This window comes from Canis aureus, chromosome 6, assembly GCF_053574225.1.
Source record: "Canis aureus isolate CA01 chromosome 6, VMU_Caureus_v.1.0, whole genome shotgun sequence".
NCBI lineage: Eukaryota > Metazoa > Chordata > Mammalia > Carnivora > Canidae > Canis > Canis aureus.
In genome coordinates, this window is record NC_135616.1 from 31,058,640 (window position 1) to 31,130,728 (window position 72,089).

Consider the following 72,089-nt stretch of genomic DNA (forward strand, 5'->3'; position numbering starts at 1 on the left):
TCCAAGGTGGCTATCTGGAGTGAACAGCTATAAACAATTTGTTCCCAAGCCGAAAGTAGTACTTGGCAACCTTGGCTGTCATCACCACTATTGTCGTTGACCTTACAACTACTTGCCAAAACTGCCAAAATGACCATTTTCTCTGTATACTATGTTTTTGGTGTTTTTCTTTTTTTAACTGTTACTCACCAATCCATGTAATCTTCTAAATTTCCTTCTATGCATTGTGCCATGTTTCTGGCTAAGAAAAAGAAAACATCCAGCAGTGTTATTTTGGAAATGGATAACACACAAGGCAGTGTATATAGCCCTAAATGTAGTAACTTTTATGATTATAAAGCTCTGGAGGGAAGAACAAACTTAGATTAACTATGATCTACTCTGGAGAGTTTTTTAATTACCAACCCCAGTGGGAAATGAGTGGTGACATAAAGCAAAACAAAACAAAAACATCCCACCAATCTAAAATGGACATAAGTTTGGGTATTAATAAGAAAACTTCCACCTAGGAACAGATGAGATATATGATGGTGTTGCCATCTGCAGTCATTAGAATATGGATTAGCTCTCCAGTTCTCTTTCTCTCTGTCAGCCTGAGTGATCACAGAGATATTTGCTTCTCAGTTAAGTAAACTAGCTAATTATCATACTAAAAGTCTGATTTTCTAAAAGTACAACTGAAAAATCAATTCCAAAATTAGAGAGATAGATTTGTAAGGCAATATCCTTTTCAATCCTTTCAGGATTGGAAGGGGAAATAATAATCCTTCTTGACAAGTATATACTCTAAACTTCAATCCATACCTCCAATATTCCAATGCTTCCAACATGCGATCATGAAGAAATGAACTTATGAAGATAGATTCTTTTCTTTTCAACTTTTCCTTCCCCAAATGTGTCTCAAAATACAATTCTCTTTCAGTGGTTTGCTCCAATACTCAATACCTTGAGAGCTTTTCAGTGGTTTCTCTGTACACATTTAGAGCCCTAATTGCATTGATATGTTGTTAAATTCTTTCAGTGGGGGCAAATTTCACTAATGGTGCATAGAAACAGGAAACTGCTGTCTGTCCTGCTCCTGCAATAAATTTCTGTCAAATATTCTAAAAAATATATATATATACAAATAATTCCATCGAAGTTTGCTGGCAAAAACAAACAAAAAACAGGCACCGTAGTCTATTAAGAAGAACACCGATGCCACAGAACAGTAAGCATGCACTGCTCTCGATGTTCAATCACAGTCTCAACAAAAGGAAAGTCCTTATGAGATCTGCATGAGATTATGCAGCCATCCTTACTAGCCAAAGAAAGGTAACATTTTAGCCTAAATCTCCTGGGTGCCTTACCTCTGGTTGAATGAAATTGAGTCCCATTTAGCTGCCTGTTATGCTGCTGTTCATAAATTGCTGTTCTTTCTCCACCTCCTCCTTAATTTCCTCCTGTGTGTTCAGCTAATTGCTTGGGAATGCCATTATTAAAACCCAAATTAGAACTTTCCCACTAACCCAACACCCTCTCAATTCTCAAAATGCCTGGGCTAAATGTTGCCTTTTCTACATTTCACTTCAGAGATTCATTCTCAGGTTAGCTCTAAAGCAACTCTGACACTGAAAAATGGGGGTTGGGGAGCCAGGGGGCAGTGAGAAGGAAGGTATCAGAGATTGAAACAAGCATCATTTGGCTCCAGATAACTCTGGACTTTCTTTATGGAGTACTTGATTGAAATAGATTGACCAACTATGATATTTACATGCCATTGAGTTTTGCACTCTTGTTTGTCTCAGGCTATGAAAGATGCCAAAGAAGATGGTTTTGTCTAAAGGAATAAAATCTTACAGGATAGGTAATATCACATATTCAACATGTAAACCATTCAAAAAGATACCAAGTACTTGTCATGGATTAGGCTGTATTAATCAGTATTTGACTGACGGGAAAAAATGGTAGACTGTGAGAAGAACCTGGATGAGTTAAAATCTCTGCTAAGCAATCAATTTCTTACCTATCCAATGGCAAATCACTTTTTCTTAAAAAAAAAAAAAAAAAGATTTAGTGAGGGCCTCTTGTAAGAGTGCTTGGAAAAATATTGAAACTTGGAAAAAATTATGTTAATAAAATATGTCACCAAAAAAAAATAAATAAATAAAAAAAAATAAATAAAATAAAATAAAAAAATAAAATATGTCACCAAGAGGGTCTTCCAACAGAAATTAATGAACTGAAAGCAAGTTTCAAATGTTCACTTTTCTATAACTTTCATGGCACATGCATTTTCACTATTTTCTCTGACTTTTCTTTAGATAATTCCAGCTTTATAATAAAAATCCCCAATACTGTATGGAGATAAAATTGTTTTTGACATTTAGTTTTTGTTGTTGTTAGTTTTTCTTCCACTGAACTTATTTGGTAATCAGTTATCTGAATGATATAGCTGTCTTTTCAGTGATCTGAAAGACACTTTCTGCCTCACTGGGCCTATGCAATTCCTATGCCAATACATTCTGGCTGAGGCCATTCTGAAGTATCATTTGTGATAAGAGGTGTTTGCTTCCATGTGTGTCTTTCTCAGTGTAGAGGCCCAGACAGTACCTCACAGACCAACTACACTCTACAACATAGTTGAACTTCACAATTTCCTAGGCCCAAATAGGACTTTGTATTAAAGGGCTAAATGAGTAATTTTTGCAAGAGCTGTACTTTGGTTAAAATAAACAAGGAGGGACTCCAAATAAAGAGGTAATCAAAGTTTACCTTTGAATCACAGAAATTTGTACCCAGAAGGCAATTTCATGATATTCTTAAATATTAACCATATTTTTAAGGTGATGAAGCTGACAAGTAAATAAAGGTGACATGACTTATCTTTCACCCTTTCCGAGGTACACAGCATAGAACTACTTTAAAAACTTATGAGAACCAGGGTGCCTGTGTAGCTCAGTTGGTTAAGCAATTGACTCTTAGTTTCGGCTCAAGTCATGATCTCAGGGTTCTGGGATCAAGCCCCGCATCAGGCTCTGTGCTCAGCATGGTCTACTTGAAGATTTTTTCTTTCTCCCTCTGCTCTTCCCCCTGCTCATGCTCTCTTTGTTTCTAAAAATAAATAAATAAATAAATCTTAAAAAAAAAACCAACTATGAGAGACTTCCTCATCAGAATGACTAAATCCTAAAGATAAAATTGATCTAAACTGATTTCAGAACTGGGGTCTTTCTTTTCCATGTACTTTTTACTTTTTTGGGGTTCTTACTGAATTCTTTACATTCATAAAGCAATATTTTTTTAGATCATGAATCCATCAGGTACTTCTGCCCTTGGTAACACATATTGCTTAAGGATCTTTTATTATCCCTAAGAGGGAGTTTCCCATGGCAAGTGATTGAACTGAGGTTCTCAACTGCAATTGTGTGTAGGAATCGTCTGGGTGGCTTTCAAAATCCCAGTTGCTTATCCCACACCTCAGACCAAGTAAGCCCAGGATGGGTGGTGGGACTTAGGCATCGGAACTTTATAAAACTTCCCAGATGGTTGCAAAGTGCAAAGAAGATGGAGAGTCACTGCACCGGAAGCCAATCTATTAGGAAGAGAGGGCGACTCTTCCTAATAACAGCACGGGGTTTTAGTATACACTGTTTCCCACAGACTCTGACAAAGCTTCACCCATGAAACAATTTAAGCTAATAGACTGAGAACAGACTGAACATTCTTCTTCCAATAGAACCCCTAAATATTTTATTGGAAGTTATTTTCAAACTGACAAAACAAGTTTTACTTGAGTTATTTTGACCCAAGCCTGGACACTAATGCTGATCAGATAGATATGAAGGATTTGATTTCAATGAAAAAAAAGTAGCTTTCAAGTATGCCTTCACATCACACACTTTCATGCTAATTTACCTCCTATCAGTATAACTTTGGGCCATTTTGACTCCCAAAGACACCCCTCAGAATTTTAATCGGTCCATTTGTAACCTAAATATCATCTGGGAACATAGTTTGCTCTTGTTTATCAATATGCCCAAGCCAAATGGTACATTTTTGTTTGTATTTAGTTCAAACCCTGCTGTTTCAGCATATGTTTTATAATCGAATGGTGCCCCACACAGTCTCACAGGTAAATAGAAATCCTTGGGTGTCAGCTGCACATGAAACCATTCACTTTAAGGTATTCATTTCCTGATCCATGAATCCCAAACAATGAACAGGTTTGAGTTTATCAGCAGACAGCCTTGCCAAAGGGTCTGCAAGAATAACCAAATGGAAACCAGCAGACGATTCAGGAACACCTGCCTGATACTTCTGTTGTTGGTTGCTTGCCCAAGTCAACCATTTCAAAAGAGGGAGTGTGAGCTACAATTAGATCTCAAGATTCGACATGGTTGTTGAATTGTAATGGAAAGCCATATGCCTACTCAATCTGAGGAGAAAATCATTTTGTGCTGAATTAGATATAGTGCTGGTTTTGTCCTGATTTCCAGAGAACTAGCAAACCATGTTCACTTTAACATGTCCATCAGTTTGAGGACAACTGGATGGCTTTTATGATTTACTCTTTAGACCTCCCCCTGTTAAAACAAAATCTATCACATAGCCTTAAAAATAGATATTTAAACTAAATTATGCTTAGAATCTTACATTTGAGGAATGGCTCATGGGTAAGTTAAGCTAGACTGTAACAGGGATCAGAAATTCCAGACAAGCACTAGGTCAAAGACGTGTACAACAATTTTCTTCTTCACCTAAGTCTTTTGTTCTCCTATTCTTGTACCTCATAAAAGGACTGCATCCATGAAAGAATTCAAATCTAAGGTGTAATTGCTTTCTTATTCTTGAAAAGATAGATTTCCCAGCAGATCTTCACCCACTACTCACCCAACAAATTTAATTGTGTACACATCCTTAGCAATCTGTCTGTGGCAGAGAGCAAACATCCCATTTGCTTTCCTGCATTTCCAGGATGCCTTGCCTGTAGGTAGGGGCCATGTGACTATTCCTGGTCAGTGAAGACAAGGGAAATTGATGCATTTCACTTCTGCCTGAGATGCTCAAGTGATTTGAAGTTATTTGGAGGTTTGTAAAGAAATAATAGTAAAATCTTTAGTACTTAGTAGGAAAATTCTATATAGTAAAAGCCTCTCACGTTAGTGATAATGGGTAGAAGTGATAATTGTGTTGTTTTATTATTTTTTTCTCATGCAGTCAGAACTGCTTTTCAAAAATTTCCCCAAAACCGCCTTGAAAGAAAGTTCGTCTACTCATTCCTCCATCTCCAAGTTGTGATCAAGAGTAATTGTCCCTGATAACTTTACTCCAGATATAGCACAATTAGTAATAAGGGGATTCATTCATTTCAAGGGCTAGGTCTTGAAATGCAATCATTCATCATTTCTTGTTGGAATCATATCTCCCATTAGACAGTTGTAACTCAGTATCTCATGGACTATGTCATCTGTGACTGCTTAGTGAGGTCACATTATAATTATGCAAAATTAAAATGTATCTGAATACTTCTTCCACTCTAGCAGGGATTTAGTGTGTAACAAGTGATCTCAAAAGTCTGGCTCGTGCTCAGAAGTCAATCTACCAGATACATCTTCCACATTATTTCTCAAGTGTCAATGGCTGATATCTCCCAAACTCTTGGAAAAGGCCTTTATGCTAACAATGCTGACAGAGATTCCTGAGGAAACATAAATTTCTATGGAAAGAGTATGAATTCTTTTTTTCAAAATCACATATCTTCAGGGTAACAGAATGCTTGATTCCATTAAAGGATAAAGAGAAGAACCTCATGCCCACTCTATATAGTAAACTTTGTCTTCTGTTCAAGGACACCATTGTTCATGGGAGAATCTCAGAATTGACCATTAATTGTTTTTAGATGTCTTCCTCTAACTATAAAAAGTGGTTATACAGAGAATAGATGTGAAGAAGTCACATTCCCAGTACAAGGTACCAAAGTCTGAATATTTCCTCAATCAGATCAAATGCCCTGATGGATATCTCAACTGAAGATTAGCATTGATTCTTACACATAAAGGAAAAGGAATCTGACAAAGTCACATGCCCAGGAAAAGTTGGCAATAAATGTTGCTCTTCTCATACATCACAAAAAAATTGATTTTCTCATATATCCTCCAAGTAAGTCCCCCATTTTGCTCTCAGGAGGAACAAAGACCCAAGAGAAAAAGACTAGCATGATAGCATACGATGGTGTATCTTCTGTGTCCCAGTGGAAGTGGAGAAGAAATGAACATATGAGTACCTTCAATTCCTAAATAAGAGTTCAAGGTGTAACTGGGGGCAGAAAATGTCTCAATAATAGGAAACAGGCAGAAAATAAATTATTTTAGATAGGCAAATAGAGATTGATTTGTCTCAAGGCCTGATCTGATACTCAGCTTTGAATGAATAGCTTTACTAAGCTGAGTATTTTCCATTTGCCACATCAGATCTATTTTTTACTTTTCACCCTGTTTTTTGCTTCTGGGGGCTGACCCTTAGGACTTTATTGACCAGACTCCTTTGCACTCTGGCTTTTGTTTGGGTTTCCTCAATGGGAGGAAGGCAGGAGACAGACTGGAGACAGGAGACAAAAGTCTGGGCATTTATGTACCTATTCCTTCCCTGCAGGGCATGAGTTGGCAGTGGCTGTGTTCTTTTACAAGGTCACAGATCCTGTAGGATTGACTTACCTTATGGGTCATCTGCAGCTACAGTATCAGGTCTTGCTACAACTTTTTCTGGGTTCTGGTCATTCTTTCCCTTTTTCCTCAGGCTCAGCCTACTGAGTGCTTTGCTGCCTCCTATTGATTTTCATAGCCCTATCTATACCTCTTTGAATAATCCATTAATCTCCCCTCAGTTACTCATTTCCTACCCCGAATGATACATTTACCACGTCCCCCCTTCTTGGGGGCTTACTGAGTTACTCTGGATCCCACACTGGATTATTGCATTTATGTTTTGCACAGGGTGTTCAGCTGACGGTACAAGTGGGATTTGAAACCCCAGCTCCTGTCATCTTCCCAGTACTGGACCTGTGAGCACAGCTCCTCCATATGCAAGGGTGAATTTCAGTTGCTTGTAAAAAGCCCCATGCAGGCTAGCAATGCCACCAGTAATCTTGCTCAGCAAATAGAAATGCTCTATTTTAGGTGCCTTGCATCAGGCCTGGTAATGTTGACTGGATAATTTTCCTGAGAGAAAAGAAAGAAGTTGCAGTCCAAATGAAGCATGATTAAGCTAGAATTTTCACTAACAGTGCAAGGAGTCCAGATTCTGTAGGAAGCACAGGGAAGAACTGTTAAGAGGTATACTTGTTCCCTCCTTTTAAAGGACAGGGCATTGTCTTCTACATACTCTATTCTCTGCAAACAAATGATACATGGTCCAGTTTTAAGTAATTAATAAAGCTTATGGCAAATTGTCTACTAGGCCTTCTAATCTTTTCCTCAAAAAACTCAATGATATATAACCTGCTTCTAGGTAATTTTCAAAGCCCGTGGCAAAAATGTCTACTAAATCCCCCAGACTTTTCCTCATAAAATTCATCTGTTATACTCATTTTTACCCCAGAGACATATTCCACATAGCCAAATACTTTATTTCTTATTGGAAAATTTTCTAAATATTTAGACAAAAAATATAGATGGCAGCATTCTTTTTTCTCCCTAAAAATTAAACACACAACATACTATATGATTTTTGAGAAAATTCCTTGGTTAGATTGGAATTTTATATATTTATTCCTTAGTACCCTTGATATGATTTTGCCATTCAAAAGTTTAGAATATAGGGGTCCCTGGAAATCAGTCAATTAAGTACTTGACTCTTGATTTCTTTTTTTTTAAAGCAACTAGTTAGCCATGCTCATATGATGGTTGCAGATTTTTTTTTTCCAAAGGCTTATTCATTTATTCATGAGAGACACAGAGAGAGAGGCAGAGGAAGAAGCAGGCTCCTTGTAGGGAGCCCGATGTGGGACTCGATCCTGCATCCCAGGATCATGCCCTGAGTCAAAGGCAGATGCTCAACTGCTGAGCCACCCAGGCATCCCTGACTCTTGGTTTCAACTCAGGTTATGATCTAAGGGTGATGAGATCCAGCCTGTGTCGGCTCCACATTCAGCAGGGAGTTTGCTTGGAATTCTTTCCCTCTTCCGTTCCCTCCCCCTTGCTCATGCTCATGCTCTCTTTCATTCTCTCTCTCTCTCTCACTCTCTCTCTCTCAAATAGATAAATAAATAAAATCTCCAAAATCCTAGAATACAAAGGATTGCATCTTATTCTGATCTTTTCTTAACCTACGTTTTCAGATCATGCCCTCTATAATTGCCATTCTGTTTGCCAAAGTGTATCACTTGCTTTTACCCCCCTCAATAATTTTTAGTCAATTTCTTGTTTCCAAAATAGATTTTCTTAAGTTTTTGGAACTTTGAAATTTAGATTTGAAAGTTTTAATGTAATCACCTGTTATTTTTTTAAATCCTCATCTGCGATCTTCCTTTATATGAAAATTTATAAAAACTGTGCTTCCTTAAGACAAAGTATATTTTCTTTCCAATGTCTTGTCAGAGATCTAATAGTCCTGCAACAAAAATGATTTTTTACAAACATGATCAGAAATGATAGCAAAATCTATAATTGCTTCCACCTTTATGGTTTATTGAGCAAACTGCTTGATTTTCTTGTCTTTGTTTTATGAAAAAATAGTTTTATATTTTTAAAGAAATGGAGAGAATAATAAGAGCTATTTCTGATTCATTTTCCTTTCTAGAGTATTTACATGCAACTTTCTACAAAATAAATTAACAAAAACCACTCATTTACAAATCTGTTACCCCTGAAATCTCTATCACCTTTTCTTGTCGTTCTTCTCTTTCTTGTATCTTTTAGAATATAATGTTAATAATCATGTATTGGGTCTTATTTGATATTTAGAATCATTCTCCCTACTTCCTGTTTCTCTGAACACTTATTCATCACATATAACACCATGAATCATATTCCTAAACACCAAACTTAGTAATATGGTTCTTAGTTTACATTGTGCAGCATTACCTTATCAGGATCTAGAAGTATAGAAGGAGAATAGAGTGCAATATTTTTCTACTCTTCAGATTTGAAGAAGAGAGTCTAATAGTACACAAGTTTTAAAATAAAGAATATCCTGAGGATATTTTCAGATTCAATTTACAGTTGTAACATATTCAGAAAAGTTAAAGTTTATTATAACATGTGGATACTTCACTGAATTGAACCTCAAAAACTTAAGAGCTCTGCCCATCAATAAGGTAGCCTCCCTAGGAAATTTTATTTTTAACTGTTATCTCTTTGAAGCTGTGTACTTGATTTTTCTAAAGTTGTAGAAACATCATAAAATTGAGCTGTTTGCGACATATTTCCCCAGTGAAAAGTCAATTACTAATGTTGTAGCTCTTGAAGAATTTTTTGATGTCTAGAAAACATTCAAGGAAAAGAGAAAACAGGCAAACAAGTTTAAAGTTTCCAGTTGAGATGGGTAGTCTCATGATTAATAGAACACATCTCCATTTCTTTCCTAATACTGGTTTGAATTAGATCTATGTTAAGTTTTTGTGGAAAGTATTCAAGTATGTTTGCTATTAGAGGTGACTTTACCTTAATAGAATACTTTGCAGTTTTATAAATACAGTATCTATTAGTCTTTAGTAGCACATTATTGCTTTATAATCTAACTACAGATTATGTTAAATTCCCACGTTTTCGTGAAAAAGGAGATCAGTAAGTTAAGACATGTATCATCTGAATCACCATTATAAGCAAAAATGAGGATACTGAAATGGCATTTTCATTGGTTTCCAAAATCTCTCAAGATTGTCTTCACATTTCAGAACCTTAAAATTCAGAAATGATAGGAGGCAAACAACAACAACAGCAACAACAACAACAACAAAAAGAATAGCACTGAGAGTCCTGAAATAGCAATATACCCAAGTCCTCAGGACACTATAAAAGCTAGGATATCTACTTAAGGGAATTATAAATCACCCTTGCTCTGAATTAAATAGTGCTAGAACCAGTATGTGCAAGGTTTCATTTGCCATCTGAGTTAAATATATAGTAACACCTCAAGTTTTGGATGGTGAGGCCCAAATTGCCTCTATCAAAAAGTTTATTTTCTAATAGTATCAAATTAATAGGAGAAATAGAAATCCCTGAGTAACTAGAGAGAATTTAATGCAGGAAATTTATTGCACAATATCAAATCTGAGAAACCAAGTGGAAATAGTAAAGCAACCCAGAGATTACATCAAAAAGAAGCTATTGCCCATAGGCTGAAGCAAGAAAGTGTAATTATGAAACACAGAAGACTTCCCTGTGGGAGATGGATCCAAGATGTAATATAATCCAATTCCACAGATGTTTTTTGATGCAAAGAACAAGGTGGGAAACAACTCAACTGTGCTCTTTTTCCGGTCTTCTTATCTTTCACTTTTGCTTCCCATTGGCCAAATCCAGCAGGAATTTCAGTTGTTTACTTAGAGTCTGGGAAGCCAAGACCGCTGGAGTTACCACTTTTGATACCAGGAAGTACAGGATATAGGGAGGTACACATAGAATTAGTTGGTCCACGATGAGTACAAATGCATAATCTGATGGTACTCTAGGCTCCAGAGAGTGTGTGGGTTTTAGGCAGGCTTATTTCTGTCATTCTTTTTCTGCTGATAGCAAGGCCAGGGTTAAATGGAGAGAGAAGAGTTTCTAGCCATAATCTAAATCTTTGTGCTGCCAAGCACACCTAATAAATATTTAAGTAAAAGCAGTGCCTTCAATATGTAAATTCAGTTGCTCAAAAGCGACAGCCTAGCCTCTCCTTCCAAATATATTGTCACCTCTCACTGTTTCCTGTAAGGACTTCTTAGACTGCCCCTCCAGTGGTCCCTGGGCACGAAAGGAAATCTCAGTCAGTTTCTCCCTCACTCAAACTTTTACACAGAATCTTTATTGTTTTTTTATTATAATCCAAATTCCCTTAGTGTTCTTCAATTCATCAAACAAATCTGGGTATAGCTGAATTTCAATTATATGGATAGGGATGGGAATTCTCTCCCCTCAAAAGTTGTGCCACTTACCACTCAAGGAATGTGGAACATTCTTATGACAAAGTTCTTGAGACATTCTAAGTCCTTTAGGGGGCTGGTTTTCATAAAACCTAGAGGAGTGGCCTTACCTCCTTCACTCTCCAGTCAGATTCTCACCAGTGATCCTTTCAAAATAAATGTCTTACTTCAAGCTGCTATAACAAAACATACCATAGACTGTGTGGTATAAACAAGTTTATTTCTCACAGTTCTGGAAACTAGAATTCCAAGATCAAGGTGGTGACATGCTTGGTGTCTAGTGAAAGTTCACTTCCTAATTCATAGGTGGCGATCTTTTCACTATCTCCTCACATGGTAGGAGCAAGAGAGCTCTCTGGGGTATCTTTAATATGGGCACTAATCCCATTCATGAAGGCTTCACCACCATGGCTGACTGTCCCAACTTTCTAGGATCATCACACATTGGAGATCAGAATTTCAACAAATGAATTTTGGGAAGACACAAACACTCAATCCATGAAAATAACCATCATGGAGATTTGAGAGCCACAGTCCCTTGGGCAGGAATCAGGCCTCTATGTGACTGTCTTCCCAAAACTTTCAGCTGAGCCTAGCTATGTGCTGTCAAATATGACCATATAGCTTTCACACTGTACAACTCCATGATGCCATCCTGAGGTGCTGACAGTGCCCCAGGGATTATGCATCAGGGTGACCTTGCTGAGGCACACAGCAGGGGTTAAATAAATGCTTGTTAAATGCTAAGTAAATCGGTGAGGTTAGCAAAGCCTTATTATACAGAACACGGCAAATATCATTACATGGAAATAGGTTTTATGGAGAAATGGATATTGGTAAATTATCCTAAGAATTTTGCTGGTTAAAAAATTGCATTTTGCTTGAATAATAATAGGATATGAAATTGCCAGAGGAATGCTATTAATGAATTAGGATCCACATACTCTACTCAATTAAATTATATAAAAAGGCATGTTGAACATAATGAAGCATCATCTAATTAGAAGGTTCAAAAAGGTCTTTGAAAATCAGGGATATCATGGAACCTTTTGCCTTAGGACTCTGTCATCACAAGTGTCCTTTCTGCCCAAAATGATCATTAGTTTTTGCCCTTAATTGCAGAGATATGGGGGGGTATGTTAGAGATTTCTTTCCCTCCCTCTCAAGCAGAAGCAGAATTTCTTTTCATATTCTCTTTCCTCTGCTGGTACAATATGAATGGCCATTAATTCTATATGGCCTTTCTATCTAATCTTGTATTGTTGATCTTCCTAGGCTTTAGTCAATTTCTCACGAATAACTTTTATCCTTTGAGATCCCAGTCTCAGCTAAATCCACTTTCTTTATTTCCTCTCCTTTCCTATTCTTTTATCACCCAATAACTAAATTCAGGCTGAACACAGTAACATTGAAACATATCTGGAAGACTTGCCGGATGGAGGGATGTTGCAGGAAGTTCATGGTGTTGCCGTGAAGACATCAACTCTTGAGTTAGCAAGACAAGTCAGAGACTACATATTATGTATTTTTAGACAAGATATACGTAACTAATAAAATCAGCATTGTCTGAGATATGGCCCTTACTACTGAAAGGAAAAACTGTCTACACAACACCCCAAGCTTGAACAGATACAAGCATGCATATTTGTACTCTCTAAGCTTCTATCAATATAACAATTGACAGTTAAATACTTGCCAAACAGCCTGGACGAATATGTGCTCTGACCACCTCAGTCTCTGATTATGGAAGTGCTACACAGAATATCAAATTATAATCAGAAATTTAATTAGTGAACATGGGAGCAGAAAATGTTGATATTCTTGACGTGAAGAAGAGCAGTTCACACTCCTGAATCAGGGCACCCTACACCCTAGGGGTGGATTTAGATAAACGTTCCTAGTTTACTCTTCCCTTTACCTGAGATTCTATTGCTGACTGCTGCTTACTCTTTTTTTTCCCTTAGACAAATTAGTCTTCAGTCAGATTATAATTCTGTTTTACTATCTCTGGACTCATTGTAATGCTTTAATATGTCTATGAATATTTTTATGGTGAATTATGTATTTATTTTATAGTTTAGGACCTGAAGGCCAATTCTGCTTCCCTTATTTTAAAGTTCTTGGGGGTATGAACTGTTGCTCCAAGTAACATACTGATTTTGGCTGGGGAACTACAAGGATCATAATAAGATGCATTAATAAATTCAGCATTATTAAGATAATGTAAAATATTACATTTGAATTAACAGAACTGAATTATCAAGGAGATGCTGACATATATATGTATATCTCCAATTGCACAATAGAAGAAACTCCTAAGTGACATTTAATTAATTTTGTTACTGTAATTCTATTGATATCTAAATATAGTTGTTTTGTTTTCTTCTGAGACATGGTCGTTTCTCCATCTGAGAACTATTCTTAAACTTAAAAATTCTTAAAAATTCTTAAACTTGAAGAACAGCTTTTTGGTACACAGAAAAATTTGTTTCTTTCAGCAAATGGTTTCCTAGCCAGCCATGCTCAAAAGCCCCAGTTCCCTCTCTTAACTGTTCTTTGATAGCATCTCTTCTCTGAAACACTGGAATATTTTATTGCTCCTTTCTCCGTGTGTCCTTTACTCTGCCTGGCACCAATCCCAACTCTCCTACAAAGAAAAAAAAAAAAAAGAAAGAAAGAAAGAAAGAAAGAAAGAAAGAAAGAAAGAAAGAAAGAAGAAAGAAAGAAATATCTTTCTCCATTCCATCTTAAAAATTCAAAATTCTATTAAATGCATCAAACAGGATTTAAAATATGTGTACAAATGTACTAATACAAATATTTCTAAGCAAATACATAGAGAAAGAGAGCAAAGCTTTATCAGTTAATTTCTTTGGGTTTGATATTATGAATTATGTTTGATGTCTTCTATTTTTTCCTTCATTTTTGAGATTGTATAACCATGAACATATACTTCTAAAAATCATAACAAAGAGGTATTTGATTTTTCTTTTATGGTACATGAATATATGAATGTGCATGTATTTGTATGCTTCTTTTGGGAGGGAGGGAAAGAGGAATAGATGGGAAGGAGAAAGGATAGGGAGTGAGAGAGAGAGAGAGAGAGAGGGAAAGAGAGAGGGAGAAAGAGAGAGCACCTCTCCCCATTAGTTCATATCAATCTATTTCTTCTAAAGGCAGCAACTTTCATGGAGTGCTGAAGAAAGGATTTAAGGAAGAAAGACGGGGACATGTCCTCCTCTTGAGGAATATTGGGAACCAAAGATATTTAAAAGCTAAAGAACTTCACACTCCAGCATGTTCTCTCCTCTCAGGCTATCGGTCTTTTTCTTTTTCCCCTATGGACGCTCAGTACATTTTCCCAAACATAAAAAAGAATACTAACTAATTTACATTTATAATATGAAACATATCTCTAATATAATTAGCATTTTATAAGACTGAATTTCTTTTCAATATATGCTTTTAAGAGATTTACTGCATTCTTAAGTATGATCATATTATGTCTTAGGGTTAAGTTGTATTTTGTTTACTTCTCAAAAATATATGCTTAGTTTTACAATGGAAATCGGAAAACTAAAATTTACTTTTCACAATTCAAAGCATAGACGTGTCTATCTTCAATAGAATTTGTACACATGTGTACATTATTTAATTTCTGTATATGGAGACACAGCTATATTTAACTTTTCCTAACTTTTAAATAGGTAATATCACAACTCTTAAAAATACAGATGCACAGTCTGACAAAAACAGGGACTAAAGGACACACTATCCAGAACTAGACCTGCCCTGGGAAAAATCAAGAATTACACAGCAATGCATGTCCTGTGAGTAGTATGTCTGGGGGATGACTTTTCCTTATGTAGCTGTAGTTCTTCAGTGAGATCATTTGAGTTGGGAGGACAAAATATAAGTAAGAATTCTATAATATAACTTTTGGTTTTTAACACAGTGGTTTTCATAACTAAAGCTCTACAGGTTATTTATGCTGTTTGCTTTTGAACCTGTCTGATCAACAACTTTGATAGATTTTGTCTTGTCTGAAGGAAGGTAAGATGCAGGATATAATATCACATGACCAGCTGATACACGTCCTGTTGCAACGTACAAAGTAGGCACAAAATCTGACCAAGTTTGATGATTCCTGTTAAATATGAGGGTGACATAATGAATGTCTCCAAAGTATATACTCTGATTTTAGAATCTTCAGGTTCAAATACCTGCTCTATCTGTGACTAGCTAGGTAACCATGGTGACGTTATTCAGGCAGTCTTAGGCTCAGTTTACTTTCTACAAGATGGAAATGATAACACCAACTTCACATGGTCAGTGTGAAGATGATATGGTATAATCTATTTCAAATGCAGGACACAGGGCCTGGAACAGAAAACACTCCAAACATGCTTATTGTTATTTTCGTGGTGGTGATGGTGTAAGGTTCGGTATTCGGCAGCCAGTCTGACACTGAATAGAGGGAAAATACTGTTAAGAAGTGAATATTTAGGAATTAAAAAAAATCTCTAAATAATCTCACCACTCTAGTGATAAATTAAAGCTTGATTTGCATGTTACCCATTTTCCTTAAAACTTCAATTTGTAAAATTTGAATGCGAACCAACCAAATCACTGAATATTAGAAAAAAATCTTAAGGAATGCAATAGGAAGGACTTTAGGTAAAACTCTTGCCTTCATTTATATGTGAAGGCAAAAGGCTTGCCCCAGTGACAGTGCATTCGTAACCTGACCTCATTTACCCTGAGTATTAAACGTGATATTGGGATGCCGGGGTGGCTCAGCAGTTGAGTGTCTGCCTTTGGCTCAGGGCATGATCCTGGAGTCCTGAGTTCGAGTACCACATCGGGCTCCCCGCATGGAGCCTGCTTCTGTCTCTGCCTCTCTCTGTGTGTGTCTCTCATGAATAAATAAATAAAATCTTTAAAAATAATTTTAAAAATAAATGTTATATTGCGATACGCATTTAGCTTACATACAAACATTCCCTCTCGTTACTAAGCATCCTCATCTCAGTGGTATTATTTGCCAGTGTGTTGCACTAATCTGTGGCCAGAATTCATAAGGCACTGAAGCATATTTCCTGTTGCATTAACATTTATTGGGAGTCTATCTTGTATAAAGCTCTGAACTCAGCACTTAAGTTTTTCTATTTGCCCTTTCCGAAATTCACTACTACCCTTAAAGTCCTGTAACCTGGTGAGGTGTGTGTGTAGCATGACTGCACCGGTGCATTTCCTCTCCTCTGGACCCCTCCCAGTCAATGGAGCCCGACAGCGAAATTCCTACCGAGGCGTGGAGATGTTCATCTGAATTGAAGTTTGATGTTCACCCATCACTTGCCTGTAGGCAGTGACAGCCTCAGACTTTCATCTGCCAGTTCATCCTCCCTCCTAGCAGACACAAGCAGATTAACATATCCCCAAGAGGCTGATGTCTTTAGTTGCCAAAGCCACTCGATTCTTAATACCTGACAGTGTTCTATAGTGAGACTTATTTATTTATTTTCAAATGCTACCTGCTAGGATATCTTCATGAGATACATGTGTCATTTTTGAGGGGGGCCCCCAGGGGACAACAGCTCAGGGCTTCTCAGGTTGCCTGAAGCTGTCAAGACTTACCAAGTGTAATTTGGTGGTGACCCTTATCCCTCTTTCGACTCCCAAGTTCAGACCCAGTTTACTCTGTAAAAAAGTAATGTGAACTATAGGGAGTGATATGGCAGTAGTAGGGAATAGTCATTGGGGAGCTCTAACAATGTGAAAATTTTGGTTCTGAATGATATAAGGTGGCTGTCTACACAGACTTAAATCTCAGGATAATTGTCCTTCTTCATTTCTTTGTGACAGAGTCTTGGCCTCAGCAGCAGAGCGTGTCACTCTAGCAACTTCTGCCACTTTGTTGTGGTGATTGTGAATTGATGCTTGACACTGATAAGGCCTAATTTCCCAGTGGACTTTGGGAAGGGTCTGACAGTGGTGTGGATCACTGTTCTTGCATACAGCAGCTATTTATATCATTTTTCTTTCTGTTCAAGGACACTACAGGCAACAGTTATCTGTTATGTCCTTATGTGTGTGAGAGAGAGGAAATGTATGTGTTTTTGTTAATCTCTTATTTCATGCCAGAAACACATGTGTTAATATTGGGCAACACTGAGACAGGATGGGTTAACGAGTCTAGACTGAAGAAAGGAGATGGGCCATGCAGGTGAAAATCAGGCCTGTACCTGTAGAGCACCTTTGGCTTACAAAGCATTCTCTCTTCTTTTTGCATAACACTTCTTCGAGGTACAAAGGAAATAGAGTATTGTGATCATATCTCAGATGAGGAAAGTGAAGATGAGAGAAATTTGTCATGTACTGGAGTCATCTGATGGAAGCTGGAACCCAAACCAGCTTTTTCTTATTCCAAGCTCCATGTACCAAACCACATGTCTCTCCGAGATCTTACTGTTCAGTGGGAGAATTAAAGAGGTATGGAAATAAAAATATAGGCAATATCAGTACAAGTATAGAAATATGCAGAAGGTTTAGTGAAAGAAGAAAAGAGAAAGAGAATAATTCACTTGGAGGTGGGGCAGTTGTGATCAAGGAAGATTCAAATAACCTAACACTTGCTTGGAAGTTTCCTGGATCTAAAAGGAATGTAAGCATTCAACAAGCTCCATAAAACTATACTCCAACATAAAAAACTTCTTTGGTTAAAGACCACTGGGGAAGCTGTATTTAACATTATTGTAATAAACTTTGTGAGAGTTTTCCTATAATGATTGAATGTAATTGTTGCAATGGATTGTGAGGCATTATGATGAATTCTAACAAAAACGAGAATTTGCACATCCATTATAACTTCAAGTATGATGAATTTTTAAACTACATAGAAATGGGGCAGTCAATTGAAAGAAGATTGTCATTACAGATATTCATGGCTTAGGAGTTTGATATAAGCAAGGAAGAAGTAGGCTTCAGCAGGATAGTGGCTAAGCTGAGTTGTTGGACATAGCCCTTATTTCTGTTTGAAGCATCTACCTCCCCAGAGAGAAACATGGAAGGTCCACAGGTTTTAATATCAGCCTATTGGGTCTAAAGAATCTGTAGTAGGGAGAAAGAAGTATGGTTTGTGTAGCACAATTGACACATTGATCTTCAAAAACAACTGAAGATCTCTACGGGTGGTGGAGAAGTCTAGTCCTCGTGTCTATTACTGGGTTTCATCTGGTTGCACTATTAGGATGCTACTAATTTCTAAAATGCCTATTTATATCAGGAGATTCTCATCTCAGCAGGTGGGTAACCACCAAACAAATGGAGTTTGCGAAAATGTAGTAGGGCAGTACTGTAGTATTATTTTTTTTTAATTTTTATTTATTTATGATAGTCACAGAGAGAGAGAGAGAGGCAGAGACACAGGCAGAGGGAGAAGCAGGCTCCATGCACCGGGAGCCCGATGTGGGATTCGATCCCAGGTCTCCAGGATCGCGCCCTGGGCCAAAGGCAGGCGCCAAACCGCTGCGCCACCCAGGGATCCCCGTACTGTAGTATTATTGATGGAGTATCTAAGAATCAAAGTGAGACACTGGGATTTTTTATGTGAGGTCATTATCACTACAATCAGTTAAATTTACATCAGTAGCTCCAAAATGTAGGGCTTATTGAAGGAGTTTGCAAAATATCTGAAAGCCAAGCACAAATCAGGCACTTATTACTCATGGGGTTAAATATCTCAAATGTACATAATTCCTTCACTTTCAGTGGTGTTCCTTCAAACTGAATTCATTATCTTCTCTTTCAAATACAAACTAAATACAAGTCTGTTATCCAGTCTCAAATGCTGAAAGCCATATAAGCTTGTTTCTCCCAACTTTTGAGAGACTCACAACCAATTCTATCTACATAATATTTTTACAATTCTTACATCTGTTCCACTTCAGCAGTCAACTCACTTCTTCGGATCCCCAGTACTCTTCATTTGTGAGACTACAGTGATCTCCTCACTGAACTCCATGCCTCATTGCCTCTACTGTCATCACCCTTGACATGAGCCAATATACATTTAACCTGCCTAACATGAAAACTCTAAATGCTTCATTTCTGTGCTTAAATAGCAAAAACAAAACACTGGAACACCAACTGAACTACAACAACTACAACAACAACTAAAAAACTAATATTTTCTACTGGTGGCTGAATATAACTTTTTCTTATGCTAGAGCCCAGAAACCTCCAAACACCAGTCTAAAATGTCCTTCTAGTTTTATTCTCCACTACAGTTTTTCATGTGTCTTAGACAAAAACCACAGCAAAGTACTTCTCTGACCTTTACTTGCCCTCATTCTTATACTGTTTTCTCACTCTAGAATACCTTAGTCCTACCCTTCACGTGGACGTAAAACATATTAATTAATGCTCAAATCAAGGGCTACTTATTAAAAGTGGCAGTACTGAAAGGATTTTTTAGATGAAATATATTTAAATGATTAAGACTTCAACTCCTGATTCTGCTACTTCCTAGCTGTGTGACCATGAACAAATTATATTACCTGTATCCTTCCTACCCATCCACAAAATGGAAATAACAAAAGCATCTCAAAGATTGTTGTGAGGATTAAGCTAGCTAATATATATATATATATATATTATCTATATCTATACTATATATACTATATATATCTATATATATCTATATATATCTATAGTATATATATATATATACTATATATACTATATATACTATATATATCTTATATATATATATTGCTTAGAACAATGCCCATAGTAAGCACAGAGTAAGCACTATGTTATAGAACTGGAGCACTTCCAAACTTTCCTTTGGGATATGTATGGACAACTATTTATTCCTTTTCTAACGCCATGCTCATCCTCACAGATACAAGGCATGAAACTAAGACTAAAATGATGTATATAGGCATTGCTGTTGTCATGATTTTTAATCCTATCTTTTGAAAGTAGTCTGTGAACTCTAGTTTTCCCAACTCATTTGCAGATTTCAGAGCATGAATAAATGAAAGATTTGACTTACTGTAGTTTGTTCATTTGTTCATTCATTTACTAACTGTGTATTGCATACTATATTAGTTTTCTTTTTTTATTATTATTTTTTTAATATTAGTTTTCTATTGCTATAGTAGCATATTACCACAAACTTAGTTGCTTAAAACAACAGAAATTTATAATCTTCTGCTTCTGGAGGTCAGAAATCTAAAATAGGTCTCACGGCTAATATTATGGAGTCAGCAAGGTCTGTATTACTCTCTGGAGGCTCTAGGGAGAAATTCATTTTTGTGGCTTTTCCAGCTACTAGACACTGCCCACACTCCTTGGTTCAGGGAAAGCCAGAGAGAGCCATGGCCAGTCAAGTCTTTTACACATCGCATTAGGCTAACACTAACTTTTTGCCTTCTCTTCTATATATATAATCAAAAGAGACCTTTTGATTATATTGGATGCATCCAGTAATCCAGAATATTCTCCCTTTTGTAAGGTCAGCTGATTAGCATTCCTCATGTCATCTGCAACTTTAATTCCCCTTTTCTGTGTAACATAACATTCTCAGAGGTTCCAGTGGTTGGGATGTGGACATCTTTGGATAGCCATTATTCTGCCCCTCCCTCCATACATAATCACCAGAAATTCTCTTTTTTTAATGAAAATCTGGAAGAGAAAGAAAAGACTGTTGTGTAATTGTGGTCTAAGTTAGAAGAAAGGGGAAGAATCAGGGGATCCTTTCTCTTAATGGATATATTTCTTTGGTCCTTTCTTGTGCTGAATGACTTTATAGACTTTTATTCCACACCTGAGATATGCACACTCATCGAGTAAATATAATGTTACAGAGTATCTTATACATGCTTATCTTGTCCTAGATGTTGGCTTAAATAAAAAAGAAGATAACAAATATCATGATATGAGGGAAGAAAGAATAGCATCTGAATCAGAGAAGTCTATAAAGTCTAAATGTTAAAAAGACTAAACTTGGTATTAATAAAAAGTCACAATACACAGAGAAAATACTTTATCCTCCGATTTTCTTCTTTCCAAAATATGGGTTATAAGAAGATAATAAGAACTTGTAGGGGATTTTGTGTCCATATATTATAATTCTGCCTCTTTTTCTTCCCAGATATGACTGAATGCTTCAGTTTCCACAGCATACCTTATTAAAAATTTCTTTGGAAAAAGCAGCGTATTCAGAATCCTTCAGACGCATTTGCTGCCTATGAAATGAGGATGCAAGTATTTGTATCTTTCCTTTTTGAGACATGAGGATGGATGGCAGAAATCACTGGTAAAATACTTTAGATGTCTTGGAAAAAGAGCCTATCGAAATGGAAATTATTATCATCGGAAGAGTCATAACAGTCTTCCAACTGTCATTGTTATAGTGGAAAATGGTGATTCATTCTACTTTCCTTCTCCTTTGTCCCAGTGGATGGAAATCAGCTTATTAGTTTCTTAGTGTAACTGACAGTCTCTCCTTTATAAAACCCATTCCTAATTCACATTTTCACTGAAATTTTAATCCAATGAATTATACTTCCTTCCTATATTGCCAATTCAAAATCATTCTTTGGTGACCATGCTTTCTGCTTTCCACTTCTTTGGGAAATAGAATTACTCTGAGAAAAGACAGAGCAGAGCCCTCCTCTGGACATTCCAGTCCTGTGCCTTTAGAAATAGAAATCCAGATGGAAAAATGTATAGCCCTTATGTCTCCAAAGAACAGCCTTATCTAGAAATGTATAGCCCTTATGTCCATCTTCGAGTCACTAATCCCTCCTTTGCATAGATTCCAGATGTTAGAGCCATCACTGTGGGAATAAGGAGGTATTAACTTTCTTGTTAAAATTAGAAACTTACACTAAGGAAAATCATATATCCTGATGTTGGTGTAGTGCTTTCAGGGAGAGAAACAATTACACAGCATGATGGCTAGCTACTGCTTCATAGAGTCTCATATAGGTCAGTGTGACGCGGGATAACATCCAAAATTCTCTATGCTTTTCTTAGAAGATGTAGAAGTATCTGAGAGCAGGCCAACAGACCTGGGAAGTCTTTAGGGCTAAAGTGAAAAAGACAGAGAAAGACATATGTGGGCCTGGTGCCTGGGAAGCTGAGAGACATAGACACTCCATGTGGAAACAATCATAGTAGAGGCTGATGATCAATGGAGAGTCTTCAACAGTAAAATGGGGAATTATGGTATCTACCTCATTGCATTAGCATGAAAATTAAAATATACACAACGTATAATTAGCAACTGAAACATAACAGATTTCAGTAAACAGTTATTTTTATAATTTTTATTCTGTTCATCATTATTGCTGTTGTTATTCTTGTATCACAAAAGAAGTCAATTTGGAGACACACTACAGTGATAACTCATATCTAGAATCATATTTCAGTAGGTGTTTTTTTATGACCTGCTCAGGACTCTGAATAAGTTATCCCAAGTTTCTAGTTCCTCATTATCTGTGGCATCCTTAACTCTCGAGAGAATTTCACCTCAATTAGTCAAATCCAACATTATTTCCTAATTATGGTTTGTTGTTTTACGTTTCATACAAAAAAATCTGTGTCTGTTTTTGTTTGTTTGTTTTTGTTTTTGTTCTGTTTTGTTTTTGTTTTTTTCTGGAATTCTAGAAGACCACTCTGTGTCTGGCCAGAACTGCCCAAGAATTAACACCCTCGCCAACAGTCTTCAAACAACGACTCTTGGTAGTTGGTCTATAAATAATCTAGCTCTCTTGCTTTGTGGATGGGATAATTTTGAAGCATGTTTCCCTGAGGCTTCTGGTAGAAGTAAATTCTAGGAACCTCCTGGAATTACTAGCTTCTCTTCCCTGCCTTATTTCCCACTCTGGAACCTCCTAGATGAACCCTGTGCACTTGAATCATTGTCTCAGGGTTCACTGCTGGGGGAATCAAACCTAAGACAAAGATCAACTTTCCTACTTCTGATCATTCAAGGTCAGCATAGCCTTTAGAGCTGGAATTAAAACATCTCTTTTAAATCCCATTCAAGGAAAATAAATCTAAATCTACCTTCATCTAAATCACTTTGGTGTCTTCTTTCTGATTCTCTAAAGTATAGCTTGCCTTTACTGCATGATTTATTATGTCATGATAATAATACTGATTTGAATTGTACAATGCTATATGCTTTGTCAGAGTGCTTTGAGCTACCGAATCTATTAACCCATATCCTTGTTTGATTTTTCTCCTATGTATACAGGCTATAGGCTCTATTTACCAATGATATTTAAGGTCCCTGATGGAAAGCACATATATATGATTAATGACTGGAAATTGAACATGTGATAGATTGTACTGAGTTGAACTGAACTGTGTTACAGTTCAGTAATTAAAGAACAGAACTTCAGAACTTTAGTATAAAATTCTAATATGAAAATCACATATCGTGATTTTAAACTGCAAAGTATATTCTTTCCCCAAGTTTCCATTTGTCAGAATTTATTACTTTATTAATTTTTGCATATATTTTTACATACCAAAAAAATAGCAATATCAAGAATAAAAGGTGGTTCTCAATATGTAGCTTTGTTTGGAGAGACTAAATAGTTATTTCTTTTTGGCTCATTTGAGTTTAGTTCTGTTTCCCTTCTGTACATTTTACTTTCCTCACCCCAAAATGCAAATGTCATCCTTTAATTTATTATAAAACAAACAAACAAACAAATGTCATCCTTTTAACCAACCAAATAGCCAATTGCACTGTGTGGTGGCAAGTGAGGAATTTGACAATTCAAAGTGTAATGGCTGATAAGATGGAGTGAGAGGTAAGATATGGAAGGAATGAAGAGAGTCTGGCAAAGAACAGAGTTGTTAGACGATAAAAATGAGAAAGAACACCTGATATATATATATAATATACATCACTACTTTTCTCGTCAACAGATATGAAACCAAAAATGAATATCTGTGTCTCAGTAGGGGACATGCATTTGGAGTTAGTTGTGGGAAGAATTTGTGGAGGAAAGTAGGAACCTAAAAGATACACCATATGAAATTGTTTTAGCAAGTACAGATGAAACATTTTAACTGAAAATGTCTCTTTTATAGAGAAAGAAGAAAAGCAGGATACAATTAGTGAAATAAATTATTTTTTCAGGTGGAAATGTTAAAATCATTAAGTCTGGATAAGAACTACATCTCTCTGCAAATTGATCTCTTCCCATCAACTAGACCTGATGCTTAATGTTGCGGGATTGTGAATCATGTGTGAGGAAAGTATTGATACTACTAAAATACCATTCAGCATGGGGTAATAGAGCAATGTGTTGGGATATTAAAAACCTAAAAGCAAGAGACTCTGAATCCAATTTCCAATAACCAGTCCCCTGAGACATCCAATTCTGCCATTGAGCCAGTTTAAAAAAAAAAAGTGAAGAATGTCAACAGCAGTAATATTGAGATGCATTAACTGTAAAATTGTGCTGGTGCACATAATGACAGTCATAGGACTAATAACACTTTGCAATTAAATAGCACTTATCTTCCTAGGAGTTCAAAGTGCTTCCCAATACAATATTGAACAACCTTGTGATGCAAAGAGGGAAAAAGCTTCCACAAAACTCATGGAGGAAAAAAACATTTTATACTTACACCACTAGGATATGGCTTCTCATCAAAAATTACAGGAAGTGTCGTAATGATTGGACTCAAGGTCCAGGTAGCAAAGCATTTCCCCTGACAGAACAGGAGGACACACAGTGAAGTGTGGCTGTCCATTGTTATCTTAACTTGAATCTGTTGCTGGTTCTGAACTAACTGCCTGAGTAATGAAGTTTGCTTTTTAACTGCTTTTGTTTCCTCATCTTTAAACTGAAGATAGCACCCCCTGAATATGTGTTCAGGTAACATGATTTAGTTGAAGAATCCATTTGTTGTTGTTTTGAACTGGATTATCATTACTTTTTAAGGATATTTATGAGAAGGGTGTATGTTATTTGCAAGGCTTTCAATTTTACAGTCATCATTGTCTTCTAGCTAATATTATTGCCAAACACTACAAATCTCTGCCTCATCAACTTCATTAGGATGTTTCATCAGATATCATTGATAACTAAAAGCACTTTAAAAAGTATAGAATATTAGATAAATGAGTTATTAACCTAATTTCCCCTCATCACCCATTATGAGTCAACCATGAATTTCTTATATAGTTGGAATAATAAACTAAGTATTGGTTACACTAGAAAAAGAAACACATGTCCAATATGAGAACTCTACATGCACTGTCCCCCCATTTGAGATAACCTGTTTGGGTATAAACCATCTGTGGAAAACTCTCTCCTATCCCACTGTGTCTGTACTTTCCTCTAAATTCACAATTTTCCATGTTAATTGATAGAAATAAGAGAGTGGAAGATAATTTGCCTCACTGGTGTCAGAATGGGTACTTACAGTTTTAATCTTGAGTCAACAATTCTGGTTTCTACTCTGGCTTTATTGCTATCTACCTGTGGGGTATTGGCAAGTCACTAAACCTTTTTGCTACTTTGGTGACCTCTTCTAGAAAGTAGAAGTTACAATCCTATAAAAGGCTGTCAAGATAATCAAATAAATAAAGTATGAACATAGTTTACTGAATATAAATTATTATAGACAAGCAGATAATTGTTCTTTTGATTTTCAGATGGCTGGCTAACCAACTCTTGTGAATAGTCACTGCATTGAAACCAAATAGCTGATTTAATTAAATCTAAGTCTAATACAAACATAGCTAAAGGGAAGTGGAAACATTTAAAAGTAATCCTGGGAAACATTTTCAAATGGCATGTAGTATCTTAAACTATCCTGGTTATCTGAGTGGATCTAGATAAAGTAAATATTTCCAAAACATATAGAGTATGTATGAGAAGATTTGTAAAAGGGTTTTGTTAACTCCTAAATGATTGGTATGTGTAAGTCATTATTTTTATATTTATAAGCCAGCATAGACAATTGACTAACAGTCCATATGGATGTTCACACTTGGAAAATGACCATCCATAGGAAAATTTATCCATCAAGTTAATTTCACTATCCATCAAGTTAATTTCACTGTTTAACTACTGAGCTCTAGGAGTTTGAGAACTTCAGATTCAATTTGTATTTGTGTACATACAAACAGAGCCCTGTCAAACTAATTGGCTAGCTATTTGATATTCTCTTCCCTTCAATGTGTCATTCAGAAACATTGTTCCTGGACAGAATTCTCTGTAGAATATCTCTGTCATTTCTTTTTCTCTGGGCATTTTGGATATGGGAGGGTTAAAAAAAAATGATTATGATGCTAACTTGAAACAACTCAACAAGGTAACTTTGGGCTGCTTTGGTTTAGTGGAGACTTTAAAAGCTTTGAAAATGCTCTTAAAGTTATATGGATTTTTTTTCCTTTTTATAGTCAGTCAAAAATTATATTTTAAAACTCTACAGTTCAAGGGGAAAAGCAATTATCAAAATGCAATAAACTTCTAAGTAAAGTACAAATTGCTTCCGTGGCCTTAACTATTAAAATAGAGAGCTTCTGGTAATGTGTTTCATGAGTCAATCAGCAGGATTCTTCCCCCACATTCTGACACCCAGGGGAGGGGGAGAGGTCAACACAGAACTTTAAGAAGATGCTCATGAAGAGCCAGACTTGAGCAAATGGTGAGAAGTTAACATTTGGCTTTCTCCCCCCCTGGTCCTTTTTTTGACAGCTTTTTCTCTTGGTTACTTCTTTCCTGACACCAAGCCTGATTCACACTCTCAAAGATCAGGGAGTAAGTAGGAAAAGCAGCTATCTTCATGGTGTGAGATGAGAATCCTGGTGCCTTGCACACTGTAGAAATGTAATAAGTATCTGTTGGTTGATCGCTTCTCTTATTTATATTCTGTTCCACACTACAAAGCATTTAGGGCCCTAGAGGCATAGAATTGGGGATTTAGAAAGGATTTTGGCTGACATCTAATCCAACTTCAGACAACACAAGGAGTCCTTTCTGCAATATCCCAGGCTGATTGTCATCCATCTTCCCTTTGAACTCTTTCAGTATGGCAGAAATTACTTCTGAGATAACCTATTCCATTATTAGAGTCTTGGGCTTCAAAAAAAGTAAAATTAGTAAAATCTTTATCTTTTAAAATTCTACCCATGTTTCTAGATATGCCTTCTGGTGCAAAAAAAAGACCGAAGACTTCCATTTCCAAAGATTTGCACGAGTTGAGGTAGAATGAAAAATGATGGATCTTCAGCATCTTGCAGTCCTGAGTTGGGTCTGGACCCCACCACTTACTGCTATGGGCATGTAGTATAAACAGACTTCTAATTCCTCACTTCAACTTGTTGGTGGTTTATCGGCTTTAATATATAAGATTGGTGATAAAATACCTAGCTCATAGGTTCACAGTTTGTTCTGAGGTTTACATGTGATAAACTCTGCAAAATGCTTCAAAGATAGCATTCTCTTCCTCTCCCAAGTATTCTAGTTTGGCCCATAAAATAAAATAGTTCAATTATTCCAGGAATTTTATTAGATAGTCTTGTATTATATTTTCCCAGGCCAGAGTATCAATCTATCTTACCTGCCACAGTTCCTATAATGTCACCTCTAAAGGTCCATATAAATATTTGCCATAAATATTTGCTGGTTTATTAATTTTCCAATATGAAAATGTCCTTGGAGAAGTAACACAAAAAAACATTGACAGTGAAAAATAGATGAGTTAAAATCAATAGGAAATCAAGTAAAAAAACAAAAAAGCAAATCCAGAATATCTTATAGATTTCTGTCCTGAGAATGGTGAGAAAGAAAAGAGATAGGTCTACATGTGATGATGAATAGGGGTCTACAGGGGGAATGAGCTGGCATCAAAGATAATTTTCACTTACTTCAATTTTGCAAAGACATTGTACTAAGTTATCAATCCTTATTAACATTTCCAACTTCTTAGAGCTCATTTCCTTACGCTCAAGTCTCCAATACATACATATTAAATACAAGCATACATACATATAAATAGTTAATGCACCTCTACTACAGGTCAAAAGACATGTAAATCACTAAAACCGGATAATAACTATCCTCTTCTTATAATACCCCTTACCTGCCAGTTGGATCACCATTCTTCTCTCTCAAGCTTTTCAGAAAAATCCCTCTTTTCTAGATGTTTCTTTCTTGCTACCCATCTCCATTCTTCTACTCCTGGACTCTCATCTCATGCCCCCTCTCAGTTTAGTGGACTCTCTCTTCTTTGGCTCACGACTGCTACTTTTGCAAATCAGCCCCTCCTCCTTGATCATGCAAAACAGTTTAGCTCTGTACTTTCAAATAAATTACCATACACTTTTTTATATCCAAAGGTTTATTAACATGCTAGGTGAAATAAAGGGGTCAATCTACTCTAAACCTCGCCCCTCGGGCACACTCACACATTGGAGAAAGACTCTGACATTTCACTTTCACCTTTCTCCTTCCCCTATAAAAGGAACTTGTCACCTGGCCCAACCCAACAACATAAGGCCAGGATATGCAATTTTATTCTGTGCCTGCAAGGAGAATAGCACCAATGACTACCACGTTTAGCGGAGGTTATAAAACTGAGTGATGATTCATATTCACACTTCACTCTGTGGGCTCCAAACACTCTAACATCCTATTTCTCTATGAGAAAAAGACATTAGCTCGAACTCTAACTTGCTGTAATAAATGTGGGTAAGTGCTAGAGCAGAGATGCCTAACTTGTTTATGCATAAAAGTCATCTGGGTAGCTTTTCACAAGTGCAATGCCCAGGCTACCTCCCACTTGGGTATTATTCAATAGGGAAAAGAAGCATTTTTGAAAAGCCATCTTGATCTATAGCTAGCTGTGGGAAACACTGGTTTAGTCAGCCTGGACTATTTTTTTTTCTTTCTCACTTGTAAAAATGAGATCAGTGTTACAGAACCTAGCATGATCAAACCTAGGGTCCTCATAAAAAATACAGTTTATCGGATCCTTTCCTCATAAAATCAGCTTCAGTATGTCCTCAGGCCCTGGTACTCAAAGTTTGCAGATGAACCAGCAGCTTCACCTGAACATTAAAGATGAGAAATAACTTCCAGCTCAGAAGGGCTCAGGAAAGTATTTTGAAAAAGTACACTGGGGAATTCTTATAATCAGAAGTTTGGGAGCCTAAACTAAATAATTAAGTATATAATTTAGGAAAAATAAACAAACAAAGAGTTTTTTTCTCCTATTAACTTCAAACTATTTAAAGAAAGGAACTGCATCGAGTATTTCTTTTCATCCCTAATTGCAAAAAATAATGTGTAATGAATAAATCTTATTGATGTGAATGGAGAGAGGGATGGTGGAGAGGAGGATAGGATTTTGTCAGCATAGAATTTTTGACATAAATAATATTATAAGGCAGATATTGGAAGAGAAGGATGGCTAATTGATCCCAGGAGATAGCAAAACTCACTTGGAAACAGATTGTTTCCTACTCCCTTTTGTTTCTCCCCAGAATGCCATACAATGGGTTTATTTTCAGTGAGCATTAAATATTTGTTAAACTGATCATGATAAAAAGAAAGGCAGAGATAAGGAAAAGATTCTAGAATAAATAGAATTATGCTACAGGCATTTTGCTTATTGGGGGTATTTTCATCACTTTGGATAGTTGTTTTTCACAGATAAATCAAAATTCAGTCTCAAATTTTTGTCAGATAGTGAAGGAGATGTAAAAAAACTAAACTTTCGTTTACATCAGAAGATTAAATAGGCACAGCGTTAGAATATTCAATAGAGGAGCCATGATAGATAAACTGTCAAAGAGAACTTCAGAAACCACTCAATGATTTAAAAAAAAAAATATACAGCCTTATCTTCTGATGTGAAGACTCTTGCAACTTCACTTTTGAATATGTATGACTAAAACCTTCTTGCTTTATCCTAGTCTTCAAACCACAGAAAAGGAAGCTTTTTTACAGATGGCTTGTAAACAAGCAGACTGAGAAAGAAAATGAAGTCAGGACTCGTTGGTGTGTATATGTGGGGAAGATGGAGTTGATGAATGATAGTGAGCTAAAAGCAGCCTTTCCTATACGGGAAGATTTCCACAGTTCTGTGCGGTCCTAACATGTAGAATTCAGTGTCAAAAGTCTTACTTATCATCAAGTAGCCAAATAAAGACAAAAAATCTGAAATCTAAGCATTCAGAATATCCAGATACGTGGAACTGTTTGTGGGTAGGGTGGGAAAGGTAGAATCTTTATTTCATTCTAGTTTGGATGTTTGACCTGAAGCAGACAACCAAAGGACAGCAAGAAGAGCTAGCTAAAGATGAAAGGGTTAAAAATATCCCGACATACGTTGATCCAGTGTCATTATATTCAGGGCCAATTTTAACTTTCTGAAGTGAGTGATTTAAGGAGCAGTTTAAGTGCAAAAATTATATTTTTCCCCTTTGCAAAGTCTCTAAGCTGCAAAATTGAACATTTCTATGAAAATCGCATTTTTCAGCATAGTGATGCAGTTGTGAAGGACAGGGCAATTGAGTGCACTGAGAAAAGTTAATGTGTTCTACTGACATGGCACTCAGAGGCCACAGAGATCAAATGCTTTTACTTCAAAATTTAGTGTCTTTCTTCTGTAGACCTAGGGAAGTTCTCTACCAGGAGGTTTGAAGATGCCCAAGTGACCACACATACCTTAATATGAGCTAGTGTGTATTTGGTGAGGAATGCCTTCACCCTCTCTTCACCTCTTAATCTAGACTAAAGAGCACTGCACAGAGAAGTTAGCAGCTCTGAAAATCTGGGTCAAATAGTAGACTCTAACTACAGAATAAATGTCTAAGGAACTTTTTTGGAATCAGTTTGTTTGACCTAATGGAATCTTTCTGATCTCTCATTTAATGTTGACCTTCTTTTTTATACTTTCCTTACTGAATCTGACCCTGATCCTTCTTTCATGTCCATTCAACCTTGGGACACCATTGACCAGGTGTAGAAAGTGCTGATGCATTCAGCAAACATTTATTGCATAACTACTGAGTACAAAGCGAAATATGAAGAATCAGGACACGGAGTTTGCTTTTTAGGAGCTCCTTTTCTAATACCTAAAAGCATTTATTGTTTGTAACATGTTTGCCCCTTAATCATGTGCTGTATTTTCACATTAATAGTTTAATGAAAGTGGATTCTATTTTCCTAACTAAAGAATACATTTCATAAAGCCAAGTGAGTTGTGTGGTATTTTGTGTTTTAATTTCCCATAAGGTCTAGCACATAAGATGAGATTTAAAAAAAGTTTTTGTATTCTGCTCAATTACAAAGCATGGTTTTAGATGCCTTTTTAAAAATTAAAAACATTTGGATTAAGAAAACTAAAGTAGAGCCTTTTTTTTTTATAATGATGGAAGAAGTTGCAATACATAACAAATGCTAATTAAAGGTAGCTTATTTAGTCTTTGTTCTATAAGAAATCCTTAGGTAAAATGAGGCTTTAGAAAAATGTGTGCAAATTATCACAGGTTAACTCTTCATCATGGATGGAAGAATACGTGTAAAATACCACCTCAGGGATTCTAAAGTAAAAGGAGATGTTAAACTTTAATGGAAATCTAAATATTAGGATAAATGGGTAGACTTTTTATTGAAAATTATGCACAACTATACTTTTTCTCAAAAAAAGAAAAATTTGGGACGCCTGGGTAGCTCAGCGGTTGAGCATCTGCCTTCAGCTCAGGGCATGATCCTGGGGTCCTGGGATCGAGTCCCACATCAGGCTCCCTGCATGGAGCCTGCTTCTCCTTCTGTCTGTGTCTCTCATGAATAATAAATAAAATCTTTAAAAAAAATTAAAATAAAATAAAAAAAGAAAAACTTTAATAAGCACTTTCTAAGTGTAGCATGTAAGAAAAAAACAGAATTTAGAGACTCTGATGGCACAGTGCTTTATCTAGAGAGTGCAAAACATTGTAGAGAATTGGTCTGTGAGCCACACCTTAAAGTAACTTGCATTCCTGAGGAAACTTCTGACTTCAGCTCAGAGAGGGGTGAATCAAGAAGCATTTACCCTTTGATAAACTAAACTTTTTTTTGTATGTCTAACTGAAAGATACTAATGGCCTTGGTAAAATTCTGGCTCTTAGATATTTCCAGCACAAAAAAAAAAAAAAAAAAATGTGTGGAAAATGACTAGTTATAGCCTAGTATCCATTCTTTACTTAATTTATACTAATAACATTTGGACAGGTCCATGACCATCTAGCTAAAAATTACATTCCCCAGCCTCCTTTGCTGCCAATTATGGCCATGTGACCAAGTTCTGGCCAATGAAATTAGGAAGATTGACGTGTACCAATGCCAGCTCTTGCCCTGGGGGAAAAAAAAAAAAAAAAAAGGTTGGGTGCTCTCCCGGTTTCTTTTTCCTACCAGCTGTACAAAAATGGTGAGAGCTGGAGAATTTCCACATGTTTAGAATGACAGTACCACTGCCTGCCCTGCACATGTGGAATATAACTTGATTGTTACACAATAGGAAAATAAACCTCTGTTTCAGACACTGTATCCCTGACTTATTTTCCTTTCTTCCTCACAAACCTTAGCTACTCTCTCAAATAATATCAATAGTTTGTTTTGTCAGTTAATGTAATTGTCTCTGAAAAGTGAATCATAAATACATCTGTGAATGGCACACACACACTGTACTAGATCACATATTAAGCAATATCCTCTAATTTTATTTGGAAGAAAGTAGCAGGGACAAAATGAAGATCAGAGAAGAAAAATCAAGGGGTCATGAAAAAGAGGCTAGGATTCAGCTAAGAAGATCCACATCATTATCAAAAGTGGTAAGCTTCTTTGAGAGGTAATGAAGGCCTGAAAATGTTTGAGGAAAATCATAGGAATTGTGACTAGATGTTAATTTTCATCATTTTTAGTCAAGTAGCTAACAACAATATCTCTTTACCTCCTGTTGAATCAGGCATAGACCAGGTGGTATATTCATACCTACTCTGGTCATCTTAAAAATGGTGAGATTTTGAAAACATTATTCCTTCGAAATACTAGTTGGGGTGGAGGATTGGGTTAGAGGAGCAGCAGACAGGCAAGAAAGATTGACAGAAACCCACCTGTGCCAGGTAACACCTCAGACTCCTGAAAGGTTAGGCCTGTTTAGATTTTAAGAAGTAGAAGTCAATGTATTTGTCACATCCATTGTCTAAATTTCTGTGGGAAATCAAAAGGATGACCCTAATATTGTGTAGGAGAATGAACACTTAGTTATTAAAGTATTAGGGAAAAAATGTTTCTTTCCTTGCAACTGACCACATACTAGTCCCACTTACTTTCTTTTCAACAAATTAACTAATCACATTTTTGTACATGAGACTGTGAATATCTACTACTATGAGCAGTGCATTTACATGACCCCAAACAAATGCATGACAAAGGGGACATTTTCCATGTCACTTTTGAGGCAATATGAGATAATGGTATCATCTCTGACTTGGCCTTAATGAATAGCAGGTTTCTCTTGCAGCCTTCTGACCTCTTCTGATTTTTGACTAATATCTGTGGGCTCAGGGCCCATGAGCAGCTTTTTTTTTTTTTTCCCCATGAGTTTTTGACTCACATGCTATTTTATTCAGAGCCATTGATCAGATGATTCCATTTAGATGAAATCATATCCCAAGGATGAGCCTATATTTTCCCATTATATTCATAAAGATATTTTAGGTTCCTAAAAGGGATGCTTTTCAAGGAATTCAAACACATGTAAAAAATGTGTTTCCCACAAAATTTAAAATATAGTACACTATGCAGCTATCATGAATTAACCACCATTATATATATATATATATACTGAAACATATATGTACTGAAACACTTGCTTGTAAGTAAAGTGATATTGTAGACAAGAGCCTTGTACTTGATAAAATGAGAGCACAAAGGATAAATAATTCTATCTTATGATTGAGGTGACTTCTTTCTTTGCAATGCCTCCATTTCAGCCTTATGGAATACCAGAATTTCAGAGGAAGGAGAGGAAAAGGGGCTAGGAAAGGGACCATATATATTAGAGGCTGAAGAAATAAAATGAGTATGGTTTCACAGTTCTAAAGAGTTCAAGAAAATAAGAAAGCTATGTAAATACTCCTTGAAAATTAAGTATATATACACCATATATCATGAGATCTGATTATCAGGAGAAGCTTGTAAAGATTTCATTCTCCCCTTGAATACATGGCTAGTTCCTAATGAAGACAAATATCTTAAGTTTTTAACCTAATCCATGGCACACATCTTAGATGCCTTCTTTTTGCTTTTCCATTCATTTAAACTGCTCTGTTGCTTCACCAGTCTCACTCCCAACTTTCAACTTTTTGACCTTGATTCCATTTTCAGTTTTATCTATACTCTAGTAGATAAATTTTCTTACTTGTGATAATTTTTTTTACTCAGATTTGAACCAAGATTTCTCTGCCATGTGCCAGCACCTACAACCATACCTTGCCATAGATTTCATTGAGGGGAGAAAGAGAAAGAAACAGAGTCTTCAGTGTGTAACTCACAGATATACTCACAGATCTATGGGATTCCCAGAAAGAGGAGGAAGGTAATGGTTGAAGTGTCTGAGTGGGTGGCAGTGTCAATAAGTGAAAAAAATTTATGAATTCAAGAATCAGGTCATTATATTCCAACATCATGAAATGGGAATGAGAGAGTTCTGAACATTCTTGGTGTCTCTTAAACTCTGTACTTCCTCATACAAGTCATATTTCCCTTTGCTGTAGTCTTTCATACTCAACACAATTCCTGTGTGACCCAGGTCTAACTGGTCATCTTCTAGTACCACTGATTCACGTTTCATGGTTTTAAACTTTAGGAGAATGTTCTCTGCAATTCTTTTGAGCTAATGAGCTCATCCAAGCTCAGGTCAAACTTCACGCTTCAGAAAACCTCCTATAATCCTTTTCAACCATCATCAAGCTCTTCTTTCTTAGAGTAACCGCACTAGCTACATTAGAACACAGTATTTAATACACAAGTTGTGCACAGGTTCATTATTTCTGCTGATAATTTAATATTTATACATGTTTTAACCTTCAGTTAGGTTTTGTTAGTCATCTAGAGTAGAATGCATATGTATATGTATGAACACATATATATTTCTTATATCGAAGAAATAAATATGTAAGTTTAATAATGTCTGTTTTTACAGATGAACAAAATGGAGTTAAATTCAAAAGCCTTGCATAATCTTACAAAACTATTTAATTTTAGAACTGAGTCTAAGGCCCTAATCTCATGCCTTCCTTCAGAGTGCCCAGGACACTGCTAACCAAACTCTCAGTGTTAACTGTTCTTGACTTTAATAAGCTCTAAAATAAAAAACATGGACATCTTGACATAAAGACATGGATTAAGCTGACTGATTTGGGGACTGATTTGTGATGTAGGCAATAACCTTTGAGGGGATAGTTGTCCCTGAGCCTCTGCCTGCCTATCTCCTGTACCATATAGTTGCTATGCATTAGGTTTTGCCCCTGTTCTGTTTTCTCTCTCCTGTGTCTCTGCTCTCTCTCTCTCTCTCTCTCTTTCAGCTGGCAAACTCACTTTCTTCATTCTTATTGCTTTATGCTTTGTTGATTCATTTCCTTTAAAAGCACTAACACTGCCTTTCCATTATTTATTAATATTATTGTTACAAATAATGTTATTATTTGACTTGCTCTCAGGGAGATTTCAAGTTCTGGAGTCATTGCACATGAGTTTCTGTCTGCATATCCACTTGCCAGAATAATCCATATGCCTCCTTTTCTGAAAATTCCCACTAGGAATGTTGGAAACCTTACAAACTTTGATTGAGCTGCCCCAGGTCAAATTGAACATCTGGGAAAGAACTTCTGCATCAGCTGCAGTTGTGCATCCTTAAATACCCCAGTGACCAAGTTCTAGGAGGAGGATTGGCATGGGGTTTCATTTCGTGCAAAATGTATGGATATATTTAAACATTTCATTATATGGTCCAATTAGGCTGTGTCTACATGGGCACATAATAAAGTAAAAATTTGGCAATTATCTGGTTCATTTCATCAAGTCAACAGCCAAAGGCATAGATCTAGTCTGGCAAAAAAGGTTTTCGAAGGGAAAATAGGAGAGTCAAAATAATTTGAATTTGGAAATTACATTCCTTGTATGTGTGTGTAAAAATGTGTACTTAATTTTACTTTCCCCAAATGGATTATAGCTTAAGTATAGTGAGTCTTCATGATCTTTACTACAGTGCTATATGTTGCAAATAAATAAAATACATATAAGTTCTGCTCTTACTTCAGGTTCTTTTCCATTGTCCTGGGCATATATATCCAGTCTGAGGAAAAAATAGCCACCTGAAGACTAAACTAAGACTTGTCTAACTCACAAAATGGATGTTTTAGAGTCCTCTCTAAATTATATTGGTGTAATTAATGAATTAATTCATTAGCATAAAAAGAAGATGGGGTAGGGTGAGAATGAATTAAAATAAAGTTATGTTATGGTGTCTTTATGAGCACTGTTTAAACAAGTGCAAAAGCCACTAGCTCAGCATCCTTCTTTTCTACCCTTTTATCTACACCTCCCCCTTCTATACCTGCCTGTTAAATCCCCTTAAGCTTTCCTTCCTTTCTGGGAAAACTGTAAATCTTTAGGCTCAGAATTCCATACAAGCAGCTGAAAAAACTGCTGAAACCATGAAATAAGGAATACAGTGGATACTGAGCATTAATGTAAACTAATTATATATCTCATTTTGAGAGTTTCCTATTGTGTCTCTGAAGTTAAGAGGTAAAGATGAAAGAACAATATAGATATCTAGAATCCATGATATTCTATTTAAATATGACATATTTATTCTTCCTGCCTATCTATTTAGAATATTTCCTAAAGAAATGTGTATACACTGATCTTGTCCTAAATTAACAATACAATTGTAAATCTGTTGCAAAGGCATCGCCTACATGTCAGAAAGGATTGATTTATGAAGAACCAAGTAAAATGCAATCTTCATAGCTCAAGGGAAGAGGGATATGATTATCATTTTCAAACATTTGAAAGGATTAAAGACTGGTGATGGGTGAATCTCAGAAGGCCAGAGTTGGATGCTTACCCAGAAAACTTTGGAATCACATCTCAGAGTCTGCAGAAACTGGTAGAAACCTATTGAGGATGTGCTTATGACATTTTCGCTACTGTTTGCTTCCAGCCAGCCTGGAAGCCCCTGCCTTAAGGTCTTGGCACTGAAGCATTAATACAGGCCCTCCTAGGGAGTAGAAGGGGAGTATGATAATTACAAGTGGAGGTGGCCTGCAGCAAAATTGTAGAATGGGTGAAGTTTCCTTTGGCAATTTTCCACCCACACTCTTCAACTATTCTAAAATCTACCAAGTTCTCAGCTTGTAAAGGGGTTTTGATTAATACACTTTCCAACTACATTTGCATTTTAATGGGAGATTCTGAGACAAAACAGGTAACAAAAAACTCAAAGCTCAAATAGCATATAATATTAAGTAGCAATGAGTATTAGAATTGTCTCCCATGTCCCACCAAGGGCTGGGGGCGGGCTTCTAATGTTCTCCTTCACTCCTGACCCCTCCTTTGTTTTGCATATTGATCTGGACCACAATTAGTCTTCAGTCACATCTTAGCCATACTGAATACTCCCATTTTCTAAAACTGACATAAGTTTTTATCATTAACCTTTTCACATGTGCATACATGTTGTCCTCATATAATTCTCTTCCTTGTACTTCTCTGTGGAGGTGCTCAGGTGAGATAATGTTGCCACTTGGAAGGCATCACAGACCCTCCGAGCCTGAGGAAGGTCTCTTGCAATGGGACTCAGAGACATTTCTTTCCGTCACACTCACAAATTAACTGTAAACCTGTATTTTAATTACCCATTAAGCTCTATTTGTCTTATGTGCTCATTAGAGCAGGAATAATGCCTCCCTCCATGCATTTTCACTATTTTCTCAGGGTCTTACGAAGTATTGTGTATAAAGTAGGTTACTTAGTATTTGTTGAATATATGAAAAATTATCTATTCAACACTTCTTAAGCTTACTGGTCCTTTCATACACTGAAGAAGTATACAGGAATCGAGGCAAAGGTTTTAACTTAAATATCATCTTTGTCCCTCTCAAACATACATTTTAAAGGCAATTATGATAGAATAAATTTGAATGAGGCAGGATGAAAGTATACAGACATTGAAGTGACAATGTTGGATAGTCCTCAAAAAAGCAGAATTACCTATGAAAAATTCTCAGACTGTGAAATAATGTTTTCACTGAAGTGGTGGGTACATCAGTTCCTTTGGACAATTATAAACTTAATTGGCCAAGACACTGAAGAGCATAAGGCAGAGAATAATGCTGCAGTAGGAGACCCAGGGACCAATAATCAACACTGGGAATTGGTAATTAGGCAACCTGAATTCCCTTTTCATCTTTTGAAAATGGTTGCTCTGCCTCACCTTTGTTTTGTTTGCCTAGAGTTTAGTAAGACACTGGTATCTCCAACTCCGTGCCAGTTAACTGTAAGATTCTTATTATAGCACTTGAAACTCCCAGCATTTCTTCAAGATTTAATCAGACAATAAAAAGACATTCCAGGAGCACCTGGGTGGCTCACTCAGTTGAGCATCTGACTCTTGGTTTCAGCTCAGATCATGATCTTGAGGTGACTGAGCCTCAGGTCAGGCTTCATGCTCAATGTGGAGTCTGCTTGGGATTCTTTCCCCCTCCCTCGTCCACCCCCTCTGCTCCTCCAACACTAGTGCATGTGCATGCTCTCTCTCTCTCTCTCTCAAATAAACAAAATCTTAAAAAAAAGAAAGAAAGAAAGAAAGAAAGAAAGAAAGAAAGAAAGAAAGAAAGAAAGAAAAGGCATTCCAAAGTGGTATGTAAATTCAATTATTTTTTTTTAAAAAGATTCTAATTTGCTATCAAAATGACCCTCTTCCAGGAGGCCATATCCTAATATAAACTCTAAAATTCATCTTTTGGCAATTTAATAGATCTCAGACTCATTTGCTCATCTACAAAATCAGGATGTTAATACCTACTTTTCAGAATTATTGTGAAGGTTAGCAATAATGATTGTAGATATAAATATATTTTAGTTTTCTTGTGTTTGTGATATTCTATAACACATTCTTATGAGTGCACAAATTTTATTATGCTAATAAAGTGATTTCTCATGCTATTCTGAGGGTAGCATTTATTCTACTTCTATATCTTTGGAGGAATTTAAGGGACACAAAAATATTCATTCTGCAAAAAAGTATAAAACACCTACTCTGTTCCACCTATTCCATTGTATGGTACCAGAAAGCAGTATCTATCTTTAAGAAACATGGGTATTCATGAGAAAGAGAAATATTTGCCCTGTGTTACAAAGATGGTAATAAATATTCCAAGGCACCTGCCAAAGGGGTAGGTCACTGGACATTGAATTTCCGTAACTTTCACTAGCCTGGAAGGAAGGATAAGCACATTCAGCTCACAGGCTATTGTTGAACAGGCAAAAGAACAATTATTTGAAGTTTGGTGAGGTGTGTGAGAAAGGATGAGGGAAGCAGCAGAGAAAAAACTTCCTATATTCCATAATATCAGAGGAGGAAAAAAAGTACTGCTGAAAACCATGTTTGCCCTCTAGAAGAAGGAAGATTGCTCTCCATGCAGAGGATTCTTTGTTTAGATAAATCCCTTGACAGACAGATTTGAATACAAAAGAGGAAGATCCCAGGGAAGAGTCTGGTGTTTTGGAGGATGGATTTCTACCATATGATATAAATTATTTTCTGTGGTGTACTCTGATATAATCACTTCATTGCAACCTCCTCAAATTTTTATAAAATCTGTGACATACTGTCATGCATCAGTGGTATTTTGGGAAATAGTTGCATCTAGTACGGTGTGGGAGCGTAAGAATAGGGAGGACATAGATGGAGATAAGAGAGAGCTAAGACAGAGATACCAGTAAAAAACATCAAAGACACAAAATAAATAGCAAAACAACAGGATCAGATTTGAACTTGGGGGGAAAAAATCTGTGATTTCTTTACATGTGAGCCAGAAAGACCAAATTGTGATAGTCCTGGTGAATCAGTGGTGATCAAAATTGAATATGGAGATAAATAAACGAACAGAGAAATGCAAAGAAGGAAGTATCAATAGGACATTAGCGCCTGTCTTTGGCCCAGGGCGCGATCCTGGGGACCTGGGATCGAATCCCACGTCAGGCTCCCGGTGCATGGAGCCTGCTTCTCCCTCTGCCTGTGTCTCTGCCTCTCTCTCTCTCTTGTGACTATCATAAATAAATAAAAAAATTTTTAAAAAAAGGACATGGGCTCAATAACATGCAGGGATTTGAATCACTATGTTGTACACGTGAACCTAACGTAGCACTGTGTATCAACTATACTTAAACATCTTTAAAAATAGGGGTGCCTGCATAGCTCAGTCACTTAAGCAACTACCTTCAGCTCAGGTCATGATCCCAGGGTCCTGGGATCAAGTCCCACATCAGGTTTCCTACTCTGTGGAGGGCCTGCTTCTCCCTCTCCCTCTGCCTGCTGCTCCTCCTGCTTGTGCTCACTTGGTCTCTGACAAATAAATAAATAAAATCTTAAAAATAAAACTTTAAAAATCAAATAATCTACATACATTAAGGGTCAAAAACAAATAAACAAAAAAATACTACATGGTATCAAATGTGACTCTGAAATTTACAGGTTAAGAGACCAAATATGTGGATTTCAGTACCAAAGAGGGGAGTTTGAGGAACTTCCAAGAGAAAAATTGAGACGATAAAATTAAGGTATTTGTATTGAGTGCTAATCATTACTTTTATGTTTGTTTCTTTTAATGCTGATCTTCTTTTAGAGGAGTGTTCATTCCAAGTCTCTGCTCAGATCAATACTTCCTCTGGTACCTACACTCCACAAACTATTCCTAGTTAAAAGATGGATTTATTAAAAATACAGGATGCCCCTCTCCTGCTAAAAATTCCCTAAGACCAGTACCCAAAAATGCTCTTTGCTTCTCTTTTCCACAAATTCTTTAGAATACAAACTACCCTAATTGTTTTCATTTGGTTTACAAGGCTACTCTGGGTTACTCATCTATGTTAATCTGTCTTTACTCAAAAAATCACTAACTGAACCAACACAGCACTCTACTACTAGTACTACTGATTCTACTTCTTTTATTACTACTGCTACTGCTACTCCTCCATCTCTAGCAGAAGAAATGCAAGAGAAGTTATACTTAAAGAAACACCTGAGAATTTTCTAGAATCAAATAAAATTATATATCCTTAGGTTGAATTGTCATATAGTTAACTAAGGAATATGAGGGATCCTTCCTATCTTAAAGCATTAGATCTTGGATAAAACAATTTTAAAACTGGGACAACTTTATTACTGGGATTATAAGGGTTAGAAGCTATCTGTAAGTTCTTTGATGTCCAGAAGAAAGGAAGGAAAGGAAAAGAAAAGAAAAAGTTGAAGGGAGAAGGGAGAGGGAAAAAGGAAAAAAAGAAAAAAGAAAATAATTTGAGTTATATCTAGAGGCAGAACCAAGAGTGTTACATGCTAATAGGTAGATAAAGGGCATGGTTTCCCTGAAAGTAGATGCCAACAGCATCACTGAGATCTTGACACTGAGCCATGGTCAACCAGAGAGGTATGGAAATTGAGCTCAGAACACCTGTATTACATTAGAACCCTCAGCTGGAGACTGAATTGGTATAATAACAATTCTCTGGTGCCCAGAAGACACATATACAAATCCAATCTGGAGGAAAGCTTCACTAAAGTATGCATGCAGGTTTCCATGGCTTATTATCATCGATCAGTCCACAAGCAAAGATCAATAAGCACAGAATTAGAGAAGCCAAGATGTATGCATGTCAGAAGAATTGAAGACAATAGTGCTCATAAGGGAATGAATGAGGATAAAAAAATGGAAATATCAAAGAGAAATTAAGAGGTTTAGAGGATGAAGAGACTTAAAATGCTTCTAATTGGATCCTCAAGAGAAGACAATAGTGAAAATGGACATACAGCAATGATAGAGACTATCATTCAGAATATTATAAAATTGATTAAAAGCATAAATACCTAGATGCAGAAAGTAGAATATACCCCAAGTAGGATAATTATAAAGAAATAGATACCAAAACACATTGTAGTATAATAGAAAGACATGAAAAACCAAGAAACTATCTTAAAAATAGTCACAGGAAAAAAATACAACTCAACCACAAAGCTGAAAAATATTTTCAACATTAAAAATGGTAGCCAAAAGACAATGGAAAAATACATTCACTATTTTGAGAGAAAATAACTTTTTTTGAGAGAAAATAACTTTTAACTTAGAAATGTGCTCCCACCAAAATTTTCTTTTAGGAAAGGAAATAAAATTAATATATAAAGAAAAGTGTGTCAGAAAATGTACTCCAAATGTATTTCCAATGAATGGGCATGATCTGAGAAGCACAATTTGAGATTTCGATACAAGTAATGTAAAGACTATAACACATATACATGCATATGTTGTGCTTATGTATATAAATAATCTGTCATTTGTAGAATTAAAATGTAGGTGTAAACCATGAAAGTCTTAGTATAAAAAAAGTATATTCAGGAGAGAGTGATCAAAGATAAATTACTGCAGACTTTAAATATGAAAAAGATAAAGATTAACTAATAAATATGATGTGTAAAATCCAAAAATGAACAATAAGAGGAAAGAAATCTTAATTTATGTAAAAGTAAGAAAAGAGAAAAAGGCATGGAAAAGAAGGATAAGCAAAAATTCAAGAGTAGTCAAAAACATATTCAAATATATCAATAATTACAGAAAAATTTAAAATGTATAAATATTAAACATATTTATATGTTACATAAATATATTTTAAAGCTTAAAAATAATTAAAAATACAATATTAGATAAAATATCTGCTATGTGAAAGATATTATAAAATTTTATTAAAATATAGGTAAGAAAATAAACCTATATGCCATTTATAAAAGGTATAATTAAAACATGAGGCTTTGTAAACACTAAAAGGGAAAAAAAAGATTCAATGAGCAAATATTAATCAAAGGAGACCAAATGTACTTATCTTGAGCAAAATATACTTTAAAATTATTTTGTTACTAGAGATATACAGGCCAGTATATAATAAAATATTCAATTTAAATAGATATAATAATGCATGCATCTAATAAAATATCCTTAAATTACAGAAGTTTTGACAAAGGCTCTAAAAAATGGACAAATCCACTATCATAATGGAATATTTCAAGATTATTTTAAAAACTCAAAAGTCAATCAGCTCCCTACACCTCCAAATTAAAACTACAGATATATTGACACCACAATTAACAATTTTCACCTACAAGGGATCCCTGAGTGGCGCAGCGGTTTAGCACCTGCCTTTGGCCCAGGGCGCGATCCTGGAGACCCTGGATCAAATCCCACCTCGGGCTCCCGGTGCATGGAGCCTGCTTCTCCCTCTGCCTGTGTCTTTGCCTCTCTCTCTCTCTCTGTGACTATCATAAATAAATAAAAATTTAAAAAAAAAACAATCTTCACCTACTTGACACATACCCGAAGTCTTTACCCACAAGCCATAAACATATTTTTCTTCAGCACACATCGAATAGTTATAAAAATCAACATGAAATAAGAGATAAACTTGTCTCATCAAATGTCAGTATGCATTAGTATACTTAATTTTTTTTTCTTACCACAATACAAAGTAAAATGGAAATATAAAAGCATAATTTAAGGTCCCAACTTTAAGGGGGAAAAAAAAGAAAAAAACCCATTCTTGAGTTAAAAAAAGTCATAACAAAAATTTTCAATTCTTAAAAACCAAAAGGATAACAATGCCACGTAATTTGTGGCGTGTAGTTAAAAAACTTTATTTTGATTGACATTCAGCCTTAATATCTTATTAGATATTAGAGCTAAAGACAAAAAAATTAACTAATCATTCAACTTAAGGCCTTGAAAAGGAACAAGAAAAATTTTAATAACATAAAACAAATTTAATAACATAGGTAATAGAAAACGGATGTTCAAAAAATCCAAAATTTGATTTTTACAACTAATAAGATATACAAATCTATGATGAGAACAATGTAGTAAAACAGAAAAGACGCAGATAAATAATATTGTAAAATGAGATAATATAAAACTATAGAGCTTAAGATTTAAAAATTTATAGAGATTTAAAAGATAATATTTAATATAATTACATGCCACAAAATTTAAAGACTGGCACATAGATATCATTGTAGAAAAATTTACCTGGATAGAATCCAAAGGAAATAGAAACCCTAAATAGTCTTATAACTATGAAATAATTTTAATGAGTTTTAAACTATCTAGAAAGAAGAGATTAGCTCCAGACAGTTTTATAGGAGACAGCAAATAAACTTTTAAAAAATATATATCATTTCAATATGTGGAGAATATTTTCATAAAAGTCAGAATTATTTTATGAATATAGTTCTTAGTAAGCTCAGAATGGGAAGGACTCTCAATCTGGTAATCTGTTTTTTTAAAAAAGTAATCATTTTATTTAATGGGAAATCCATTAACATTGTTTTTATTTAATCAATCACCTCGACGGCTTAGCTAGAAGTCAAGCCTCTGCTTTGTTTGTGTCTGTTTCCTCCCTCACAGTTCAGTTGTTTTCCATATTATATCTCCTTATGACTCAGTGGTCATTCTCTTCAACAAGTTGGTCATTTATACTTCAACAGTTAACTTACCTGGTGAAGCTAGAAGCTGGATCCATTGCTTGGAAAAATTTTGCCTCTGCCCTCACCTTACTCATTTCTAGCCTCAACTCTTATTTAGAGGTCAATTTTTCTCAAGCTTATCACACATTCCTTGAATCTAAAAGTATTAGTCTGCTAAACGCACTGATAGACTCCTGAAACCTTATGTATGCTCAACTTTTTCATCATAGCACTTAAATCTATTTAACAATCAGTATAAATAATATACTTGTCCTCGATATTATTAGCTTTTGATATTTTGAATTTAATATATTTTCTCTATAAATTTCTGTATGAATTTTATACAACACCTCTGATGGTAGTGTAATAGATCTCTAGTAGTTCAATACAGCTAAACTGGAACTATGTTTTCACTTCCCCGCATAGTTCTGAGATTGGATAGGCTTCAAGCAACACTGAGATTTGGAAAATGAAAAGTAGAATTTTTTTGAATTTGGAGGGTCAGTGCAGGAGCATCAGGCACTGTTATAACTGAAATGCCCTGTACTTACTGATGAGTGGGCTCATCTTGTTGGTGTGGGTGGGGTGATCACTGGGCCTGAAACTCCTTTGGCTTCCACTGGTTCCTTTGTAGTTTTACTAACCTCTGGACCAGGTATGTGTCTTGTTCCATGATGAAAGATCCATAAGATTGCCCACATCATTGAGGGTTGGAAGTAATAAGAGGTAAACATGGATTCCAATCCTGTGTGTTCTCTTTCATCCTCGTGATTTCTAGTTGGTCTTTGCCTTATCCTACTTCATTACCTAGCATCCCCTCCTGGCTACCTGACAGGATTTTCAAGCTCAGATGCAAAGAAAACCACCTTGTATCAGCTCTCAGAATTGAATATGGTCAGTTCCTATTAGAGGTATGTCTGTTTGTCTCCCCACCCCTGTCTCCACACACACACACACACACACACACACACGCGCGAATATGTCATTCTTAGTAGTTCTGTTTTTCTGATCAAATACTGATGCATTTGGGGAATATTTTGCATGCTGCTATAAATCCATACTTTGGATGCTGCCTAAAGCTTCATTCCACAATATCATTAAATACCCTGTCCCAAGGCTCCTCTGATGTCCCCAAGTGTAATTACCATCTTCACTTTACTTCACTTTTTGATCATTTCTCTTGGCTAAAGAAATAACCTACTCTTCTGTTAGTTCTTAATGTGGCTTCTACTATGAATGTCTTATCCATACTCCAATAGGCTAACGTTTGCTCAGACACAAAATGAGGATGATAATGTTTGTCTAACTTCACAAGGCTGTTGTGGACAGCTTATTTGTAAAAATGATAATTGTGTAAAATATATAAATATGAGCATCAATACAGTTTCTTGTCTGTAAGGCAAATGTTTCCTGGCTCTTTAATCACTGGGCTAAGTCTCAGAATATCTTCCAAATCTGAAATTTGAATTTGGAAAGAAAGTGCTTCAATTGTTTACTCAGTGTTACTAAATCATATTTAGAAGTAGGATCTAGTTCATTTGAAACTGGCTTCAAATTGCTGGGGTAGAGCCTTGGTCTTAGGAGAAGTTAAAGGGAATCTTAAAATATGTCTTACCACCCAGATAAATAGAACCAAATTACGTGTATTTGAGCTGGAACCAATGATACTTTGCCTGCTTCCAGGTGGTCTGAATGCTGCTTCACTCAGTTGATTGTAATTGGCAACTAAAAGCTCCTTGATGCCAGGAGAAGAAAAACTGAAAGGCTGTTGAGAGAGTGTTGATCAAATCACACCCTTTTATCTACTTTGTTTCATAGCTTTCCTCTCCCAGTTGTTTGCACCTTGGCTCAGGCATATAAAGTGAGCCTGTTAATAATTTAATATGTGCATCTAGTTCATTTTATACCGAGGGATCTTAAAATAACAGCTCTAAAGTGCAGCTACATCCGGACCATAATAGTTCATCTTCTTTATTGGTTTCAGGAACATTCCAGAATGATTAGAGAAGAGATGTATGCTCTTACCTACTCTGATTTGGAAATTATGTGTCATTGACAAAGATTTCCTTGGCAATTGCGTCTGTGCTGCTTACTTTTTTTAGGCTTTTAAAAGTGATTTCCTAAGGGTCCTTTCCAGGAATGAGAATGCATGTGAATCTTCTTAATAAACACAGTATTATTCTGATTTAGATGTTTCAAGAAATTGGGAGACTATGTAGACCATCCTAATATTATTCCATCCCATCTCATTTATTCTATCATTTGGAAACTATTTACTATGCACACTTACACTGTACCTGGTATGGTGCTCAGGATAAAGAGGACAGAACCCTTTTCTTAAAGTTCACACATTTAGTGTGAAAATATTGTAGTAGTATGTAGGATATTGTGGTGCAATAGAGATAAGTCTAGGGTGCTACTAAAGCATAGAGAAAGATAAATTGGCTCTTGGCTGTGTGTATGTCTGAGAGATTCCAAAAGAAGATAATTCTGGTGGAACAGGGAAGGATAAAGAGATCTTGCTAGTGAGTCCCTAACATGAACTTTTACAAAGTCTCTTTCCTAACTCTGGACCATATGGATTATGTAGAAAGACATGGCAGCTACACAATAATATCAGGTAATTTCTCCAGGATGTATATCTCATCTTCTGATTTGTTCTGCCAAGAAAGAGGAAACAATAAAAAGCTTCTACCCAGAGAAAGTTGACAGGACTAGAGAAATATAGTGAAAGATCAACCACTAGAAGGAAGAGAGACTGCAGGATAGGAATTAGGGCTGGTAAAAACAGGTTGTTCCAACTTTGCAATTATGGTTTTAGACATAATTGTCTTGTCTAGGTCATGATTCATAAAGCCTTAGGATTCCTTCTTCAGTAAATATGCCTTCCGGTCTTGTTATTTTGGATACAATGTAATAGTATGACCTAATGGAAACACCATGGATGCTGATCCTTAGTGTCAACCTTAGAGTTTTAGTTTCCTCAATTCTAAAACACCCATTCCAGACTAGAATTTCTGTAAGAATTACGTGAATGTATGGAAAAATACAAGTTTTATACACTTTAAGAATAAAAATAAAAGATGTTGCTATTACTTTAGTTTTATTATAGTATTACTAAAATTCTTAAAACAAGTTGACTTCTGACTTAACTTGCAAGAATTACTCAGTCTGCCCCTTCACTTTCCAGATCAGGCGCTTGCATTCAAAATCAACTCTCTTTGCTTGAGGGCAAGAGTAAAGTTTCTTAAATTAACAATAGTTAATGACTCCTATAAAAGGCATGTTGCAATGTTGTACTAAGATTTAAAAAAAGCTATCAGTCAAGAGGAGAAGAAATGAAATTGCAAAAGGGCACCATCAGAGTCTCATTTTTAACAACTTCACTAATTTTTGTGATTTGGTGCTTAGTAAATGTTGATTTATATTTTTGTATACTAGTATGTTTTTCTTACCTTGGTTTTAAGCTGAGAGTAAAATTGTCTACATATTTTTACGCTACTGAATTCTCCTCATAGCGTCTTGCATGTAGTAGGTGACCAGTTAAATTTTGTAGCTGCTACTGATGATAGGAGTCCATGAAAATTTGCAATCCCTGGCAAAGACAATAAAACGAAGGGATTACAAAATATTGAATGTACGCTATTTAGAGAAAAAGTGCTGTTTTGCTTGAGTCCAAACCTGTGAAAAAAATTATAAAAGTTTCTGCCGTTCTGCTGATAGATTTATGAAAACAAGTGGAAAGCAACTGATCAGTGGCATCTGTTAACTGGCACTGACACTGCTGTGTAGACCAGCTGTCAATCATCCCACTTTCTTCTACTTTTCTTTACAGAACTAATTAGTACTGTGAGACACTCAAGTACTCACTTAGTTGCCAAGAAGAACTTGGAACCCAGCTCCTGGAGAATAACATGAGGGGATTCCCCCTTCCTCTTTCGTGACTCACCTTCTAGCCCACTTCTTCTGGCCCCATCGGCATCCACTCTCCTTGGGTTTGGAATGAAGATAGTATTTTGAGATCAAATTGAAAAAATGAGATGGATAAGGCTGAACAAAGACTTATAGTGGCCTTGGAAAGCATAAAACATAGACTCAAAACTCTGTGGCTCCTGCTGTAAAGTAGCCACAACGCCTGTTTGGTTCAGGTTCATAGCCCAAATAAATAAATAAATTTTAAGAATCAAATCATATGATGTATTTGAAAAAGAAAAATACTTCATAAATGTGAAGAGTTATTTATATAGGAAAAAGATTAATGAATGTAATCAATTCTTATTGCTGCTTGTGTATGTATAAGTATATACTGTATACTGAGAATAAATGGAGGCAGGGGGAGTTTTAAAGAGAAAGTTGAGACCAAATTGTAGAAAAATGTGAATAAACTAACTTGTAAATATCTTGACAAAGACTCCCTTAATGTTCCCCCTCAGTTTGACTAAACTTTAGACAGGTTTCTTCCTGATTAAAATGCCCTCCATTTAAAAAAAAAAAAAAAAAATGCCCTCCATTATCTTAGAGCCCCTACTTTAGAAAACTTGCAATTGTAAATTTTCTCTGTCCCTTTAAGATGAAAATCTTCTACAACCCAGAAGTGTCTTTCTCCAGGAGCTAGATGTCATTCCTTTGAAATGTAATCACTGAAGGAGACAGCACTCCCTAACTCCAAGTCACCTTGGGAGGGTCAAGCCTAACTTCATTAAGAGAGGACTGGCAAACACAGATGACCTAATCACACTGACTAATCCCTCCAGACCGAGGGTCCTCTAGTACTTTTCCATCAGCTCACTCCCCAGCATTTAAAAATACTCTCCCATAAGCTATCACCTATACCTTTTAGAATGGCTATTATCAAAAAGACAAAAAATAACAAGTATTGGTGAGGATGTGGAGAAAAGGGAATCCTTGTGCATTGTTGGTGGGAATGTTAATTGGTGTAGCCATTACAGAAAACAGTATGCACACTGTGTGTAATACATATGTACATATACATATATGTATACATGTGTCGCATACTTATGTATGCATATATGGGTACATGCAATGGAATATTATTCAGCCATCAAAATATGAAAATTTTGCCACTTGCAACAACAGGGATAGATCCTGAGGGCATTACATGCTGGGTAAAATAGAAAAATAATCTCACTTATACATGGAATTAAAAAAAAAAAACTACTCCTCCCACAAAAAAATGCAAGCTTATAGAAGAGAGAACAGATTGGTGGGTGCCAGAGACAGGTAATGGGTATAAAAAAACGGGTGAAGGGGGTCAAAAGGTACAAACCTCCAGTTATCAAATAACTAAGTTATGGGGATATAGTATACAATATGGTATAATTACAGTTAATACTGCCTTGCATATTTGAAAGTTGCTAATCTTGATTATCATCACATATGCGCATACACACACACACACAAATCCTCTCCCTTTTCTTTCAATGGCAATGGAGTTCAATTGCTCTTTCTTACAGTAATTGTCTTGAAAAAAGTCTATTTAACTCCATCTGGTTCAATGGTTCAACTTATTATTTTTCCTTTTACACTCTGAAGGGCAATGAAGAAAATGATAATGACACTGTGAAGATAACATTTGAGGGAAAGGTCTGCCAATTATTTCCACTAAATAAAGGAAATTTAGGTATAGCCTCAGATTTCCAAGGACAAATTTAAGGTTCGAGATTCCTGGTCACTGGACTGTTTCCGGTCAACAGTCAACCATTCCTAATATGGCCTAAATGCTCAAAGTCATCAGTTCTGGTTTAGCTCATAGTATCAGGGTCAGATCTTGAGGAATTTAGTAAATTTTGGAAAGGTATTCTTTGATATTGCTTCACTTCCCCTTTTACCTACTGGTCCTTGAATTTCTCTATCAAGGTATTATTGTCTCTGTGGTACAACTCTCTCCCATCCCCAACTTTTCATAGCCTTCTTTGAGGTACTACTTTTCAGTCTTCTGAATCAATAATTCTTTTATATATCCTGTTTTCCTGGATTTACTCTAGCTCTGTGTCAATGTTATAAGCCTTCCTAAAATTTAAATGACTATAAATGGCTTAATGTTCCAGTACTTCTAGGTAAAGTATTTGCATTTTTACAGAGACATTTTAGAAATAATACCCAAAGGAATGATTCCCTAACATCAGCATGGTGGTTTAGGGGATATGCATACATTTGGGCAGTGAGATTACCTGTCACCCTTCAATCATACCAGCAGACAGGCGCTTACTCAGCCCTTGCCTGTAGCTAATCCTATAGGGCATTTAAGTCCCATTCAAAAACCTACTCAATCACAGCATTGAATCTCTCTTTGCCATATGTTTCTCTGGCTCTCTACTGGGGTGAGTAAATGCTCCTGCTTTTTCCACAGGCAGTTACCTATGGGAAAAAAATTAGGTTTGGGCTTTGCTATACTGAACATCAAAATATCCATACTTTAATTTTATTTTCTCTTTAGTTTCCAGATGTAAAGTGGAAAAGCTTTGAATTTTGTTGGGCTAAAGTGACATTAGTTCAACCTGCATAGCTAGGAAAATGAATTTATATATCAGATCAGACAGTGACATGCCTTAAAAGGCAACCTAACTGCATTTGCTATACTGCAACAAAGTATGGGCCTCCCACTAGACCTAGATGCCAGGAGGCTGACATCCTGTACACCATAGACAAATGTCAGATACAGAAAAGCTCTTATGGGATGTGTATGCTATGCTTCAAGAGCATTCTTGACAAAGTAAAAGGCTATTGCCACAAGGGTTCATGATGTCTGAGACCAACTGGTTTGTAAATTTTGTCAGATATGTGGGAGGGATTTCACAGAATGGGTCTAAGTTGTATATCCCCTAAATATCAAGATTGCTAAAATTTTCATGGGAAGCTGGCAGTCTCATTAAAAGTATATTTTCTTGGAGAATTCACAAGGACTAAGACGCATTGTCTGTGAAAAACATGAGCACACTACATGTCCTTGGCAATATACTGGATGGAAGATGAGTTCACCTTCAAGAGAGAGAGAGATTTGTGTTTAAGTTTGATGGGAGACTAGGGGCAGAGTCAGAGGTAGAGGAGTATTGATTGCATGGTAGTAAAATGTCACTCATGTTTTTTTTGTGTGTCCCAGCCTTCTTCAGGTCAGGGTGAGTCTGACGAAGAGGTGGTAACAAAGAGAAAGTCAGGTGAAAATCTATACTACTGGAGTTTATGTGTGAAAAAAGAGGACATGTGTCAGTTCTGCTCTGTAGCATAAGGAGCTCTTGGTAGGAGAAGGGCATTTTTCTTCAAGACATCAGAAAAATCTTCTGGAAAAGAAAGGAAAACACTGGGGCAATTTTTAGTGGAAAATAAAATGGACTGAATAAGAACTGGTTTCTTTGGCTGAGAAACCTTCAGTTATAAGAGGAAAAGTTTGTCAGTTATGATGGTAGCCTCTAGGACACATGACCTCATCATCGGAGAAACAGCTGTGAATTAAAATGTTTTACCAACTCATGATAGCTATCAAATGGGTCTTGCCCCTTGAACTAGAGGAATAACAAGGAAAGACCCTCCTGTACAGCCCACAAAGCTATCTATCTGGAAAGGGGGTGGGTGTAAGAGCAGATGAAGTCACTGAGTTACTATTACATTCGTACTACTGAGAGACTTATTTTTTCTATGCTGGTTTGGCCTGAAAGGATCCTTCCATACAGTACAGTTGAAGGAACTGAGTGTGCATAAGCTGGAGAGCAGAAGAATCTTGAGACATAATAATTCTCTGTGAACAGTTTTAAGGGATGCTTGGTAGAATAGATTATCCTGTTATTCCAGAGGGCAAAGTTAATACAAGGGAGATTTACAGATATATATAACTGACATCTGTATCCTTCCTACTTCTAAAAGTGGTGGAAATCCAAATGACAAAATAACTACCACGTAGAAGTAGCTGAAGAACAAAACCACAAAGTGAGTATCATTTATATCTAATCCATTCTTCATTCAAACCATGCCCAACAGACAAATGCCTGATCCATTGTAAAGAAGGGAAAAAAATGCAAGTTTGTTAAGTTTTAATAATCAGAAACCTAAATTTCAAAATTACCAAGAAAAACTAAAAGATATATATCTTCTTCCTTTATCTTCATTATACTAGGGTCAGGAGAGAAATAGCACTTCTTTATAGCATAAGATGAGAGTTATAGTGTGGTTTTACTGTTCATAATTTCATAATTGTAAGGACATGAAATAAGCTATATTAGCTAGATGAATGCATAATCGCATAAATCATTTTTATGTGATGTTAAAATATATCTTAGATATATGTGCAATCAAACTCCATATCTAACAATCTGTTAGTGTATATAACTCCATGTTCTAAAGACATTTTTCCAAATGTATAATTAAATGTAGACCTACTAAGCCACAAAGGGAAAGTTAACACTGACATGCGTTCATTTGTTTACCTGCATATTTAACCAATTTTGATGACTAGTTTTGCCTTTATTTCCTGTCCAGAATATTACTGTAGCAAAGTAACAACTCCGTGAAGGGAAGAACTTCAAACTTTGCCTTGAATATGAACAGTTTTTGTTTTTTTCCTTCTTTTGGTAAACTTGCAACTTACCAACTACCTATCTGTAAACACAGTTTGAATGATCTAGTATGTGTGTGTGTGTGTATCATAAACATTACTATAAGTTTCAAATAACTCATAGAGAAGTGTTTTATCAGCTCAAATGAGAGAAGATATTCAATAAATCTATTTTTATACTGTTTTAAAATATCAAAAGCTTTAAAGATTGCATTCAAGAAGGATTGGAAAGCCTAAGAAACATACTTATGATGTATTCAAAATCAAGAACTCATGACCACTTGAATAGCTTATATTTATATAGTTTAGACTAATAAAAATAGTTTTACTAATATTCAGAAAGAAAAAAATACAGCCAATATTTTGACTCAATTAACCAGGAAATTTAGCAGACAGAGCTGATCAGTTAGTCTCATGTGGAGTCACATGAAACATTATATGCCCTCACAGCTAACAGTAAAATAAATTCCTCCATGAGTTGTTCTAAACGTGCATCCATATTTTGTCCCAGAAGATAATCTTTTCCAAAGAACTGGTTCTAATTCATCTTTATAGTATTTTCCATCATTGTGTAGCATTGCTAAAATATGGAAGTAGTTCTCTCTTCTAATTCTCTGAATTCTGTAGTGGAGCACTTAAACTTGAGCAAATGTGTTTACCCTTGGGTTCAGCAGCCAACAGTGAGAAGGCCCAGGTAGGTGGAGGGACAGAAGCATAAAGATTCCCGTGTTCTTGCAGTATTGTTAGTAGGCGTACTGCTTTACAGTGGAATCAGGTCATCTCTGTTACTTTTGGAATCCCCTTTAGAAGACATGATCATGCATATGGGTTTCAGCATCTAGCAACCTCTAAGCATCTATTACTAAAGGAATGAACCACTCCTAGTAAACTATCTTGAAGGGCTGGTATTAATGATGTACTTTCTATATTCAACTTCAGCCCCACTGCTTTAAAATGTCATCCTTAACACAATCATGTCAGAAAAAGGAAAACACAATCAACTCTCTGTGACCCTCAGGATTTGAAAATGTCACAATTGCTGAGTTGCTGGTTTTAACTGCCCTTCACTTGTTCACGGTGTCTCCTACACCATTCCCTATCTCCATAAATGTGTGGGTACTTGGTGTTACTTAGCTTCTAATTTTTTTCTCTCCTCAATTTCTAAGCCTAATGAGGCTGAGCTGAGTTAATAATGGATGTAATAAGTAATGACTCATTGTTTTGGGGCCCATGCGTCTGTGTGTGCTGCGGAACAGGAGCCAGGACTCTGATGCTATTTGTTCTGCTATGTCACTTGCCACCAAGCAATGCCACTCATCAATAAAAGGCAAGATGACGGATGAGTTCATTTAATGGAATTCCTCTGAGTAAGCTACAGCCCAACTCTTCAATAGGTCTGCTACCATACTCTCTCCCTCCCTCTCTCCCCTCTTATGGTTCTTTTTCCCTTCCTCCTAAATCCAGGACAGTTGGAAAGCATGCTTGGCCGAGAAGGCCACCATTTGTGCCAGCAGCTCCTTCTGCTCTTAACAACTGCTATCCTAAATCAAATCAGCAGCTCTATGCCTGGAGATTAAATCTTTGCCACCTGATAGCAGTGGCACCCATGGCCTTTGGCCACATGAACTCCCTGCCTGGGCTCATTTATTTCCTTAGAGGCTAGGAGGTGTTGGGAGTAGGCTCATGTCCTAGGGCATCAGGTTTAAGTGTTCCATTTTGTCCTTTGCTGCCTAGATACCAAAGCTCAGCTGTTCTCTGGGAAGGTCTGTGGAGTAATCTCTCTCATGTTGACCCTCTGTTTGCAGAGCCCTCACTAACTAACCACAGTGTGCTGCTTCATTCCATGATCTGGGGTTCATCCACAGTGAGATCAACACTGATGACAACAGGCAGACTTCTCAGTGTGAAAGAATGAAGAGGACATTTGGAACCCAGATATCCTACAACTGCAAGATATGAAAATAAATCAGGTATCCAAACAAACACATGAAAACACAGTTTTAAGATGTCAATTTTTTTTTAAGAGTAAAGGGCCCAGATACAGGAAATCAAACATAACCATCTTGTAGAATTAAGGAAACAGTGTTGAAATAGAAAAGGAGTACTTAACATCTCTAAACTGAGTTGGGATGATAGAATGTAGCCTCGAGATTTCCCATTATGCAGAAGTGACATAAGGAAGAAGTAAAGTGACAAGGTGGGAAAGAGAATCACAGGATGTTACAGACAGCAAGGTTTACAGATAAAAGAAAATGAAGAGATCTTGGGAAAAATACTTTTAAATTTCTCTTATTTTGGGAAATGAAATGAAGAAGTTCTATTTACAAGCTAATTGGAACATCACTGACAAATAGCTAACAAAATCACTCAGGTCTAATCTCTCTGATGCCAAATTTACATAAATAGGTTGGATAAACTGTGCATACACATATACACATATTTATATTTAAATCCATGGCATGTATATTTAAGGGCATGAGGTATTTCTCTACCCCAGAAACTCAGAAAGTCTGCATGGCTATGACAGTGAACTTCTTCTGAGCCTCTGCTGGGGATAGTTTTAATATGCACTATCCATATCTAACATTCTTGATTTCATATGGAGCAAAAAGTGTTGATTCTTTTGATGCTGACATTATATTTCATATTCAGGCCCTTGCAGAGCTGAATCTATTCACAATTAAAGTCAGTGTCAAAATAGGAAAAGTGATGAGAAAGGAAGAAATATAGTATAAGGAACTAAATGAGGAACAAAAGTGTATTTTAAAAACCTACAGAATAAGGACAGCCAAGAAATAGATTAACAGAGCATTACATTTTATTGTTGAGCACAAATGTTCCATTCCTTTCTCTGAGCTCCTAATCAGCATTTTTCATTATTTTCCTTCCACTGTATCTGGCTCCTATGCATCAGTGCCCATAGCAACACCTCTAGTATTACTAAAAACTTCCTCTTATACTAGGGTTATCCACACAAGGAGCCTCACCAGGGCTGACCTTCCCTCCACTTAGACTGCCACACTACTGGGGGCTGTAAGTTTGGATGAGAATTCTCCCTTTGGATGCAAACCATTTTAGGAATGATTGTTCCTATGCATATGTAGTAAGGAACAATATCCTTCCTTCCTTCCTTCTGAATTCATTTTTTAGGAAGGGGCTGCTCTCAATGCCTCCTTATCATATGGCTTCTCTGGATGGCCTCCTGGACCCTTCCATTTGTTCCACAGACTTTACAACTCCAGGCTGGTAAAAGTGTAATGGCAACACCATATCACTGAAAGACAGCTTCTATGACTACTTTTTTTCCTTAAATGTGTTAAGTATGAACTCCGTGATTTCAAAGTCCTTATACAGAGCTTGCCCCATAAGCACTGTATTTATCACTTCTAGGATCCCAAGGACAAAGGAGAAATAATAGGCAACTTAATTATTCAGGCCAGAACTGTGCTTAAACTTCACATAACCATACCACCTAGTGCAGAACCTCTGCTGACTAGATGCTCATTAATACATGTTGAATTTAAATAGATTGAATAAAATCTGGTCTTTATCCTCTGTGCTCACTCTCTCGTCTCTTGTTCCAATTATTCCATAAATATGTTTTTCCCTTGCTTTTAGAAATTTGGCAGGTGGCACTTTAATTTAATCTGTTCTTAAATATTCTGACTCCAACAGAAAGGAAAGCCATATGTGTATTGTGGTAGGCTAAGACCTGCAGACATAAAGCAAATTTGGTTCTGCAAGTGTCTGTTGATCACCTACTATGTGTTTAGTGTCCTACACAGCATAGTTATGGTCAAATACTATCTATAAACAGAATAAATTATTTTAGACCCCTAGAACTCAGGAAATCAAGACTTTGATATTTAGAAAGTGACTATTTCAGAGACTCTTCCTATTTCAGAGAAGGAATCTAAAAAATGAGTTGGTTCTAATTCAAGACCTGTCCCATACTCTAAACTTGAATGGCAACCTTCACAGATGGTATTTTGCCTGTTTGAACATACCCTGGTTAGGAATTTAACTGGCTTGTAGGAAACACAGGTCTTCTGATCAATATTTTCCCTCCCTAGTCTATAATGGCTGTCCCACCCATGGTCCCTACAGGTCTCTGTGTCATAGGAGAAGTAAGATTGGCCTTTTGCCTTCCCTTCCTTAGAAGCCAGGCCACAATAAGAACAGAAGACAAACTACGATTTTAGAAATGTACTACATGGGAAAGGCAATTATCCCTGCTATTCCTACTTGGCCAAGTATTTTACAGGTACCACTGCAAAGCTCAGATCACAGTGAAGATTAGCCTTCTGCCACCCATTCAAAATAACTGTGCACTATTTATCAGGAAATTCTGCAGTTTACAATTTGAAAATCATCACAGGAAGGAGTGGGAACCTGGAGGTGAGATACTAAAAGGAATGAAAGGGAAGTCTCCAATGAGTGAGCATAGGCTAGTCTACATCACAGATGTGTCTGTCCTATTTGGTCTTCATGATGCATTGTTTTTGATTTGGGGAATTTATTTGAAAATATATTTTAAAAATAGGGAGATATTTCAGCTATTCTTGAAATGCAGAAGATCTGGCAGCATTGAATTAACATTTCCAGGGGCATAAATCAACTGTAGTTGAGGACACATACTCCTTGAGATAGAGCATGGAATCTCTTATTCACCACAGCCTTCCAAGATTATGCTTTCACTTTTACTGTCTGGCCCCCATAGGCACCAGGTTCTGCTTCTCTGGCATAATAGGACTCAGAAGATATGGAAAGTAAAAGAGCAAATAGAGGGTTTTAGATGAAAATGCTTTTTACACCAATGGATGAATGGGATCAGGACGGCTAAATGGGATTCCTGAGGGTGCCAACCAATGCCTTCCCCCCAAAAAAGTGAAACCAGAAGAAGGCAAAATAAATAAGCAAAACCCTGCCCCAGTGACTCCAAAGTACAGCACTGTTTTATGAATGTTTTTTTGATTCTGATAGTCAGAATAGCTGACTCTAATGGTGGGTTACACCAGAATGTTGCACGACAAAACTATGTTGTTTTCTGTTCACTTGTATGTTGAATATTGTATATATCAAAACTATTGAAGACATGGTATTGTTCCAGGTACTGTGCTAATCTCTGGATATATACTGTTGAATAAAATAGAGTTGGTTACTGCTCATCATGCTAGCTAGCTCTGCCTCGCCTGGTGGAAGCAGTGGTGCCTGGCATATGTAAGTGATCCTGTGTATCACTGGCTCACAGAATTGGTAACCATACTGAGGAATGGCAGTATAGAGTAAGAGATCCTTTAGTAAGAGGGCAGGTAGAGCCAATAAAACATGGATAATTACCATACATATCTGATGTATCAAAGCAAATCATGTGACAGGGGAGTAGTTTCACTTAACCTTCATTGGTAATTCTATCTGACTCTGTTCCTTCCATTCAAACAGATGTTTTAAAAGGCCTTTCAGTGGTTCTTCAAAAATATTCACAGTCCTCAGCTAATTTAGGCTTTGGAATTTTTAGAACTAATTAAATATATTTTTGCCACATATTTGTATTCACATTTGAATTCACATCTTTTAATAGATTGCTTTTAATTATCTGATCATCAGAGAGCTCCATGTACAATATGAGTACAATGGGATACAATAACTTTTGAAATAAAGTTTGGGTGCATATGCCATTAACTGGATTAAAAGTGCAGATGAAAAATATCAGCTATTCTTTCCATTTTATTCTATCTTGCTAAAACTAATTTACTTAGCCCTTATCATATTTTCATTTATGTAGACATGACATACATATGTTTGGATGTACATATATGTATACAGAAATAGCTGGGCTCCCATGAATCATTTAAACAATTTGTCCTGTATTTCCCTGAACTTTATACATTCACATGTCTACAAAAACTGACTTAATGGTGCTTTAATAACTTCATCTGCAGCAGGTGGATACACTATATTAAAACATATGATCTGAAATAAAAAGCCAGTTTCATTTGCTCCATTTTCTTTAAGCCAAATCTTGTGCACATGAAGCACAAGAAAGACGTAAAACTAGTGCATATTGCCTAGTCTGAGTGTATATAACATGATACACATTTTTCCCCAAATTAAGACAATTTCAACAGAAAAATATTAATGAGAATGCTTCCTATTTGCATATATCATGTTTGATATCAAAGTAGTAATCAGACACAATTCATGTTCATGATGACTCTAACTTCATACAAATTTAATGAAAAATATCTTAAGTTTTAGGGGAAGTGAGAAGGTGTTAGTCATGATCTTCAGAGAGATTTTAATCATAAGATATCTTTTGTGAAAAAGCAATTCTGAGAAAATGAAATATATAAATAATGTAATTAAAATAGAATGTTAGAATGGTCAAATCTCCTAGTCGAGAAGGATCTTGATCATGTAGACGAATCTTGCCACTTTCCTCTTCACCCACACCCACATTTCATCACACAAATGCTTCATGTATTCAGCCTCTATTCGGATCCTTTTTTGAGTCTCACTTCTTTGATCTCTTTTATCATGAACCTTTCCTCCATTCCATTTTACTTACTCCCATTGCTACAGCCCAAACTTTATCAGCACCAACAACTACTAATGTAAAACCAGGAGCCCAACCTCCTACTCTTCTATAAATAAAATTCCTCTATTCTTGCCAATAACCATTTCAGAACTTTTGCCACTCCTTCACCATCTCAGAAAATGCTATTACTCTTCAAAAGGCAAAGAACTCAGTCATCACCAGAAATTTTGTCTCTTATCAATACTGATGCCCGTCCATACCAAGTTCTATTAAGATCTATTCCTAAATACATCTCAAATCAGGCATTATTTTTCTACTGCTGCTCTTTTGTAATTTTTTTCCAAATCCCAATCATTGTCATCTAGACCATTATAATAACAGAATAAGTGATTTTGGGATGTTCTGTCTCAGTAGCTCCAATCTATTCTCCATTACTGTACTTATTTTCTTATGCATCTAAACTCCTATTGCTCTTGTATATATGATAGAAAATTGAGACCATTTATATTTTTTGATTTATTTATTTATTTATGATAGAGATAGAGATAGAGATAGAGAGAGAGAGAGAGAGAGAGAGAGGCGGAGACACAGGAGGAGGGAGAAGCAGGCTCCATGCCAGGAGCCTGATGCGGGACTCAATCCCAGAATTCCAGGATCGCGCCCTGGGCCAAAGGCAGGCGCTAAACCACTGAGCCACCCAGGGATCCCAATTGAGACCTTTTAGAGAATAAAATCGATGTTCGTCTAGTCTACAAAAAAAAGTGTAATCTCAGTTTTCCCTGGCCCTCAACCTTATTATTTGCCTTTACCTAAAATTTCTAGAGTCACACTTGTCTCTTAAAACTTCTTCAACACAAGAGACTATTTTCTTCTTTCTACCCCTGCACACCCAAAGCCCTGCACCTACAAGAACAAGAGATGCATATTAATTAGCTATTCTGCCTTGAATTTATCAAATGCTTACTCTTCTACAGCATTTCTAATTCAAATCCTGGAATTATCCTATGAGAGAACTTGGATTGTATAGCATCAGCTTATAAATATTATCCTTTCTGAACCTGGAAAGAAACACAAGAAATTATGAGAGTAATAGCTTTTAAAAAGAACGGAAAATGTACTTTAGAAAATGTTGAACTTGTAGTCAACTATGGTATAATAAATCCATGAATTTTATTTATAGAAAGAGATAAAATGTTTGAGACATGGGTATGAGGTAAGAGACTATCAAGTGGCACCTGTGTTGGAGCCCAAACTCAGGTTGGAACAAGCCTATTAACCCAAGAGGACCTGAAGTGGCACATAAGCTTTTACAACCTCTTCACTGTAATATAGTCATAGTAGTAGCATTAGCAGCAGCAGCAGCAGTAGCACTAGTAGTAGTAGCAATAGTAGCAGCAGCAGCAGCAGCAGCAGCAGTAGTATCTAGGTTTTTGGAATAGTACAAAAAGTACAAATGCTAAGTAGCATATAAAGTGACATGCTAACCAAGCATATTCTTTTTTTTTTAACAAAGCATATTCTTAACATATCTAGTATTTCCCATATTGAACTCTTATCAATAAAAGCACTTCTAAAATTTGTGTAAGGGTCCAGATAAAATGAAATTGGCCAGGTTTTGATTATTGAAACTGGGTGACAAATAAGTGTATAATGTATCAGGATCTCTACTTTGGTATAAATGTTTGAAGTTTTCCCTCAAAATGCTTTTTATTTCTCAAGTTTCACAACAAACAGCTCCAATATCCAAAGTCACCCAAGTATACTTTTGGTCTTATCACAGTATCAACGCCTAGCTCCTCCTCTTACTGGTGGTTAGAACATAGTTAACCCTTTAACTTCCTAACGTTCACTTTCAAGAATTCTGGATTGTTTCTTTTCTCCTTTTCTGAACTTGCCTGTTTTCCTCACTCAGTGTTGAGATGAAATGCAATTCTTCCCCACTAGGTTGTTAACAAATTGCATACAAGCTCTATATTCATTTTGTCTTACCCAACACTTAGTGCAGTGTTCGTCATATGAAAGATCAATAAATTTTCATTGAAAGACTAGGACTCACAGAACTTAGGATATTAACCAATTGTATTTATCTTAAAAGCAGGAAGCAGATACAGCCAACAAACTTAACTTTGTTAAATTTGTCAAATTACTAAATTAAACCAAGATTCTAATCCAACTTCCTAGATGTGTAGTTGACCATCTTTACTACTAAACTTACTATATCTATCAATCATAATGCAGGAAAATGAATTGACCATTGTTACCCATACTTTTCTCAATAATTTGGAAATGTTTCATTGTGATTGACAAAGCAGTCAATATGAAGTCTGTATTTTTTCATAAAAGGGATGGTTTTTCAGTCAAATACCTTTCTTCCAGGATTTCCAGTTTTCATAAATCATCCTTCTCCCTCTTTATTGAAGTTGAATGTATTTCCTATAAACTAAATTCAATGTTATAGTGTTTTGATTCTAAATGGCCTGACTATCCTAAGTCCACAAACAAGTCTACTTTCCTGAGTCACTTTTTGAAATTCCAAATGATTTTATATTTAGAATAATGAAGAGATATGCTTCTACATGCATGCAGAAATATAAACTGAAACCTAAAGAGTAGATTTAGTCCTTTTCTTCTTATAGTTATTCCTCTAGGTAGTAAAGTGAGTGAACAGCTTTACTTCTTTATAATTTCCACCTTCCTTATTTCCAAATAATTACTTGTGACTCCTTGCCCTTTACGTTTTGTTGTTTTGTTTTGTTTTAATTCTAGGCCAAAATATAGTTACTCAGGAAGAAAAATCATACAAATACAGTTTCACCTTAAAAATCGAATTTGCAAAGACAGTACTTGAGAGTAATTTTATAAATTGTCACAGAAAAACGGAGTCTGTAACTTAACATTTAGTTTCTCCAAAATAGATGATTCAGTAGGCTAGCGAAAATGGTGTATATTTTTATTCCTAGTGTATCTAGATTGGTATACAGTATACAGTAATTCAATAAATATTTCTGTGAATATACAGATGGATAAGTTATTAATATGCCATTACCATAATCTTGAGACTAAAAACAGGTAATTCAGACTGAAACTTCACTTAGGGCTCTGCTGGCCCACATAAAACATAGCAACTGAATAGTAATTAAATAATTTCCATATATTCATTTTATTCAAGCATTTAAAACCACAGTTAATAATCTCAGTCATTCACCATTAATTTTCCATGTTTGTAGTCCTTGAACAATTTCTTAGATTCATTAATCAAATAGACTCCAAGATGGCCACAAATCTCGAATGGCCATTCAATACAGTCAAGACAATTCTAATAAATTTCCCATGAACATGCATTTGCTCACATTACAAAGTGATTATTTCATACTAGTTCCTTTCTTTTCAAACCCTTGATCTTCCTTCCTCCTCTAGTTCATTTGCTGACCTCATCTCATATTTCATTCAGAATATAGATGGTAGTTGAGAAATAACTAATTTTCTCACTAGAAAATATGTCCCATATTTGAATCTAGATCTCCATAATCTGTCCTTCCGTAATGGAATATTTATCTCTCTTTGATCTAAGGACAACTCCTCCTGTGTACAATCCATCTCATATCTCTGACCTGTTCCAGAATATTTCTCTAAAATCAGCATTTGTCTCATTCCATTACATGATTATTCTCAGTATGCAAATATTTCTTAACTCTCATTTTATATATATAAAATCTTGCTTACTCTATCCTCTGATTTAAACCCCATTTATTACCCAACCACTTTAGTGGTAAAACTGTTTATAAGAGTTATTTATTCTCAGTGTCTAATTTCTCACCTTTACTTCCCTCAATTCTATCTAATCAGTTTAATCTCTACAGTTTCCTGAAAAGGCTTTTAATTTGGCAAATCCAAAAGTTAATTTTCCAACCTATTGGTATCATCTGACAGAGATGAACTCCATTTCTTTCCTGAAATACATTCTTCTCTAGATTTTATGTCATTGCCCATTCAATTTATTCACCTCTCCACCTGTATTTCTTTTGCTGGACCCCCTCTTTTGTTTGAATCCAAATGTACTCTCTATCCTAAATATATTCTTCTTCCTCTTGTCCCTCTCTCTCCAATACATCTATATTAAAGAAATAGGTAATGGGGAAAAATGCAGAAAGACAAGTACATACACATGAATGATTAAGAAATCACTCCCCCAGGTCAAGAAATGGAACACTACCAGCACATCAGAAGCCACTCTAATAGCTTATATTATATAATACCATATCCTAATTCATCTTTTTTGAAAGACTTTTAACTTCACTCTAATTACATGTCCTAATTCATCTTTTTTGTATGATTTTCCCTATTTTAAAATATATATATATATATTTTTAAACATTTATTTGAGAGAGAGAGAGCAAGCACAAGTGAGGGAAAGGGCAGAGGAAATGGGAGAGGGACAAGTGGACTTTCCATTGAGCAGGGAGCCAGATATGGGGCTCCACCCCAGGACTCCAAGATCATGACCTGAGCCAAAGTCAGATGCTTAACCAACTGAGCCACCCAAGTGCTCCTAAAAAAAAAAATACATTTTAAAATTATATAATCATTAATAAATATATAATTTTGTATCCAGCTTCTTTTGGTCAATATGATATTCATGAGAGCCATCTGGCTTAGTATATGTACATGTACATGTACAGTTATAGTCTGTTTATTCTCACTGCTCTATAGTATTTACTTTTATTACTAACAACATTTATTATCATTCTACTGCTAATAAAAATAAGCAATCTGAGTGTCTAAGGATATTATAAATATGGGCTATAAGCATTCTTGTACATGCCTATTTGCATACAGAGGAAGTGCTGGATCATTAGATAATGCCAAACAGAAACCTAATTCTAAAATGTACTAGTTTACTTCTCCACCAGCAACCTAAGAGAGTTTGTTTTTGTTTTTAGATTTTATTTATGTATTCATGAGACACAGGGTTGTGGTGCTGGCAGAGGGAGAAGCAGGCTCCATGCAGTGAGCCTGATGTGGGACTCGATCCCAGGTCTCCAGGATCAGGCCCTGGGCTGAAGGTGGTGCTAAACCACTGAGCTACCCAGAGTTCCAATCACATCCTAACATGTTCTCCCTACCATCATTAGTGGTTAAATTTAGCCTTTCTGGTGGATGTAGAGTGGTGTTTCATTGTAGCTTTAATTTGCAGTAAGAAAGTTGTATAATTTTCACATGTTCTTGTTTGGGGGGGATATTTTCTTTTGTGAAGTGCTGGTTTAAGAGTTTTGCCCCTTTAGTCCTGTTTTTAGGTCATAAAGATATCTACCTATATTTACTTCCAGAAATTATATTGCTTTGCCTTTTTGGATTTTGGATTTTGATCTGAAATTGATTTTTGTTTGTATTATCAGACAAACTTGATAAGGATCAAGTTTTAATTGTTTTTCATTACGGATATCTGCTGGCACCCACCACTATAAATTGACAGGCAGTATTTTCCCACTATTTTACAAGGGCAATTTTGATGTAAATCAAGTAACCATATATGTACAAGTCAGTTTCTAGATGCAATTTTGTGCCATTGGTTTGCTTGTGTATCTTTGTTCCAGTAGGAAACGATCTTTTAGTTACTGTAACTTTTGTAATAAGACTTGATAACTGATAGTCATCCCTGCTACTTTTTCATCTTCAATTTGGCTTTGCTATCCTTGGCTTTTTTGCATTTCTATGTAAACTTTATAATCATTAACAATTACTAAAACGTGCTGAGGTTTGGTTGGGACTGCATTAAATATACAGATCAGTATTGACCCTAAACTGTTGGTCTTCCAGTCCATGAAAAGGAAACATTCTACTTATTTAAGACTTCTTAAATTTTTCTAAATGGAGTATGATTTCCCCTCTAGAAATCTTCATATCTTCAATTTTTCCCCTGTGTATTTTTATGACATTGTAAATATTTTTAAATTCCTCTATTTGTTGCTGAAATATAGAAAGGCAGTTTATTTTCAGATATTCAACCTATGCATTCGTATTCTATCACTATCGTAACAAATTTACAAACTGAGTGGCTCAAAAGACTACTCATTCATTATCTTACAATTTAGTCACAAATCTGGGCACAGCAAGGGTTAATTGGATCTCTTCCTAGAGACTCGGGAGATAAATTTATCTCCCAAACTCATTCAAGTGGTTGACAAAATTCAATTCTGAAAAGCTACCTATTGACATCTCCCACTTCCTTACTGGCTTTCATCCAGGGATTATTCTCCACTTGTACAGGACACCCACACTCCTTGCTCAAGGGCCCATTCCTCAATCTTGAAAGGCAACAATGGCAGGTCCAGTCCTTCTCATGCTTCAAATCTTTATGACCTCTCTTTTGTTCCGCTTCATTTCTGTCTCCCTCTCTGCTGCATCTCTAGACTTACTTTCTCATCTTCCTATTCTTTTAAAGGCTCATGTGATTATGTTGGGCCTAACAGGATAACACAGGATGGCCACCCTATTTTAAAGTTAGCTAATTAATAAATTTAATGCCATCTACAGAATTCCTTCAGAATAGAACCCTGAATAGTCAGGAGACAAGAATCTTGGAAATACATCATTCAATTTTCACTTACCACAGCTTCTATCTGGCTACCTTGCTGAACTTGCATTAATTAGAAATATTTAGTATATTACTATTATATAGATTGTAATAATCACAATTATTAATTCTAATCATCTATATATTTTAGATGTGTTATAATTATATCATTTAACAATCTGAAAGCTTTATTTCTTTTAAGTTATATTTATTTAATTTTCTTCATTGTATTGTGTTAGTAGTTAGGATCACAAGCACAATGTTGAGTTAACGTACTTTCTACTTTTAGATGTTTTCAATATCTCATCATGAGATATGTTGCTGTAGGATTATTAGATTTTTTACTTTTAGGTCAGAGTAAAGAAGATCCCTTGTATTCCTAATTTGCTAAGAATCTTACCACTAAGTGATATTGAATTTTATCAGATGTATTTTCTGAATATTTTGAGGTCTATGTATCTTCCCCTTTATTCCGTTAATGTGAATTACATACATAATTTGGCTGTTAAATTTCAAATTAATATTATATTCTAAAATCAAACTCAATTTAGATATGCTGATTTAAACGTTATAAATAATGTGAATTCATAATGTTAAAATTTAAGAATTTTTAAAATGTTTAAGTCAAATTGCCTAGTAATTGGTTTTTTGAAGAAAAATACCATTGTCAGATTTTGAAACCTAGGTTGTTAAAAACAACTAAGTTCGTGATGATCTTCTTTTTTCAATTGTCTAGAACAGTTTTCATAGGAATGGTTATTTCTTCTGTCTGTATTCAGTAGAATTTACTGACGAAGCCCATCTAAATGTGGGGTTTTCTTTGTAAGACAGTTTTAATTATACATGTTATTTCTTCAATAGTTATACAAACCTCCACGTCCTGTTTTTCTTTTTCATTTTTCCCAGTAAATATCATCTAAATTTTCAAATACACTGTTGTTCATAACATCTTATTAACTTTCTAATATCTGAAGGATCTGAAACCCGGTCTCATCGGTCTCATTTTTCATCTGTGTGCTACTGGTAATCTGTGTCATCTTCCTTTTTTGATCAGATGTGGTGAGGGATTTTTCATTTTATTGTTTTGAAAGATCAATATCTTACTAATTTTGTCTATTATATCTACAATTATTAGTATTGCTATATACTAAACTTTAATTTGACTCAGCCCATTAAAATGAGCCAGAATGTGAATTATGAACCTAAACAAGTTGAGGATCTGCTAAAACACAGTAGTTAATATGAACCAGAGTCTTATAATACTCAATATGTTGAGCAACTTTAGCTGTGTAAAGTTATTGGACATACCAAGGATCAGGACAATCTCAACTATAATAGGGAAAAACAGAAACAATAGCATTCAGATGACACTAACAGACAAAACACTAACAGCTTTCATAAACATAGTCTAACAAGTAATGATAGACTCTTAGAAAAAAAAAGGGAGTCTCTGGAAAATAATGGAACACAAAAAGTACTAAATGAAAATTCTAGAACTAAAAAATACAAATACAAAAAATCTCATTGGATAGGCTAAATTATAGAATGGAGATAACAGATTAAAGGAATCTTAAAAAATCAAACATGGATCAATACAGTTTATCCAATTTGAGAAACAGAAAGAATTATTTAATAAGTCTCAGATTTTTTGCTGCAATTGAAAAACTATCTATTGTCGTGAACTGTACTGCTCCTAATTATTGTAATGTAATTAAAATAGTTATGTGACTAAAAAAAAAAAAAAAAAGAAAAAGAAAAAGAAAAAATATCTAACATTCTTGTCATTGGATACCAGAAAGGAAGGGGGGAAATGTAGTATGAAAAAGCATTTGAGGAGGAGGGGCAAGATGGCAGAAGAGTAGGGTCCCCAAGTCACCTGTCCCCATCAAATTACCTAGATAACCTTCAAATCATCCTGAAAATCTACGAATTCGGCCTGAGATTTAAAGAGAGAACAGCTGGAATGCAACAGTGAGAAGAGTTCGCGCTTCTATCAAGGTAGGAAGACGGGGAAAAAGAAATAAAGAAACAAAGGCCTCCAAGGGGGAGGGGCCCCGCGAGGAGCCGGGCTGAGGCCGGGGCGAGTGTCCCCAGGACAGGAGAGCCCCGTCCCCGAGAAGCAGGAGCTGCACCAACCTTCCCGGGCGGAAAGGGGCTCGCAGGGAGTTGGAGCAGGACCCAGGAGGGCGGGGGTGACCTCGGGTTCCCGGGGACACTAATAGACACCTACGCCCCAGGAAGAGCGCCCCGAGCTCCCTAAGGGCTGCAGCACACGGCGGGACCCGGAGCAGCTCGGAGGGGGGAGGGCGGCGGCTCCGCGGAGGGGGCTGTGGGGCGGGAGCAGCTCGGAGGGGCTCGGCCGGGGCTCCGCGGAGGGGGCTGCGCGACCGGGAGCGCGAATCCAACAGCGCAGGCTCCGGAGCACAGGGCGCCGGGACACAGCCCAGGATCCGGCCTCCCCCCGGGACAGGCAGAGGCCGGGAGCGCCCAGGACAGCAAGGACGCTCCTGCCCCGAGCTGAGCAGATCAGCGGCCCCACCCCCGGAACATCCAGGCCCTGTAGACGGAGAGCTCCGGAGTTACTGCGGGGGCTGTCTCCAGGGCTCCAGAGCTGGCCTCCGCCACTGCGGTTGTTCCTCCTGGGGCCTCAAGGGGTGAACAACCCCCTCTGAGCCCTGCACCAGGCAGGGGCAGAGCAGCTCCCCCAGGTGCTAACACCTGAAAATCAGCACAACAGGCCCATCCCCCAGAAGACCACCTAGACGGACAAGTTCCAGGGGAAGTCAAGGGACTTGAAGTATACAGAATCAGAAGATACTCCCCTGTGCTTTTTTTTTTTTTTTTTTTTTTTTTTTTTGCTTTTTGATTTCTGTTTGCTTCCCCCACCGGTTTTTTTTTTTTTCCTTTCTTTCTTTTTCTTCTCTTTTTTTTTCTTTTTTCTTTTTGTCTTTTCTTTCCTTCTTTCTGTCCTCTCTTTTTCTCCTTTTCCAAATACAACTTGTTTTTGGCCACTCTGCACTGAGCAAAATGACTAGAAGGAAAACCTCACCTCAAAAGAAAGAATCAGAAACAGTCCTCTCCACAGAGTTACAAAATTTGGAATACAATTCAATGTCAGAAAGCCAATTCAGAAGCACTATTATAAACCTACTGGTGGCTCTAGAAAAAAGCATAAAGGACTCAAGAGACCTCATGACTGCAGAATTTAGATCTAATCAGGCAGAAACTAAAAATCAATTGAATGAGATGCAATCCAAACTAGAAGTCCTAACGACGAGGGTTAACGAGGTGGAAGAACGAGTGAGTGACATAGAAGACAAGTTGATGGCAAAGAGGGAAACTGAGGAAAAAGAGCCAAACAATTAAAAGACCATGAGGATACATTAAGGGAAATAAACGACAGCCTGAGGAAGAAAAACCTACGTTTAATTGGGGTTCCCGAGGGCGCCGAAAGGGACAGAGGGCCAGAATATGTATTTGAACAAATCCTAGCTGAAAACTTTCCTAATCTGAGAAAGGAAACAGGCATTCAGATCCAGGAAATAGAGAGACCCCCCCTAAAATCAATAAAAACCGTTCAACAGCTCGACATTTTTTTTTTAATTTTTATTTATTTATGATAGTCACACAGAGAGAGAGAGAGAGGCAGAGACACAGGCAGAGGTAGAAGCAGGCTCCATGCACCAGGAGCCCGATGTGGGATTAGATCCTGGGTCTCCAGGATCGCGCCCTGGGCCAAAGGCAGGCGCCAAACCGCTGCGCCACCCAGGGATCCCAACAGCTCGACATTTAATAGTGAAGCTTGCAAACTCCAAAGATAAAGAGAAGATCCTTAAAGCAGCAAGAGACAAGAAATCCCTGACTTTTATGGGGAGGAGTAGTAGGATAACAGCAGACCTCTCCACAGAGACCTGGCAGGCCAGAAAGGGCTGGCAGGATATATTCAGGGTCCTAAATGAGAAGAACATGCAACCAAGAATACTTTATCCAGCAAGGCTCTCATTCAAAATGGAAGGAGAGATAAAGAGCTTCCAAGAGAGGCAGGACCTGAAGGAATATGTGACCTCCAAACCAGCTCTGCAAGAAATTTTAAGGGGGACTCTTAAAATTCCCCTTTAAGAATAAGTTCAGTGGAACAATCCACAAAAACAAGGACTGAATAGATATCATGATGACACTAAACTCATACCTTACAATAGTAACTCTGAACGTGAATGGGCTTAATGACCCCATCAAAAGGCGCAGGGTTTCAGACTGGATAAAAAAGCAGGACCCATCTATTTGCTGTCTACAAGAGACTCATTTTACACAGAAGGACACCTACAACCTGAAAATAAAAGGTTGGAGAACTATTTACCATTCAAATGGTCCTCAAAAGAAAGCAGGGGTAGCCATACTTATATCAGATAAACTAAAATTTACCCCGAAGACTGTAGTGAGAGATGAAGAGGGACACTATATCATACTTAAAGGATCTATCCAACAAGAGGACTTAACAATCCTCAATATATATGCCCCGAAAGTGGGAGCTGCCAAATATTTAAATCAATTAATAACAAAAGTGAAGAAATACTTAGATAATAATACACTTATACTTGGTGACTTCAATCTAGCTCTTTCTATACTAGATAGGTCTTCTAAGCACAATATCTCCAAAGAAACGAGAGCTTTAAATGATACACTGGACCAGATGGATTTCACAGATATCTACAGAACTTTACATCCAAACTCAACTGAATACACATTCTTCTCAAGTGCACATGGGACTTTCTCCAGAATAGACCACATACTGGGTCACAAATCGGGTTTGAACCGATACCAAAAGATTGGGATCGTCCCCTGCATATTCTCAGACCATAATGCCTTGAAATTAGAACTAAATCACAAGAAGAAGTTTGGAAGGACCTCAAACACGTGGAGGTTAAGGACCATCCTGCTAAAAGATGAAAGGGTCAACCAGGAAATTAAGGAAGATTTAAAAGGATTCATGGAAACTAATGAGAATGAAGATACAACCATTCAAAATCTTTGGGATACAGGAAAAGCAGTCCTGAGGGGAAACACATCGCAATACAAGCATCCATCCAAAAACTGGAAAGAACTCAAATGCAAAAGCTAACCTTACACCTAAAGGAGCTGGAGAAAAAACAGCAAATAGACCCTATACCCAGCAGAAGAAGAGAGTTAATTAAGATTCAAGCAGAACTCAATGAAATCGAGACCAGAAGAACTGTGGAACAGATCAACGAAACCAGGAGTTGGTTCTTTGAAAGAATTAATAAGAGAGATAAACCATTAGCCAGCCTTATTAAAAAGAAGAGAGACTCAAATTAATAAAATCATGAATGAGAAAGGAGAGATCACTACCAACACCAAGGAAATACAAACGATTTTAAAAACATATTATGAACAGCTATACGCCAATAAATTAGGCAATCTAGAAGAAATGGATGCATTTCTGGAAAGCCACAAACTACCAAAA